Genomic DNA, 64,100 nt, shown 5'->3' with positions numbered 1-64,100 from the left:
ACAGTAGAAAGTAGGGGAGAATGAAGAAAAACCAGATGGGAGCATAAGAAAGCCGTAATACTTTCTGGTGATTGACAGTCAGGGCCAAGCAAAATGGTTCTGTTGAAAAAGAGAGCAAGTAACTCAGAAGGCTATTTTAATAGAGGAATAAACAGGTAACTGTTGTATACTGAGCATGGAAGAGGAAGGTATACATTTTTGTGTGCTTTTATTTGCTTACAGTTTGATGCTTTGTTTTGGTTTTGGTGTGATTTTATTTTGTTTTCTTGGTTTTGAGGGGTTTTGTAGTTGTGTTGGGATTTTGTTTGTTTACTGAGAAAGAATTTAAAGTGCAGTGGGTCAGGAAGGGAGAAGATCTGGAAGGACTTAGGTGAGTAGAAGAATATGATCAAAATGTATTTAAATTTAGTAATTGTTTTAAGTAATAAAAATATAACTAAAAGTAGTAAACATACTCAAGACTTGAGGTAAATTGTGTTTTAACAAATTTGATACATTTAGTAATTGTAATTGACAGATGCAGTTAACACGTTAACTTCAACTAATATTTATAAAAGTTTTGTGACCTGCAAACCACTGTATAAATATGTTCTAAAAAGCAAGTTCTATGGGAAACAAATAGGTATCCTAAATGTAAACAATACCATTGATTAGAACTTATTGCTCAGAACACGTAGAAAAATGAAACCTGGGCTGGAGAGATGGCTCAGAAGTTAGGAGCACTCCTTGATCTCACTTTGTACCAGAAATGTGTTCCTGGCGCCCATATGGCTCATGGCCTCCCCATAATTCCCATTGCAGGGGATCCAGTGCCCTCTCTGACCTTATTGGGAATGAGGCACATGTGGTATATGTACATACAGGCAGGTAAAACACTCAAACACATAAATTAACCTCAATTTAAAACGCTGAAACCCTAGAGGAAGCATCTGAGATAATGGTGACCAGTGAGGGAATCTGGCGACAGAGTGCCATTGGTTCCGTGCGTAGTTCAGAGCATTGCTGACTCCCAGCCCTGCCTGTATTAGCTACATATTCATTCTCTCTAAGTGGCTTGACTTCTGAACCCATTTCCTCTGTCATAAAATCAAGGTCATCACCACTACTTTTCAGGTTTGTTTAAAGAGTTAACTTGGAAAGCATCTGGGCCATATGGCCAAGCATAACTAGACATTGGTGTTAGTCTGCCGTGAGGCCGCTGTGGAGTGGGTCATAGATGGTAGTGATGGCAGCAGAGGGTGTGCTGGACCAGGAAGATCTAAAGACAGAACCCTGGGGTGAGAGCAAGGGCAGAAAGCCTGACTGTGTGTTGTCAGACACCCCCAGCCGTGAGGAGCCTTCCCTCTGTTCATCCCCCTTCAGCTCCTCTTTAAAACTCAAGTTGTGTGATTTAAAGGAACATTGTGAGGACCAGGACAATGTAAAGTCATTCATCATATTACTTTTCCATGAGACAAAATTATTAAAGTGCTTTCAGAACAAGAAGCAACACCATCAAATGCATGCAATAGTAGTGAACACCTGCCATGTGTATGCAACTACTCTAAATTTATTTTCATTTTTAGAGCCATGAGACAACAAGAAAATGATTGTAGTGTGGTAGTAATCACTGAGCGATGACTGTGTACCAGGTGCTGTCGGTTGTTCTTTACTCTTACCCTTTGCTCTTGGGGGGGCCCCGCCACCCAGCTCCCAAGTGAACACTCAGAGACTTATTCTTACTTACAAATTCACAGCCTTAGCTTGGCTTGTTTCTTGCCAGCTGTTCTTAAATTACCCCATCTGTCTTTTGCCTCTGGGCTTTTACCTTTCTCTATTTCTGTATACCTTTCTTTACTTCTTACTCCGTGGCTGGCTGTGTGGCAGGGTGGCTGGCCCCTGGTGTCCTCCTTTTCTCATACCTTGATCTTCTCCCCCCAGATTTCTCTTTCCATTTATTCTCTCTGCCTGTCAGCCCCACCTATCCTTTCTTCTGCCTAGCTATTGGCCATCCAGCTCTTTATTAGACCGGTCAATTGTTTTACACAGGTATAACACAGCTTCACAGAGTTAAACAAATGCAACATAAAAGAATGTAACACATCTTTGCATCAATAAACAAATGTCTCATGGCATAAACAAATGTAACATATCTTAAAACAATATCTACAACAACTGAGTTCTGTTTTCTTTCTTTACTTGTTTTACTTAACACTAACTTACCCCTTACGTAGGCTATCTACTCATTTTTCAGTTGATGAACCTGAGGCTTGAGGAAGTTAATTACACAAACCTACTCATAGGTGACGAAGCTGAGACTGGAACATGGGTCTCTCCACAGTCATGCCTGTAAAATGCAGCTCATGACTATACATAGTTCACATTCATTGTCTAAAGAGTATTTTATCTCAAATGTTAAAAATGGTGAAAAATCACTGGATTTGTTGCTCTATAAATCTGTGTATCAGACATGCATATCATTTTCTTCTTTATTTTTTATATGTGTAAGTCTTTGGCCTGCATGTAGGTCTGTGTTTCATGTGCATGCCCAGTACCCTCAGAGGTCAGAAGAAGGCATCAGATCCACTGGACCCGGACTTACAGATGGTTGGGAGCTACCATGTGGGTGCTGGGAATTGAATCCGGGACCTCTGCCAGAGCAGCTGTGCTCTTAACTGCTGGGCCATCTCTCCAGCCCCCACTCTCTTTGTAAATGTAGGAACAAAGTGAAGCTTCCCTTACCGAAGGGCAGGTAGAAGTGTGCCTTCTCTCTTGTTCTCTCGTCTTCTAAGCTGAAGAAAGCTCTTGATGAAGCCAACTTCAGGTCAGTGGAAGTGTCCCGGACAAACCGAGAGTTACGACAGAAGCTGACGGAGCTGGAGAAAGTGGTGAACAATAACAAGGAGAGACTGAAGAACCAGAAGGCCCAGATAAAGCTGCACCTGTCGGCCAAGGCAAACAACGTGCAGAATCTGGAGAGGATGAAGGTGATCTGAGCAGCCCAGCCCTCTCCTTGCTGCTTCAGCGGGTTGGGAGGGTCCGAGCCCTGAAAACAGCGTGTGTTCTCTGGGAAGTGGGCAGGTTGCCTCTGTGGGATCCTCTCTGCTTTGGTGGAGACACTGCTGTGTACCTGTGGGTCTCATTGTGCTTCGGGAGCATGTCTGTCTCCACCCATCTTTTCCAAGGTGGGCGGTCCTCATGTACACAAGGTGTACAGAAGACGGCCCATCCTGACTCTTTTGGGGTCAGTGGACTAGATAGGAAATAGAGCCCAGAAGAAACTGAAAACTTAGAATTCAGTCAGCTAAAAACCCAAGTCAGTCTACTGGCCATTACCTTTTTTTATGTTATTTGAACATTTACTTTCAGCAAATAGAAAAAGAATTGAGGCAAATGGAGATAATTAAGGACCAATATCAGAAAAAGAACTACGAGCAGGTAAAGTGTGATTCCCACAAACCACTTACTGGTCATGTGAGACTCTAACTTGGTTTCACCGTGTGTCCCTTCTTGTTCCCCACCAGTCACTGAGTATCCAGAGATTTGTCTCTGAAATGAATGCCCTGCAGAAAGAGATGGAGCGGTTAGCCAAGAGCCAGTGTGAGACCTCGGCGCGGAATAAACAGCAGGAGCTGAGACTAGTGGCCGAGCGGAAAATGAGGCAGGAACTAGAAAATCGGTGCGAGGTAAAGACTTCTTAAGGTTCCTCTCAACAGTTGCTAGCAAGTATATGTGCCTAAATCCGGTGAAATGGCACTTAGATTTGCCTAGACTCTATGAAAAAAATAAAAAACATGTTGTGGTGGTTTGAATAGGTATGGCCCCCATACCCCATAGACTCATGTGTTTGAATACTTGGCCCATAAGGACTGGTGCTATTAGGAGGTGTGGCCTCGTTGGAGTAGGCTGGGCCTTGCTGGAGGAATTGTGTCACGCTGGGGATGGGCTTTGAGGTCTCAGAAGCTCAAGTCAGTTCACTCCATGCTGCCTGTGAATCAAGATGTAGAGCTCTCAGCTCCTTCTCCAGCACCATGTCTGCTGCATGCGCCGTGTTTCCTTGATGTGATGATAATGGACTGTCTGAAACTGTAAGCCAGTCCCAATTAAATGTTTTCCTTTATAAGAGTTGCCGTGGTCATGGTGTCTCTTCACAGCAATAAAACACTAAGATCCATGTTGAAAATGATACATTCGTTACTTCCTCATTGTAGTGACGAGAACACCTGACACAAACATCTTAAAGGAGGTCAGGTCAAAGGTCATAGATTTTAGTCTGTAGAACCTGGCTCTGTTGATTCTGGACCCCAGGTGAGGCTGGACAGCATGAGAACAGTAGCATATAGAAGGAGACAGCCCACATCATGGCGCACAGGACTAGACTGGGTATGCTAGCCCCACTTCCTAGAGTTTCCAAAATAAACCCACCAACTGAGATTAAGCATTCAGCCATGAGCCTTTTGAAGGACATTTCATACTGAAATCATGGTAGTTTGAAATATGGAAAATAATCTTCATTCTCAGTTTGCTTTTACAAAAGAGCTAGAGCAGAGACATTAAATCCATAAACCAAAATCCAACTCTTTGGATACAATATAGATTAAATTGTATTAAAATACAAAGTAGAACTTCAAAGTGTCCTGTCTTGTTTCATGATCTAGTTATAAATTTGAAGCATTTTGGTTCTATATGGCACATTGGAAATTTATTAAAATCTATCACATTTTCAGGAATTGGAAGTAACTATCAGACAACTGAAGAGATGTAAAGAAGCAACAGAGAATAAACTAAAAGAAGCCAGTGTGGAATCAGAACAGGTGAGCCAGATCAGGCACTTACAGAGGTACGGCAGCCCTAAAACACAGCACTGTGAACTCTGCCAGGGACATAGTTGTCAGGGGTACAGCAGGCAAAGGCCAACAGTTTACTAAGTGTAATCTTTATTGTGAAGAATTTTAGATAAGATGTCCTGATGATGACCAATGCTAGAATATTAGTGAAATCTGATGTCTAAGAACATACCACTCAACAGAAGGGAAGGGGGCAGCAAGGTGTGGATCTGGTGTATTGCTCCCAGACATGAGTTGTCTAAATCTAATCAGAAAGTGGTTGGATATTCCTGTACCATTCATGCCACTGCTCTTCCCCATGTAGAACCTTGGAGGCTACAGTAATGACAGCCTGGCACCATATGTCGATGGGTGTTAAGGTGGCATGCGAAGGAAATTCTAAAATATCACAATAATATAGCAGTCCATTTAACATTTGTCCCTGGATGACCATTAAGTTACATGGCAGTATAACCTGCCAATGAGTATATTAGAAAGAAAAGGATTCTTGACAACCCCAAGTTTGAGTGCCAACTATGATGCATTCTACGTGCCCTTAATAAAGTTACATTTACTCTCATTTTTGAGTGTGTGAATGCACATGCATATATGTTCATGTATAGGGTGCATGTGTATGAGTGTAAGCATGCATGTGGAGGCCAGAGGACAACCTTGGGTATCCTCGGGTACCATCCACCCCTTTTTTTTTTTTTTTTTTTCTGAGACAGGGTCTATTATTGGACTGGAACTCAGCAGCTAGACTAGGCCGGCCAGCCAGCGTGTCCCAGGGATCTGCTTGTCTCCTCCTCCCTGACTCTGGGATTACAAGTACATGCCACCACACCCAGACTATCTTCTGATGTGGGTTCTGGGAATCAAACTGAGGTCCTCGTTCCTACATAGCCAGCACTTTACCCAATGAGTTGTCTTCTCAGCCTGTGTTTACTTTCTCTGAACTATTCATTACTGTGTTTACAAAATAATACATTAGCTGATACCCACTACTGTCTTACTCTAATAGAGTTTTCAGTAAGTTTCAATGTCAGTTCCCTCTCATTTGCCATACAATAGGAGGTGTAATTTATTTCAGTCTTTCTCTGTACTTCTGGCAAAAAACACTTGGAGGAAGGGTTGGGCTGGGTTTGGAGAGTGAAGGTGTTGGTGTTACCAGGTTGTCCCAACAGACCTGAAAATATTTTTGTAGTTCCTGAAAGTCAAGTTATGTTCTAGCAAAGGAGTCCAGTGCTTTCATCTCATTATCCCATCCTGTGCCCACATGATGGCCTCACTGATGTCAGAAAGTGCCTGGAAGCACACAGCTGCTAGCCCCACTCTGTTAGTGCTCCCTGGGAGCACACAGCTGCTAGCCCCACTGTTAATGCTCCCTGGGAGCACACAGCTGCTAGCCCCACTCTGTTAATGCTCCCTGGAAGCACGCAGCTGCTAGCCCCACTCTGTTGGTGCTCCCTGGAAGCACGCAGCTGCTAGCCCCATTTTGTTAGTGCTCCCTGGAAGCACACAGCTGCTAGCCCCACTCTGTTAATGCTCCCTGGGAGCACACAGCTGCTAGCCCCACTTTGTTAGTGCTCCACCAGGTATAGGATACACAGGGGGCTCTGATGAAGCGCCTGGGAAGCAGGAGCCTACACGCATCCTCTAAGGCCTCGCTCAGAGAGTGCTCCCTCAGCTCAGTGGCTGTGCAGTGTACGACACAAACATATGGCAAGGATCCCTGTGATCATTTGAGTCTTCTGATAGCTAGGTGTAAATCTCCCAGACTCATACCCAAAAGAACTTGTGGCCATTTCTGTGTTCAGATAACAGCTAATCTGGAAGAAGCCCACCGCTGGTTTAAATGCAGGTTCGATGGCTTACAACTTGAGCTGACCAAAAACCGGCTGCAGAGGCTTCCCCGGGAAGACAAATGGCCAGAAGAGGTGAGATTGGCATGGTGGTTGTGAAGAAGTATGAAGTTTTCCTTCTCCGTGTCTGACTACAGGAGCCCTCTTAGTCATCTATCTGCTCCTTATTCACCTGTGGGTTTCTTTCAACTACTGTTAGGAACTAATGGACTAAGTTTCTCTAGATGTTTTACCTTCCCCAAGCCATCGAGATCAAATCTACCTATCTGAATGTATTAGTGGCATTACGGAGGTAACAGGCTGTAAACACTGCTGGTTCTCATCAGACAGAGTTGAGTGTATTTTTTCCCCCTACAGAATCAAGATAAGCAGTTTGATATTGCATCCAGCCAGTCAATTCTACATCGATGGGAGACTAAACAAAACCTTGGGCTTATGCCTAAGAAGTACCATTCTGACACAGAGAAGAAATGTCCTTGACGAAGGAGCCTCCTTGTGAGAAGTTTTGCCTCCATGATTCTGCTGGCCAGCAAGCGGGGCTGGCCTGTTCTGTATTTAAGAACATGCTGTGTGACGAGGATTGGGGACTTTGTCCTTCGTGAAGTCTTTTATGTTATTGCAGAACCATCCCATCTTTTTCGTCTTCTTCCCTATTTTCCACACAATAAATTTAAATTAGTTTGTTTTATATAGTAGATGCTGTCACATGATATTTGCCATTTTTCAGAAAGAATTTAGTGAAGTGTTAAGTGAAATGGCCACTAAATAATACAATGCTTTGTGTCCGTGAGATATTCGAGACACATCTTGTAGGAGCCTCTCTAACTGGCTGTGATCAATTAGTTGTAAACACCATTAATCCCAGACCAATCAAGAGTACTCTCTGGAAATGAAATGATCTGTAAAAACAGGAGACACTCTTCTGTACCTTCTAAACGTACACACTTCTGGGTGGTCACAAAGTGTATCTTTAATAAGATTTATAAACAACACATGTCAAAGACTGTATTTACAGTTTCTTTGGTTATTAAAAGGCTGTTTATTGAATGCAGGAGTCTGATCTGCTCCTCCTTACACTAGTAAGTAGCAAACTGAGCTTTGTATTATTTCAGCTATTAAATGGTGGGTTGGATAATCTAGACTTACCATACATAAAGGATTGGCATAATATCTGAACTAATTCCCAAGTAATAGCATTTTATGTTGCTACAATAAGACCTAATGTAAGTATGCAATTATGATAAAGCAAAGAGTAGAGACTATAAGACTACCCAGGGTTAGAGAGTCCAGCACTCAGTATCTGATGGCAAATGGCAAAACTGAATTTATTGCATGCTATATTTGAAAGGAGAACCTTATGATTCAGGCCAAGTCCTGAGCACACTGCTGATCTTTTATTAGGAGTTGGGACACATGGAATTCAAGCTTCATGGGTTGATGTCTGCATTAGTTACTTGGGTGAAACTGTGCGTTGATTGACATCCAAATCCACTTCTATTTTTGTGGCTTTCAGAAGAATGGGACTGTCATTGCGTGGTGGGCTTGACAAAGCGTGTACACTAAAGAACATTATAACCAGTCTAGTGGACAAGCTAGAACCTACTTCTGAGGACTGTTGTTACCACGGCCTTAGAAGGATCTGTTCCTGGGAGGATGGCATCATTTTATCCTTGATGCGCCCTTTGTTCTTGGTTTCAGGTTAGTGGGGCTGTACACTGAAATGTGACTATACACACACTGAATAATGAAAATATTAACTGTCTTTCCTGCTTAAGGAGGAGAAATTATATAACTTTTATTGCTCATAACTATTTCTGTGTTATGTTTTGAGTATGTCCCCTCCAAAATTCTTGTTGAAACTTAATACTCATTGTAATGGTATTAAGAAATGGAGGCTTAGAGGATGTTGATTGTACCATGAGAGCCTTTAGGAATGGATTCATGCCTTTAAAGGGGCAACTGCCTCCGGCCCTACTGACCGAAGACAAAGCTTTTAGCACCTCCAGAGGACACCAGTTATAAGGTGCTAGCTAGAAGTGGAGCAGAGTCTCATCACACACCAACCCTGTCAGCGACTCCATCTGGACTTCCAGGCCTCCAGAACTGTGAGAAGTTGTTTCTGTTCTTGATAAATTTCCTACTCTCAGTTATTTTGTTTCAAGAAGCAAACACACACAGACATTTGATTGAGGAATTTAAACTTGTTTATAGTGTCTTTTGAGTCTTGTACACTATTGTTAGCCATAGAAGTCATTTCTCAAAAAGATATTAATGCTTTAGGACTCTGTGTGTGTGTGTGTGTGAGTGTGTGTGTGTGATAAATATATATTTGATAAATGTATATATAGATATATTTGATATATTTGATAAGAGTGTATATGTGATAAATATATTTGATAAATGTATATATAGATATATTTGATAAGAGAGAGAGTGTGTGTGTGTGTGTCTTGTGGGATTATTTTAGCTATCCTGGGTTTTTTGTTTTTCCATATAAAGTTGAGTATTGTTCTTTCAAGGTCTGTGAAGAAATCTGTTGGGATTTTGATGGGGATTGCATTGAAACTGTAGATTGCTTTTAGTAAGATTGCCGTTTTTACTGTGTTAATTCTACCTATCCAAGAGCATGGGAGATCTTTCCATTTTCTGATATCTTTTCCAAAGATTTAAAGTTCTTGTTATACAGGTCTTTCACTTGTTTGGTTAGAGTTACCCCAAGGTATTTTATATTATTTGTGGCTGTTATAAAGGGTGATGTTTCTCTGATTTCCTTCTCAACCCATTTATCATTTGTATATAGGAGGGCTACTGATTTTTCTGAGTTAATCTTCTATCCCACCACATCACTGAAGGTGTTTATTAGCTTTAGGAGTTCCTTGGTAGAATTTTTGGGGTCACTTATGTATACTATCATATCATCTGCAAATACTGATCTCTCTAAGACCTTTATCATGAAGGGGTGATGGATTTTGTCAAAGGCTTTTCCAGCATCTAATGAAATGATCATGTGGTTTTTTTTTCTTTCAGTTTGTTTATATGGTGGATTACACTGACAGGTTTTCATATGTTGAACCACCCCTGCATCTCTGGGATGAAGCCTACTTGATCATGGTGGATGGTTTTTTCTGATGTGTTCTTGGATTCAGTTTGCCAGTATTTTATTGAGTGTTTTTGCATCAGTGTTCATGGGGGAGATTGGCTTATAATTCTCTTTCTTTGTTGCATCTTTGTGTGGTTTGGGTATCAGGGTAACTGTAGCCTCATAAAAAGAGTTTGGCAATGTTGCTTCTGTTTCTATTGTATGGAACAATTTGAGAAGTATTGGTATTAGCTCTTCTTTGAAATTCTGGTAGAATTCTGCACTGAAACCATCTGGCCCTGGGCTTTTTTTGGTTGGGAGACTTTTAATGACTGCTTCTATTTCCATAGGGGTTATAAGCTTATTTAAATTGTTTATCTGGTCTTGATTTAATTTTGATATGTGGCACCTATCAAGAAAATAGTTCATTTCTTTTAGGTTTTCCAATTTTGTGGAGTACATGTTTTTGAAGTATGACCTAATGATTGTCTGGATTTCCTCAATATCTGTTGTTATGTCCCCCTTTTCATTTCTGACTTTGTTAATTTGGATATTCTCTCTCTGCCTTTTGGTTAGTTTGGAGAAGGATTTGTCTGTCTTGTTGATTTTCTTGAAGAACCAACTCTTTGTTTCATTGATTCTTTGTATTGTTCTCTTTGTTTATATTTTATTGATTTCAACCCTCAATTTGATTATTTCCTGGCGTCTATTCCTCCTGGGAGAGTCTGCTTCTTTTTGTTCTAGAGCTTTCAGGTGTGCTGTTAAGTCACTAGTGTGAGATTTCTCCATGTTCTTTATGTAGGCATTTAGTGCTATGAATTTTCCTCTTAGCACTGCTTTTATTGTGTCCCATAAGTTTAGGTATGTTGTGCATTCATTTTCATTGAATTCTAGGAAGTCTTTCATTTCTTTCTTATTTCTTCCTTGACCCAGTGGTGATTCAGTTGAAAGTTGCTCGAGTTTGTAGGCTTTCTGTAGTTTGTGTTGTTGTTGAATTCTAACTTTAAGCCATGGTGACCTGATAAGATACAGAAGATTATTCCAATTTTTCTCTCTCTGTTGAGGTTTGCTTTGTGACTGAGTATGTGGTCGATTTTAGAGAACGTTCCATGGGATGCTGAGAAGAAGGTATATTCTTTTGTGTTTGGATGAAATGTTCTGTAGATGTCTATTAAATCCATTTGAGTCATAACGTCTGTTAGTTCCCTTATTTCTCTGTTAGGTTTCTATCTGGCAGACCTACCCATTGGTGAGAGTTGGGTGTTGAAGTCTCTCACTATTAGTGTGTGAGTTTTGATATGTGATTTACGCTTAGGTAATGTTTCTTTTACAAATGTGGGTGCCCTTGTATTTGGGGCATAAATGTTCAGAATTGAGACTTCATCTTGATGATTTTTCCTGTGATGAATATGAAATGTCCTTCTCCATCTCTTTTGATTAATTTTAGTTTGGAATCTATTTTGTTATATATTTGGATAGCCACACCAGCTTGTTTCTTGGGTCCATTTGATTGGACATTCTTTTCCAAACCCTTTACTGTGAGATAATGACTATCTTTGAAGTTGATGTGTGTTTCTTGTATGCATCTGAAGGATGGATCCTGTTTTTGTACCCATTCTGTTAGGCTGTGTCTTTTCATAGGTGAATTGAGTCCATTAGTATTAAGAGATATTAGTGACCAGTGATTGTTAATTCCTGTTATTTTTTGGTTTTGGTGGTGGTAGTGTATGTGTGTGTGTTTTCCTTCTTTAGGATGTACTGTTGTGAGATTATTGCTTATGTTTCTTTGGTTGCAGCTAACTTCCTTGGGTTGGAGTTTTCCTTCTAGTACTTTCTGTAGGGCTGGATTTGTGGATAGGTATTGTTTAAATCTGGTTTTGTTATGGAATATCTTGTTTTCTCCATCTATGGTGATTGAAAGTTTTGCTGGGTATAGTAGTCTGGGCTGGCAAATGTCTTCAGTCCTTAGTCTCTTAATGTCTGCAAAAAGTCTGTCCAGGACCTTCTAGCTTTCAGAGTCTCCACTGAGAAGTCAGGTGTAATTCTGATGGGTCTGCCTTTATATGTTACTTGACCTTTTTCCTTTGCAGCTCTTAATATTCTTTCTTTATTCTGTATGTTTAGTGTTTTGATTATTGTATGGTGAGGGGACTTTTTTTGGTCTAGTCTATTTGGTTTCTGTAAGCTTCTTGTATCGTGATAGGCATGTCCTTTCTTAGGTTGGGAAAGTTTTCTTCTATGATTTTGTTGAATATATTTTCTGTATCATTGAACTGGAATTCTTCTTCTTCTATTCCTAATATTCTTTTTTTTTTTTTTTTTTTTTTTTTTTTGGTTTTTCGAGACAGAGTTTCTCTGTGTAGCTTTGCACCTTTCCTGGGACTCACTTGGTAGCCCAGGCTGGCCTTGAACTCACAGAAATTCGCCTGCCTCTGCCTCCCGAGTGCTGGGATTAAAGGCGTGCGCCACCACCACCCGGCCTATCCCTAATATTTTTAGGTTTGGTCTTTTCATGGTGTCCCATATTTCCTGAATGTTTTGTGTTAAAAATTTATTGGATTCCATTTTCTTTGACCGATTAATCTATTTCCTCTATCATGTCTTCAAGTGCCTGAGATTTTCTCTTCTGTCTCTTGTATTCTGTTGGATATGGTCGATCTGTAGTCCTGTTCATTTACCCATATTTTTCCATTTCCAGAATTCCCTCGGTTTGTGTTTTCTTTATTGCCTCTATTTCAATTTTCAGGTCTTGAACTGTTTCCTTCACCTGTTTTATTGCTTTTTCTTGGTTTTCTTGGCTTTCTTTAGGGGATTTATTGATTTCTTCCAATTTTTTGTTTGTCTTTTCCTTGATTTCTTTAAGGGAATTTTTCATTTCCTCTTTAAGGACCTCTATAATCTTCATAAAGTTATTTTTAAGGTCATTTTCCTCCATTTCATCTATGTTGGGATGTTCAGGTCTTGTTGTTGCAGTATCACTAGGTCTGGTGGTGCCATATTGCTCTTTATGTTGTTGAATGTATTCTTACACTGGTATTTACCCATTTGGGTTTGGGATAATTATAGGAACAGGTGTTGATTCTTGTGATGTCTTTGTTGGCTAGGTCTTTTATTCCTTATTGTCTGTTTCCTTTATTGTCTTTTGGGCTGAATGGCCAATGGTTCTGGTGATTGGCTGGATGTCAGGTCTCATGGGGTTGTCTCAGCTGAGGTTTGTGCTGGTTTAGGTGCCTAGATCTAGGTTATTGTCCGGTTCTGGCTGGTGTGGGCTTTACTTGTGCTTCTGGTCTCCGTTCTTCCAACTGATATCAGTTGTGCCTGTGCCTATGGAGAATGTTCTTCCAATTGGTGTAGGCTTTGCCTGTGCCTGTCCTTCCAACTGGTGTAAGTGACACTTATGACTGCCTATAGGGTCTGCTGATACAGCTGGAGAGGGCTGTTCCCAGGGAGGCTGCTCTTCTTCCAATGGGTGCAGATGGTGCCGCTAGGGGCTGCTGATTTTGCGGGGGTGGGGGGTTGGGGATGGGGGGGTGGGATGGCTGACCAAGGGGGAGGATGTTGGTTTCCATGTGTTTGAGCAGGTGAGTGGGTCTTGTAGGTTACAGGGTCCAATGGGTGGTGGCGGTGGTGTAGAGGCCTGCTGGCAGGAGTCTTACCTACTAACTAGCTGCTGAAGGTGAGATGGGAAGCTGGGAGGCACAGGATTTGCCCTGGGGCTTAGGGCCTAGGAATTGGAGCAATTTAGCTGAGAGAGAAGTCACTCACCTTTTGTTCCAAATGGTGCTTGTACCTCCAAGGGCCGGTGATTTTGCAGGGGGTGGTTGGCCAGTTAGAGGATGATACGTTTCTGTGGGTTAGAGGGTTTAGAAGCGTCTTTTTGCTGTTGTATCTATTGCTACTGAGTGGCCATTGCAGTTTTAATAGATCTTACCCTCAGTATTTTCCTAGCACTTCTTGAATTTGATGAAAAATGTTTGATGAATGTAAAACAAACTTCTTGAACTTTTCCATGAATTTGCTATTTGTATGTACGTGTGCATGTGTAGGGGGGCAGGGCTTGTATCAGGGCCTTTTCTAGAACAGCCAGTTTAATGTGCTGATTTGCTTAAGAGTTTCTATAACACTTAAGCGGTTTTGGAATGTCCGTTGCATCTGTATATAGTGAAGTACCTAAGGTGGTGACATCTTCTCCTGACTGTACTTTGGGGCTGCCTACCCCCAGCCCCAGTAGCTGTATCTGCCTTGGTGACACTTTTGGAACTGTTTGTGACTCCGACCATCATCCAGATATGTCAACCGTAATAATCATACAAACTGCATAAAACTGAAATAACTAGAAGTATAAACCAAAGAGATTAGTGAGTATACCCTTGGAGGAGATGTGGATACCCTGGCATTTCCTGTTTCTTTCACTTCCTAGCTGCCATGATAGAAGGAATTTTGCTTTACCGTGTGTACTCCACCATTATGTTCTGCTCACCATAGACCCAAAGCAATGAAGCTAACTAATGATTTATTATCTTCCCCTTGGCTATCATCCACAAACATCTATTCATCCCAGAGACAGTACTGATAACAGAGCAAAGTAACTGTTCCGCTCAAGTCTACCTTGATGAGCCAGTGAGTTTATTGGACTTGGTTACAGGAGCATGAGAAACCTGCAGTATCTGCGTCACCGCAGAGTCCCACCCTGTCGTGGATTTTGACCTCATGGAAGCTGCATCATGGAGTCCCTCTCGGTTAACCTTTCGCCTTCTGTATTCTCCATTACCATGTGCAGCTGAGAAGCAGGGGGAAGTGGTGAATGGAATCCCAGGTGAGGCTCTAATCTAGTGAACCCCTTTCTTTCCCTGCTGGGGAAGGTTAGTAGCTCATTACTGTTACCGCAGACCTACCTGTCACTCCATTGTTCTGCTCACTATGTCTCTGTGACTATAGGACCAAAGTCCTCTCTCCGTCTCTGCTGCAAAGTGAAGCATGGACGGTCACGGCATGCCCAGAGGGAAAGTGCTACTGGAGCAGCCACCTGGGCCTGAACTTTTGACCCTGTGAGTCGGACTTTCCTTCCTCTAACCTTGACCGTCCTAGGTGTCCTCCTCAGTGCTGCAAAGCCTCCAACAGAACTCGGAGTTCTGTAAACTCTCATCTTTAATGGCTTTATTAATAATGAACCAAAGCAAATAATGATCATTTCTCCTCTCAAGTTTCTGCAATGGCTATCCATTCTGAAATTAATTTCTAGATAATATGTCGAACAGCCATTTGTACATGAAGACAAAGTCTGTCTCACTAAAGGTAAGTTTGCCCTTTTGCTTTTTAGACAGCTCTAAACTGTTGTTCTGCAGGCTCTTCTATTCCAGGAGCAGAATTCATTGTGGAGCACACTAGCAGCAATCCGCACGCTGCTAGGTTGCACTTGGGTGTCTAGAGAGGACAGGGAGCCATTGTGCTTGTGTCCATTGGCATTTCTGAATCACAGAGCTTAGGCAAGCATTGATTCTTCCTGTTTCTTTGCAGCACAAGCACTGTTGACTCAGCCTTCCCTGTGTACAGCATCTCTGAGTTTCTTTTCTTGTAGGCTTCCTAACAGAAGACTCTCATCTAGTCTTATCGCAGAGGTTGGCCACAGTTGCCTTGTCTTCTAGTTTACTTATTTTCCAAGGCTATTTAGAGTCTGATAGAGTCTTCATATCAGAAGTTCACTACACTGGGTTTCTTGGAACATACTCTAAGGGTAGTTGGGGATTAACGTACAAAGAAAACTACAGGTCAACGTTAGTCATGATGTAAAAACAACAACATTTTAATAAATAGACAGTGTAGCTTGTTTACCATGAATGAGTCTTCAGATTTGATCTCCAGTGCCACAAAAGAAAAAAAGATTATATGATCCCTACAGATGCTAAAAAGCCTTTTAAAAAGGATAAAGATAAGAAAATAGGGCCAGCAGGATGGTTTAGTGGGTAACGGAGGGTCGTGCCAATCCTGAGGATCCCCAGGTCCCACTTAGAAGAAAGAGAGAACCAGCCCCAAGAACCAACTCTCACAAGGTATCATCAGACTTTCACTTGTATCTCATAACATGCATACACACACTAAATAAATAAAGATAAAACGTCAATAAAACGACAAAATGGAATAGAGAGACCTCTTACCATGGTCAAGTGTGTATACAGAGAAGTGTATAAGTTTGCCTAGTAGTCCAATATGTAACACCTATTGATGAAACCAGGGTGAGAACAGTACAGTTTCCATTCAAAACATTTCATTGTGATTATGAGGTCAATTAAGAACGTCAACTAAGAAGGGGGAAGCAAAGGCATTTGAATAAGCTAGGGTAACATACCTGGAAAACTCCAAAGGAATGATCATACAACTTAAACAGTGAAAGATAAACAAGCTAGAAGTGTAGAGAGTAAATGTAAAAATCAATAGTCTTGTGAAGGACAGTGCTGGGGATTGAACCCAGGGCTTTGCACAAAATGGAAATTAGAAGCACTCTAGGGGCTGTTAAAGATGTTAAGCGTTCACATAACAGTGAGCAATGTAAGGTGATAAAAATGCAGAAGCGTGGAAGGATCACGCTAAAGTCCTTGACCAGCTTGTGTGAAGTACTGCCCTTGTCTGGGGGGGAGTCTAGGAGATCAGCCTAGTTCAGCTGCCTGGGTGGGAGAGCAAAGGTAGCTAGTAAAACTCTATGGAAAGCTGCCTCCTGTGGAGGTCAGTTTGAGTTTGGTCTACTTTTGGGCACCTGAGGAAAAACCAGCACACAGGAAAAAAGGAGTAAAAAAGCCCCCAGCAACTCTGCATATGTTACCACCTCACCTCCCTAATCATCACATCATAATGGCTACCACCTCACATCTACCCATCAAATCCCATGCAGGCTCCAGATTATCTCCAGCATGGAAAGCACAAGGAAAGGGATTCTGGGAGACTAATTGCAGCTTAACCAGACTGGCATAGTTCAGACACATAGGTGTGAGCATCTGCAACCCACAGGGACACTAGTGAAGTCCTTTCTTGTTTGGGATGATAATCAATCAATCTCTCTCTCTCTCTCTCTCTCTCTCTCTCTCTCTCTCTCTCTCTCTCTCTCTTACTCTCTCTCTCTCTCTCTCTCACACACACATACACACACACGCACACACACACCACATATGTTTGTATGTAACAACAATTACTGAAAAAAAGAGGCCATGAATTTGAGAGAGCAAGGAGGGGCATGTGGGGGGGGGTTGAGGAAGGAAAGGGAAGGGTGTAAATGGTGTAATTATATTATTATAGTCTAAAAAAAGAAATATTTAAAAATGTAGCTCCACTCCTGCACCTGAAGGGTGGTCTGGGTGCGCTTGGAGAGTTCTGGGGTCCCATGCTCCCTCTAGTGGTCACTCACTTCCCTTTTTGTTCAGGAAGACCTGCTCTTAAAATGGAGAAAATTCACTGCGAACTCAGCATCTTGGTGCAAACAATTTAGCTCTGTAAAATATGTCATTAGAAAATGGTTCAACCCTCGGAAAGTATGCTTAAATAATCAATTTGCTCCGCCCAGACCCCTCTTTTTCTAAATAATTATTTTAAAAATTTATGTGTGTGGGTGTTTTGCCTGAATGTGTATCTGCACCATGTACATACAGTGCCTGTGGAGGCCAGAAGAGGACACCAGATCCCCTGGAACTGGAGTTACAGATGGCTGTGAGCCACCATGTGGGTGCTAGGATCACAACCCAGGTCCTCTGGAAGAACAGCCTGTGCTCTGAGCCACTAAGCCACCTCTATGCCACCATATGGTTTTTTTTTCTTGTATTCTTCCCTCATATATTACATCCCTACCAAGTTTCCCCTCCCCCCCTCCCAGTCCCTCTGCTCACCTCTGCTCTCCCCCAGGTCCACTCCTCCTCCGTTTCCCTTAACGGGGCGGGGAAGAACAGGCCTCCCAGATATCCACTGAACATGACCTAACAAGTTACAGTAAGACTAGGCACAAACCCTCATATTAAGGCTGGATGAGGCAAACCATTAGTAAGAAAAGGGTCCCAAAAGCAGGCAAAAGGCTCAGTGACACCCCCGCCACACACACTGTTGGAAGTCCCACGAGAACACCAAGCTGCACATCCATAAGGTACATGCAGAGGACCAAGCTCAGACCCATGCAGGTCTGTGTTTGTCACCTTAGTCTCCAGGAGCCCCTGTAAGTCCTGCTTCATTGATTCTGTGGGCCATGTTCTCGGGTATCCTCTACCCCTCTGGCTCCTACCATCCTCATCCCCCTCTTCTGCAGGGTGCCCTGGCCCTGCCTAATGTTTGGCTATGGGTTTCTGCATTTTCTCCCATCAGTTGCTGGATGATGCCCCTCTGATAACAATTAGGCTAGGCACCTATCCATGAGTATAGCAGAATATCGTTAGGAATCTTTCCATTGACTTTTTTTTTTTTTATGCCAGTCATGTTTAGTTCTATCCTGGGTCTCCGGACTGTCCAGCCTCTGGTTCCTGTCTATCCAGGCAGTGTGAGGTATGGGCTCCCTCTCCTGGCTTAGGCCTCAAGTTGGATAAGTCATTGGTTGGCTACTCCCACAAGTTCTGGCCCCCTTTACTCCAGTACATCTTGCAGATAGGACAAAGTGTGGATCAGAGATTTTGTGGCTGGGCTGATGTCCCAGTCCCACTGCTGGAGACTTGCCTGGTTATGAAGATGGCCAGTTCAGGCTCTGTATCGCCATCACTAGGAGTGTCCACTATAGGGTCACTCTCATAGATTTGGGAGTTTCCACTGCACTGGGTTTCTGCATTGCCTCTACCCCATGACCCCAATTGAAATCTCTCCCAGTACTTTCTCCTTCTGTCCCTCCCACCCCTGCCTTTTGTTCCCATCCCCATCAACCCCCAGTCCATCCAGAAAATCTATTTTGCTTCCCAGGGAGATCCGTGCACCCCCCTCCTTGAGCTCTCCTTGTTACCTAACCTCTCTGCGTCTGGATTGTAGCATGGTTATTCTTTATTTTACAGCTAATATCCATTTATAAGTGAGTATATACCATGTTTGTCTTTCTAAGTCTGGGTTACCTCACTCAGTATGATTTTTTTTCTAATCCCATCCATTTTCCTGCAAATTTCATGGTAATGAAATTTTTGGGTAAATGTACCACATTTTCTTTATCTATTCTTCAGTTGAGGGATATCTAGGTTGTTTCCAGTTTCTGGCTATTATGAACATAGTTGACCAAGTGTCCTTGTTGTACGCTGGAGCATCCTTTGAGTATATGCCCAAGAGTGATATAGCTGGGTCTTTAGGTAGATTGATTCCCATTTTTTCTGAGAAGTTGCCATACTGATTTCCATAGTGGCTGTACAAGTTTACACTCCCACCAGCAGTGATGCAGTGTTCACCTTGTTCTATATCCTCTCCAGCATGAACTTTCACTTGTGTGTTTTTTTGTTTGTTTTGTTTTGTCTTTTTTAAACAGGATTTCTCTGTGTAGTTTTGGTGCCTGTCCTGGATCTCACTCTGTAGGCCAGGCTGACCTCGAACTCACAGAGATCCGCCTGGCTCTGCCTCCTGAGTGCTGGGATTAAAGGCATGCGCCACTACCACCCAGTTCACTTGTCTTTTTTATCTTAGCCATTCTGACAGGTATAAGACAGAATCTCATAATAGTTTTGATTTGCATTTCCCTGATGACTAAGGATGCTGAACATTTTAGTGTTTCTCTGCCATTTGAGATTCCTCTGTTGAGTTCTGTGTTTAGATCTTTACCCCATTTTTAATTGGATTATTTGGTATTTTAATATCTAGTTTCTTGAGTTCTTTATATATTTTGGAAATCAGCCCTCTGTCTGATGTAGAGTTGGTGAAAATTTTTCCCATTCTGTTTCCCATTCCCATGCTGCCCTTTTGTCTGATTGACAGTGTCCTTTGCCTTACAGAAGCTTTTCAGTTTCAGGAGGTCCCATTTATTAAGTGTTGATCTTAGTGCCTGTGCTATGGGTGTTCTGTTCAGGAAGGGGTCTCTTGTGCCAATATGTTCAAGGCTATTCTCCATGTTCTCTTCTGTAAGGTTCAGTGTATCTGGATTTATGTGGAGTCTTTGATCCACTTGAACTTGAGTTTTGTGCATGGTGACAGATATGGATCTATTTGCATTCTTCTACATGTTGACATCCAATTATGCCAGTACCATTTGTTGAAGATTCTTAATTTTTTCTATTGTATAATTTTGGCTTCCTTGTCGAAAATTAGGCATCCATAGGTGTGTGGACTTATGTCTGGGTCTTCTATTTGACTCCATTGATCAACTGGTTTGTTTTTATACCAATACCATGTGGGGTTTGTTACTATAGCTCTGTAATATAGCTTGAAATCAGGGATGGTGATACTTCTGGAAGTTCTTTTATTGTTCAGGATTGTTTTAGCTATCCTGGGTCTTTTGGTCTCCCATATGAAATTGAGTATTGTTTTTTCAAGGTCTGTAAAGAATTGTGTTGGAATTTTGATGGGGATTGCATTGAATCTGTAGATTGCTTTTGGGTAGGATGGCCATTTTTACTGTTAACCCTACTGATTCATGAGCATGGGAGCTCTTTCCATCTTCTGATATCTTCAGTTTCTTTCTTCAGGGACTTGAAATTTTTTGTCATAAAAGTCTTTCACTTGCTTGGTTAGAATTACACCAAGATATTTTATATTATTGTGGCTATTGTAAAGGGTGTTGTTTCCCTGATTTCTTTCTCAACCTGTTTGGCATTTGTGTATAGGAGGGCTACTGATTTTTTTTTTTTTTTTTAGTTAATGTTGTATCTAGCTACTTCACTAAAAGTGTCTGTCAGCTGTAGGAGTTCCCTGGTAGAACTTATGGGGTCACTTATGTATACTATCATATCATCTGCAAATAGGGAAAGTTTGGCTTCTTCCTTCCCAATTTGTATCCCCTTGATCTCCTTCAATTGTCTAGAACTTTAAGAACTATATTGAATAGGTATAGAGAGAGTAGACAGCCTTGTCTTGTTCCCAATTTTAGAGGAATCGCTTTGAGTTTCTCTGCATTTAATTTGATGTTGGCTGTCAGCTTGCTGTAAATTATCTTTATATGTTTAGGTATGTTCCTTGTATCCCTAATCTCTCCAAGACATTTATCATGAAGGCATGTTAGATTTTGGCAAAGGCTTTTTCAGCATCTAATGAGATGATCATGTGGTTTTTGTTTTTTGTTTTTTTTTTTTTCATTCAGTTTGTTTATATGGTGGGTTACATTGACAGATTTTCATATGTTGCACCATACCTGCATCTTTGGGATAAAGCCTACTTGATCATGGTGGATGATCTTTCTGATGTATTCTTAGATTCGGCTTGAGAGTATTTTTTTGAGTATTTTTGCATCTATGTTCATGAGGGAAATTGGTCTGTAATTCTCTTCGTTGAATCTCTGTGTGCTTTGGTTATCAGGGGGACTGTTGCCTTATAAAATGAATTTGGCAATGTTCCTTCTTGCTGTGGGATGTTCTGTATGGCAAATGTGTTGCTAATTAGTCAATAAATAAAACACTGATTGGCCATTGGCTAGGCAGGAAGTGTAGGCGGGACAAGGAGGAGAATAAAGCTGGGAAGTGGAAGGCTGAGTCAGAGAGACACTGCCAGCCACCACGATGACAAACAGCGTGTGAAGATGCCGGTAAGCCACGAGCCATGTGGCAAGGCATAGATTAATGGAAATGGATTAATTTAAGCTGTAAGAACAGTTAGCAAGAAGCCCACCATGGCCATACAGTTTGAAACCAATATAAGTCTCTGTGTTTACTTGGTCGGGTTCTGAGAGGCTGTGGGACTGGCAGGTGAGAAAGATTTGCCCTGACCGTGGGCCTGGCAGGAAAACTCAAGCTACACCTTCTGTTTGTATTTTGTGGAATAATTTGAGGAGTTTTAGTATTAGGTCTTCTTTGAAAGTCTGGTAGAATTCTGTGCTAAAATTGTCTGGCCCTGGGATCTTTTTGGTTGGGAGACTTTTAATGACTGCTTCTCTTTCCTTAGGGATTTTGGTCTATTTCAATTGTTGATCTGATTTCTCTCCTGTTAGGTGAGCCTTAAGTTCAATTAGACAGCTGTTGGTTGCCACTGAGATGTGAATGCCATTTGTTGCTCATTTATACATATTTTTCATGCTGGTAATTGCCGTGGTTCATAGGTGTTGCAGCTAATTACTTTTCTCCCTTAGCAGCCTGCATAGTATTTTTCTGACACCATGGAAGCTAGAAAGGAGGCTTTCAAGTCAGATCCAACTCAAATTACTTGAGTGAAGTGGTATTGTATTTCCCAAAATATTGTGCACCCTAATAAACTTATCTGGGGTCAGAGACAGAACAGCCACAATATTAAACATGAAGATAGGCAGTGCTAGCACACGCCTTTAATCCTAGCATTCCAGAGGCAGAAATCCATGTGTTCAAGGATACAGCCAAGCATGGTGACTCACGCCTTTAATCCCAGGGAGTGGTGGTAGAAAGCAGAAAGATATATAAGGTGTGAGGACCAGAAACTAGAAGCATTTGGCTGGTTAAGCATTTGGCCTGGTTAAGCATTCAGGCTTTTGAGCAGCAATTCAGCTGAGACCCATTCTGGATGAGGATTCAGAGGCCTCTAGTCTGAGGAGACAAGACCAGCTGAGGATCCAGCGAGGTGAGGTAGCTGTGGCTTGTTCTGGTTCTCTGATTTTCCAGCGTTCACCCCAATACCTGCCTGGGTTTGATTTTATTAATAAGAACTTTTTAAGATTCCTGCTATACTTGAGTCCTGTGTCAAAAGTATATGACGATAACCAAGTGGGAGACAGAATAATGGGGAGGGGGCTCCCCCTGGAGAGGAGGAAGGAAGGTCTATACAGAAGGAAGAGGGAGGGGATAAGGAACAAATAACACCAAGGTTGCTTGATAAGACCTCAAATGATCATATTTAGCTGAAATTATACACAAGACATATATGTGTATGTGTATACACACATACATGTATATAATCTTTTTAACTTTTTAAAGAATTTTTTCATACAACATATTCGATCATTCTTCCCCCTCCCCAACTCCTCTCAAATCCTCCCCTACTCCCTACATACCCAATTTGATTTTTTTTCTCTCACTCTCACTCTAAAAAGAAAAACCAAAAATGAAAATCAAGACAATTTAAAAAAGAGAAAATAAGACAAAAATACTAAAAGAGTACACACACACACACAAAAAAAAAATCATGGGGTCCATTTTGTGTTGCCCAGTTCCTCCTGGGTATGGCTCCTGCCTTGGAGTGTAGTTAATAGTCCAGGGAACACTCCATTGGAGAAAACAGATTTTCCCTTTCCTGGCTAGTATTAATTGCAGAGAGCTTCTCAGTTAGAAGCGGGACTTGTGCCCACTTCTCCTTCTTAGTGCTGGATTTTTTCTGGTTTAAACTTATATAGGTCTTGTGCATGCTATCACAGTTCTGTGAATTCATGTTGTCAGTCCTGATGTTTCCTTGGAGTTATCTAGCACATGGACAGTTGACTAATTCTCCCCAGAAGAACCATAGACTAACAGAAACCTCAGGATCAGATGTAAGAAACCTTTCAAATGGTTGGTCAAGGTAATCCAAATGACTCCCAAAACAATATAGATTATCAATGTAGCTATTGGTTACCTCTTGAGTGTTGAGGGTGGACCCCTATTGTCAAAGACAAAGAAGTGTCTCTGCAACCAAACCAAACTAGTGGGGACTCATGAACTGTGGCCCAATAGCTGTGGAGCCCCATGGGACTGGACTAGGCCCTCTGCATAGACGAGACAGTTATGTAGCTTGGCCTGCTTAAGGGGCTCCCTGGCAGCAGGATCAGGACCCATCCCTAGGGCATGAACTGGGTTTTTGGAGCCCAGTGCCTATGGTGGGACCCCTCACACAGCCTTGGTGCAGGGGGAGGTGCTTGGACCTGTCTCAACTGAATGTACTCTGCTGACTCCCCATGAGAGGCCTTGCCTTGGAGGACATGGGAATGGGGGTGGGATTGGGGATAGGAGGACGGAAGGGAGGGGGAGCTGTGGTTGGTGTGTAAAATGAATAGAAAATGTCTTTATATATATATATATATATATATATATATATATATATATATATATATATATGTCTCTGATACTAGCTTGAAAAAGAAATCAAATTGAAATACCTAGAATTAGATGTACTAGAGTTGACTTCCTGTGTCCTCTTCCTGAAGCTGCAGGTCACAGTGCCAGAGCTGTGTGCACTGGTTTTCCCTTTCCTCTGGACATAAATGCCTTCCTGTCGTCTCTAAAACGTCCAGTGTCAGCTTGTTTGCATGAAGTCTGCAGTCAGGATAAATTTGACATTTGATCTTCAGGGCTGTGATTAGACTTTTTGTGGTTACTGGGGTATCTGTAAGATGGTGGGTTTGGGGTTCTGGTGTTGGTTTTTATTGGTCCTGTAATCTAGAGAGCGGGAACCCTGCAGAAGGGCTCCAGGATGTCCCATGGTGCCGAGACACGCAGAGGAAAGCTGTCAGATGTGGCGCTGAAACTCTGAACTTTTGTTCCTATTCAAATAAAAAGTTTAATTGGTTTTCAAAAATAGTAAAAGTTGATGTATACAATAACGAGATTGTTAAGTGTAATTCTAAATAGGTAGAAATATACTGCCATCTAATGCACATAAGAAAATCCTTGCAAGAGCAGGTTTCTCCTGGAATTATTTATAAACAAATAATGAAATCTAAATTATAAATGAAATGTAAGAATTAGTAATTACCACAAACAAATGACATGTTAGAGTGGTAGGTAGTGTTTCTGAAATTTTTTATCCCTTTTCTATTTTGTATATTTGAATTATTTCCCCTATTTCCTCGTGGAAGGAATTCTGACAGTTAATGTGCAACCCTGTCAGCCTGTGTTCTTTGAATTCCTTCCTTCTGCAGGTCCCTGCTGTGTGGCAGGCTGTGTTACAGTATTTCTCATCCAGAGACATTACTGTGTTGTCTTTATTGGCACCGCAGCAAGACCAGGGTACAGACCTCATTGTGCCAGCCAGCTTCGGATTCCTCCAGCAAGCATTGTGTTCCAGCTTTGCCATGGAGCTGGAAGTCTGTCCCAAGCTGCTGCCTCTTTTCACAAGTGCCACTCACCAGGACACCTTTGCACTTCTGTAGAACCAAGTGAGTGTATGCCAAGAATATATTGGAATGTGGAGTTTTGGAGAATCACATTTATTCATGTGAAGAGTGGATCTGTGTCTCGGTACTAGAACGCTTTCCTGGCATGTGTGCTGTCCTGGGTTGCATCCTCAGCACCACAAAAATACAGATTAAAGGACCCACTGGTGAAAGGGTGTGTTAAAGTACTGCAGTTAGTATAGCTTAGTTCCAAAGGCATAAAACTTCATCTCTCTAGGCCACCCTTCAAAATATGAGGATGTGATTGGCTCAGCTGGAGTTAGGTTCAGATATAGCAGTAGCTGTGAATATTAGTCTCTACTGGGGACCGGTCCAGAAAAGGGAGAAGTGTGAGCTAGTTACCACCTAAATAAGTTACCACAAGGCAGACTTGCTAGGGTGGTAGGGATAACAAAAGTAAGTTAATTAGGGGGTGTAGGCTATAAGAACTAGATTATAAAACAGTGGAGACGGAGATGGCGGGGGTGGGTGTGGGGTAAAGGGCTTGCTGTGTGAACATGAGAACCCGAGTTTAGCTCTCTAGCACCGTGTCAAAACCAAATGATGCGCATCTATAACATGCATGCGTGGGGCCTGGTCACCCTGCACGGTTGAAGCAGCGGTGGGGCCTGGTCACCCTGCACGGTTCAAGCAACGGCCACAGTTCTCAATCCAACCCACAAGCACACGGAAACGGCTTTCTCAAATACTCTACCACCCTTCCAAAGATGTTGAGCCTCGGGGTGTCCCGAGCACTGGCCTAGTGCCCCTTTTAAGGCTGGAGGGAATCACCTAAGGAGGACTTCATCTCCAAGTCCATTGGCTGGAATCATGCTGGGACATGTCCTCAAGTAGCTTACAGAACCCACTCAAATTTCAGCTCATTGATTTGTTTTTTCCTTCTATACTACCTCAAAACTCGTAATTTACAGCAGTTTCATGACAAAAGGGTTGATCTGGGGACTACAGGCCTGGAGGTGGTTCAATTCTAGTTTCTCTTTACCTACCTCACCTATCATGGGCAGTCACTCCCTTGTTTTCACGCTTTCTACCCTGTTTGGGTTTCCTGGGCTCTTTATTGTACTCTGCCATTGTTTGGATCCAGAAATGAGCCAGGTGACCAGGGGCCAAAATCAACCACTTCTCATTTCAAGTAGATAGCCTCGGCTATTGGTTTGAGTAACAGAAGTTGAGTAACAGGGTCTTGCAGCATTATACTCCCATGAGCAGAGCTGAACAAGCCACACTGCTGACACCATCAGGTGGTACAGTCTCTGGCTGTCTACACGCCTCCTTGTGAAAATATAACAACAGCGTTAAATGAAAAGGTAGAGTTCAGTTAGATTTTGGTACAATCTACAGAAAAATTCAAGCCACAGTAAGGATTAATGTGGAAGCCATTGTGGAGGTTTGAATGTAATTGGCCCCCATAATCTCATAGGGAGTGGAGTGGCACTATTGGGAGGTGTGGTTTTGTTGGAGTGGGTGTGTCCTTGTTGGAGGAATTGAGTCACTGTGGGGGAGGGCTTTGAGGTTTCCTATGCTCAGGATATCACCAAGTATGTCAGTTGACTTCCTGTGGCCTGCATATCCAGGCATAGCCAGCACCACATCTACCCGCATGCTGCCATACTCCCCACCATGAAAATAATGGGCTGAACCTGAAACTGTAAGCCAGCCACCCCAAGTAAATGTTTTCCTTGTAAGAGTTACCGTGGTCATGTCTCTTCACAGCAATAAAAACCCTAAGACAGCCACAGAACCAACACCACCACCAGAATGAACTCAGAACTGTGGTTCGCCTAAGAATGAACAGAGAAGCTGTACCATCGGCCATAACTCAGGGTTATCCCCACTTCCTACCTTCTCTTGATGTGCAAGCCTCTCTCCTTTCCCAACAGAGCAGGCTCACTGCTGGCTGGCCGCAAAGCATGAGGGCTACAGTTCAAATCCCACATTCCCAAGGAAGAAGGAAGAAGGAAATTCTTGTTTGGCTGGGTAGGAGCAATACTCCAAGCAGCAGAAAGAATTCAGCAGAAGCGAGTATATTGAAAGAAAGCAGACAGAGCTGGCATGGAGAGTAAGGAGAGGACGGAAGGAGAAGAGTGGAAGGGTAAACTCACTGTCTTTGCTACTCTAAAGGGAACAGATACTCCTCGGAAGGAATCTCTCTGGGCAGGGCTCATGAATCTTGGCCAGGATGTTTAACCTCTTTGGAGCGGGAACAGTAACAACTAGTTATGCCTGCCTTCCACAAAATCAGAAGTCATGTATCTCAAGAGTACTTAGCATACAGGACAGTGGCATTCAAAAATGGCAGTGTGTGTGTGTGTGTGTGTGTTTGCAGGCACACATGCAGGTCAGAGGACAACTTTTGGGAATTAGTTCTCACCTTCCACATTGCTGAGGCAGGGTCTCTCTGGTGGTTCTCTGGCCCACAAGCTCCCATTTCTCATCCCTGACTTCCTCATCACCATAGGGTGGACACCGCCATCAGGATTGAGTGTCTGAGTGCTTTTGGCAAGCAATTTCACTGGGCCATTTTCCCGGCTCCAGGTATGATTATAAATGTTAAACACACAATACAGATGATTTTTTCTTAGAAAACTGTTGACTTGTTTCCACCAATATTGTTTAGCAGATCTGAGGAACCAGGCCATTCTGTCTACGTAGCTGAAGACACAGGAAAAGTGAGAAGTAAACAGTCACAACAGTTTTCTGTGTTCCCACCAACAACTGCTTTATTTCCTTTCTTTTGAGACAGTCTCGTGTAACTCAAGCTGGCTTTGAACTTCTGTGTCATAGCCAAGAATGACCCTGAACTGCTCCTCTACCTCAACGGCTGGAACTACAGATTCTGCCCACCACACCAGTTTTGAACTCATGCAGACCAGGTAGGTACTCCATAGCTGAGATGCAGCCCTGACTTACCCAATAGAATGTATCATTCTGTTAGCTGCTGACTGAAGTAACTACTGACACAGAGTCCCAATCTCTTTCCTCAGTTTACCGTCCAGAGAACTCAGTTCATGTGAGAAACTACATATAGAACGCGCAGAAAGGATTCCAAGACCTAAATTTACCAATCACGACTAGTTTTCTCACTATTACTCAATGGCATGAAATGAAATTTTTAAAAAGGTGAAATCTCAATTATAAAAATAGGATTTACAGGGCTGGAGAGATGACTCAGCAGTTAAGAGCACTGTCTGGTCTTCTAGAGGACCCAGGTTCAATTCCCAGCACCCACACGGCAGCTCACAATTGTTCGTAACTCCAGTTCTAGGGCTTCTGACACCCTCAAACAGACACACATGTAAGCAAAACACCAATGCACACAAAACTAAAAATTAAAAAAGGATTTATTTATATGTAGATACATACAGAATACAAGATGCATTCCTGATTACACACAGATTCTGCTTTCCCACTGGAAAGCTGTATGTGCGCACAGAGAGTGCTAAGACCTCCTCCAAGTCTCCACTGTATTGTCACCTTCAGTCTCAACACAATCGATTCCTTTCACAAGTGTCTTAAAATCAGCCACACAGCAGCATCTGCCACTAAAATCCTGCTATTACAGAAACAGTCTATCTAGCAAATGTTTTCATCTGAGATTCAAGAACATGTAATGCAGTAAATATCTTTCAACTTTATCAACCCTTTATTCCATATACCCAACTCCCCCAGTCTTTAGTACTCTGGTAGGGACCCTGAACTGGAGAGTACAACACGGTACATGGGAGCATGATCATTCCTTTTCTCCACTGGGAAGCCAATGTATTGTTTTGCCTTGGAGTGCTGTGCTTCGGATTACGCCCAAGGCTTATACTCTGAAACTAACATACTCTCGGACGAAAGTGAAGTAAATCAATGATTTGTCTTCCTACCAGAGAAGCATCTTAAATAATTTTGTTAGGTGCTGCCTGTAAATCTATTACTGTAAGAGTCCAAATTCGTTTTCCTTTAATAAGCAACCTCCTTTGCTGTGTACCTAGACGGTGATGATACTGTATCGAAATGCAGCAAATATCCCTTCAAAGAAATACATGTCACACTTTGAGAACTGCAGACTGAGGGTGTAGCTCAGTGCTGAAGCGCTCACTTAGCATGGCACCAGGCCCTGGGTTCAATATATAGCACAAGAAAATAAACACATACATGCTTGTACTCAGTGGTGACTATCTCAGTAGTGTACTCTGTACTGCCTTGAGGAAAAACCACATCTGTCTGTTTTCAGTATTCTCAGCACTTGTCAGAACACCTGGTACACAGGTTAGTAGATATTAAAGGAAAAATAATGTTCAATTCCAACTGACTCAGAGGCTAGAGTGTCCATTTCCACATGGGAATAATTTTATTATAGAATGCTAAGGGGAAATAACAGAATAATATGTACATCTTCACAGGAATGGTAACTCTGTATATATTCCAGAGATAAAAGCAGTGTTTCAGGTTTCCAAAGGCTTGTGGCTTGAATGTAGGGCCTTGTGCATACAAAGCAATCAGGCACTCTACAGCTGAGCTATAACTCCCACCTCAAAGCTGTGGTTATAATGGTAGCTAACGGTGATGTCAGCACCATTTTTACCATCAAGAATAATAGTCTCATAGAAGACACTGGTCCGTGCAGCAGCTTTCTCGGTTATATGACACAATAGGTGTACAGAAGTTTTTGAACCATTGCAGTGTTCCCGCTGCCCTGATAGATGAGAGACATGTTGTAGGCAATATCTCTTCGGAGGTCCAACTGGTCAACCTCTATGCCCTAGGAGGAAAAAACGAATGAGTATTTTACTTCCAACTGTCAACCATGTCAACATGATGACAAACTTCTGTCATTTTCCAGAATGATTTAAATTCATATAATACTAAAACCAGAATACCTTGGACCTACCTACACTGATTCAGGTAATTATTATCGTCATGGTTTCGTCAACTGCCTAACCAATAGTCATAGCAGACTTCAATTCTGCCTCACTGAATGGCACTGCAGAGCGGTCAGTGGCCTCCACTGAGTACTTGTCAGCAGTTCCCTTGATGGGCTGAAAGTTCACTTTCACTGATGCAGCCCAAAATGTGTGCTGCTGCTCATAGTTTGCTTCAGGAATTAAAGTGTCAGTTAAACTTTAAAGACTCTCTTAATAATGGCCGCTCTGTCTGTAGGAGGAGGTAGGGAGACAGCTGAATGGACAGTGTTTGCTGAGCACGCAGGAGGACCCGAGTGCAGATCTCAGGAAAGCTAGACACAACGGCACATCTGTAACGCCAGGGAGCCTACAGTGAGCCGGGCTGCGGAGAGGCGCCCAGAAGCTCATGGCCAGCTAGCCTGGTGTGCACAGCAGCTCACAACACACAGACTGTCTCAGAAACGACAGAAGGCAAGGACCAACCCACCAAGTTGTTTTCGGAACTCCAAAGTCTACATATGCTTGCAATCACGTGACCTCCCTACATACAAAGCAGGGTTGGTTTGGTTTTTTTTTTTTTTTTTTTTAAAGATTTATTTATTATGTATACAGTGTTCTGTCTACACATATCCCTGTAGGCCAGAAGAGGGCACCAGATCTCATTACAGATGGTTGTGAGCCACCATGTGGTTGCTGGGAATTGAACTCATGACCTCTGGAAGAACAGCCAGTGCTCTTAACCGCTGAGCCATCTCTCCAGCCCCCGGTTGGTTTGGTTTTTGATGAAACAGGTGGTTGTTGAACTTGGAAATAAACAGTGTACACTATTCAGGATTCACAACTTCCAGCTCCTATCTGGAAAGCACAGGAGCTGCCTCTGCATAACTGAAGAGGGTTAAAGGTCATAACCACATGTGCACAGGTTCAAAAAGTTGTTGACAGATCTTTTTTTTTTTTTTTTTTTTTTTTTTCCTGTTTTTCGAGGCAGGGTTTCTCTGTGTAGTTTTGCGCCTTTCCTGGAACTCACTTGGTAGCCCAGGCTGGCCTCGAACTCACAGAGATCCGCCTGGCTCTGCCTCCCGAGTGCTGGGATTAAAGGCGTGCGCCACCACCGCCCGGCTGTTGACAGATCTTTTTTTTTTTAAGATTTATTTATTTATTATGTATATAGCATGTATCCCCGCAGGCCAGAAGAGGGAGCCAGATCTCATTACAGATGGTTGTGAGCCACCATGTGGGTGCTGGGAATTGAACTCAGGACCTCTGGAAGAACAGCCAGTGTTCTTAACCTCTGAGCCATCTCTCCAGCCCTGTTGACAGATCTTAAGGCCAGGATGTCAAAGATTTTCCTACTGCTGAACCTGAGGATAAATATATTACAGAAAAAAGCATTTTGAGACAAGATCTTCATGAAGCCTGAGATGGCCTTCAGCTTGAGGTCCTGCTTGGTTTCCCATGAGATTGTTGACATGTATCACTATACCTGGCCCCAAACACATTTTACTACACACTATGTCTAGACCACAGTACACAGCAGAGCGTACTTCTCTACAGATAAAGGAAGCCACGTGTCAGTTACCTCGACCACGAGCGGAGGGAGCGCCAGAGCCTTCTGGTAATAGTGGATCGCAAGGTGAGCCAGTCCCAGTTGATGAAGGCCGCGGCCCAGATTGTAGAAAGATTCCTGGCAAGGTCCACGTATGCTGAGGTACCGATTAAGGAAGGAAAAGCCCTAGCAAAGGAAAAGGATGACTGAGGATGCTCGTCTGAGAATTCCACCCACTCAGTGCAGCCCACGGGAGGAGGAGGAGGCCAGGCTTGCTGGAGTTGGCCGCGTCAACAGTAACCCACCAATGTGCTGCTGATGCAGTGAATCGTAACAACACTGACCACATCAGAGTTTATAATCTGTCTGCCCAGTCCAGCTAGCCTTGACCAGCTGCCTGCCACCCTCTGCGCACACACTGGTGAGGTTATATCCATATTAGAATAAACTATTTTTTTAACATAGTTTTGAATTATTATTAGAACTAAGAGAATATTCTCCCTTGCTCGTTCTCTCACACTCCCTTTCTGGCAGAGTTAGACATATTCATGGAACTAATGTTCTTGCACAAAAACTAATTCCAAATGGATCAAACCCTGCAACTGCCAGAAGCAAACCTAGCCAGTGCCTGTAGGTGTAGGAAAGGACTCCTGAACGGGACTATTGCCAACAAGTGACAAGAGGGACTTCACAAGACTGAAAAGCTTCTGCACAGCTATGCATCTGACAGAGGTTAACATCTAGAACACACAAACAACTCAAAAACCAGAGTCAAAAGACACACATCACCCATTCAAAAAATGAGTCTGGGACTTGAACAGAGAGTTCTCAAAAAAAAAAAAAAAAAAAGAAGAAAAATGACTGAGAAATACCTCCTCTTATCCTGGTCAAAACGGCAAAGATCAGTGAAACGGACAAAATGAGATGCAAGGAAAGAGAGACCCTCCGTCACTGCTGGAGGGACAGGAAACTGTGTGGAGAAGTCTCCAGCTGAAACGAAATCCACAACATGAACTGGCCAGACTACTCCCTGGTGTGTGCCCAGAAGACCTCCCACTCCTGCTGTAATCATAGAAGCTGGGAAACACAACAACCTACTGTCCTAACCCGACAAACAGATAAAGAGAATGTGATTCACACACACCATGGAATACTAGTCAGCTGCAAAGAAAAATGAACCGTGAACTTTGCAGGTAAGCGGGAAACTAGAAACGATCTTACTGAGGGAGGTAACCCAGACCTAAAGACAGACTGTGTGTGTTCTCGGTCACTGGAGGCTCAGAGCTCCGTCCTCAGACATGAGGACAGCCTGGAGTAACCACAGAACTCAGGAAAATCAAATGGGAGCACTGTCAGGATGAGGGGCGGTGGTGAGCAGTGGAGAAGGGAGTAAACAGCGGGAGCACGTGATCTACGGTGAGAGGGAAGGAGAAAGGACAGGAGAAGGAGGAGAGTAAAGATGAACAGCGGGAGCACGTGATCTGATGGGAATGGGACTGACGGGCTCTGGGGCTGAAAGGGAGGAAGTACAGAAGGAAAATGGAGGAAAGCAAAATAACAATGTCTGAAAAAGACACAAGAAAACAGACTATTAACTATTTGCCTTAAAAACCCCTGTAATTCTGTGTATAAATATACATATATAATTCTAATGAACTTAACTGGTGCTCCCTTGAAGAGCCAAAGACTAAAAAACCCAATACCAGAGATGAGAAACCTGAGTTGCTGGCCTAGGCTGCCCAAGAGACCCCCAAACACACAGCCTATTGCTGTCGCCCTTGGTGGCCCCCAGAAATGGAAAGTGAGTCCCTATTGCCAAAGGCACCATGCACTTGAGAAACAGGCCCCAGAAACCCCTGAGCTGGAACTGACCTGAATGCCCCCTCTCTGAGGACTAGCTTCCATACCAAAAGGCAGGCACCAGGCAAGCTTCCACAGGAGGGAGGCAACCACCATTCCCACACAGCTATGACGCCTATGAAGTACAGCAACGGCCACCATGGCTGGAGAGTCCTACAACCACTACTTTACTAAACCAGCATCATCCCTAACAATCTATTAAACATTTGTCCTTATCCCCACAGATAAGTGCAGTCTTCACCCCTCGTCAAGGAACCTTTTCTTTGCAACAGACAGACCACAAATGCAGAGTTACAGAGCCCAATTCCAGTGGAAACATCTACAAAACATTCCCAGACTCAGGGAGCATTGTGGAAGAGGAAGCGGAAAGACTAAGACATCTGACTCAACCTCTGGCCTCTACACATGCACACCAATGTGTGTTGATGCCTGTACAGACATGTGAGTAGACACACAAAACTAATTCAATGAATCTTTATGGGAGCGCCAACTACCTGAGGTCCTAGAGTATAAAAGGGCCTGAATCAAAATCCTGTATATTTACCTATACCTGCCATGATCTGACTGTATATGCTCACCACACACATGGCTGTAAATCAGCCTTAATCTTCAGTATAACAATATGCTGAGTCCCATGAGTTGGGACACAGGCGTAAGTGTGGAGTACTCCCAACATGTGTATCAAGCAGGCATGGCTTTTGAGAAGACATGACCCACATTCACTCATTACCTGCACAGTCAGAGCGTGTCTCTTCAGCACGTACTTCTGTGATGCCATGTGGATGAAGGTCAGGCCGATGCAGAGATTGTAGAGGGGCTCACTGGGGTAGGCACGGAAGGCTTGCACATACTGTCCTGGAGAGACAGTGAGGCCAGACGATGATGTGCTAAGAATAGATTCCTTCTTTCCTCATCACTCAAATGGTTTTAAAAACCAAACACCACTGATTTTAATGCATAAAGACCTAATATCCACACACACATTAGTTTAAGCTTTATAGCAATGTACAACAATACTATTAGAAGTATCCTCATAAGTCTATCTTGATGATTAGGAGTAACTTAAGCAGAGAGAGACATTTCTCTATAGAATACTTCTAAAATCATTTAGCAGTGTGAGGATCTATTTTATGACCTTAAATCTCTTTTCAAAGTGAAGGGAGAATGTGTGTGTGGTGTGTGACGGTGTCTATGTGGGCAAGTGCATGTGTGCGCACTGTTGCCAGCTGATGACTTCTAACCCTAAGCAGGAATACCTGCTGACCTTAGACCTATTTGATCTTTAAAAACAGTAACAAACAAAACATTCTCACGATTACTTAGAAGCACTTATGCATAGCAGACTTTGTTCTAAATACTTCTTTATATTAACTCATTTACTGTTCAAAATAATCTCTACAATCGGTCCTTATATCTGTTGCAGAGACTGCTTTGCAATGGGAAAGAGGATACTTGAAACCCAGGCACTCCTGCCCTTGACCACTACGCTGACAATCTGGTGTCAGCACACTCACCAAGAGCATGTTTGAAACTCCCAGATACAAATGCGTTGTGTCCATTCAGAACGCACAGAGCATGATTATCCGGGTTTTTCAGCATCAGACGGAGGCAGAAGCGATGATGTCTTACATCTTGGGAGTGCATGGTAACTTGATTGAAAATATTCCACAGCTGGGGCTTATTGACATTTTCCATTACCATTACCCTAAAATAGCAGAAAGCATGTGAGAGAGACAGAGAATGTAGAAATCGGGAAGTTTAAGAATGAAACTCTTTAGTGCTATCCCCAACAAGGAAAAGCAAAACCTCTTCTACAAAGTTTTGGGTTTTTTTCCTAGAAAATGCTTCTTAAGTTAGTAATTCTTTATCTTATTCTTGATTTAAAAAAAAAAAAAAAACAAATACCTCTTAATCTAAACCATTTAACGGCTTGATTTACCTGCCTTCCAGCTTACTGTAGCTACAAGACCAGAAGCCATGACTAATACAGTGTGCCTGGCACTGTTTCAAGGCTTTAGACGTGATAAACCATTTAACCCTAATGATAAAAGTACGATGCCTTTTACAAATGGGACACTGAGGAAGGAGAGGGTGAGTAACTGGCCTGATGTCACCTTACCAGGAAGTGTCAGGGGACCTGAACCTGAGAAATCCAGCTCCAGAGTTCACCCCATGAAAGACCACCGAAGACTCACCTGTGAATTGAGCCAGTAAGCCACAGGAGCGTCAAGAACAAAACAGCTTGCTAATTCTGACTGTGAGGGCCTATGTCACGTAAGTACACATGTGCTATCAGAAAACACAGTTAAATACGATTGGTAGGGCTGGGAACAGGCTCAGTGGTTAAGAGCACATCTGCTTCTGCAGAGCATCAAGTTCCCAGCACCCCCGTGGTGGCTCACAGGACCTGTAAGTCCAGTTCCAGGGGATCCTGCACAGTGGCACATATACATACACTCAGTGGCACACACACACACGAGTATTTATGACTAGAAAGTTACCGGATATAGTCATATGCCTTTCTGAAATTTTTGTCCAGAATTGCAGCAGATAGACCGAAGTATTCTAGTTCTTTGCGTTTTTGTCTGTCGTCATAAAATGAGTAATATTCCAGTGAAGAATCTACAAGCAACTCAGCTTCCTGGAATCGGGATAAGTCACTCAAGGTGTATATGGCCTTCAAGAGAAGGTTCCACCAGTCATCTTTTGGCAAGACACTTGTGAGTACAGCAAATATTGCTAAAATGAGACAAATGAAAACCAACAGGACACTGTTAGTTCCAGAAACAGCAGTACTGGAAAAGAAAGATGCACATGGTGAGTGTACAGATAGCCTTCAGAGCCTGGGTCCTACGTCCTAACTCGTGGAGGAGCTGACAGAGATGAGGACAGAGAGCTGCTTGTGTGGACGCCAACAACCTCGCAGTCCAGTTAACTCCACTCTTGACGAATCCCTGCACAGCCAATGATCCACGTGCCTCTGTCAGTCTCAGCTCAGACACACGCTGCTCTAGCGGGGAACAGGCCTCTTCTCCATGGATGACCACATAGACTTCTGCATGCACACAGCCTTCTGATGTTTGCAAAATGACTGTCACACTTTACAGATTTGGGTTTTCTTGGTCTTTTTCTAATCTCAATTTTCTCTGCCTTTAACTTCCTTTTCATTTGTCCATAAGAAGTCTCCTTTAAAAAATTACATTTAAAAAATAGCAAGCCAGACATGGTAGAGCACACCTGTAAATGTCAGTACTCAGGATAATGAAGCGGGAGCATACCAAGAGCTGAAGGCCAGCCTGGGCTACATAAGCAAGTTCAAGACAAGCCAAAGCAATTTAGAGGAGGAGGGAGGGCATGCGGGAAGGTACAGAGGGGAGGGTAGACGAGGAGAGGAGGGGACAGAAGACTTGGGCTGATGACTGCAGTGCTTGCCTAGCTTGTGTAGGTAGGTCCCTCAGTTCATCCCTACCACTGGAACAGAACAATGTGGGGAGGGAGGGAGGCCAACAGATCTGCACTGTCTGAGCCACCACTTAACTCCTGGGAGTCTACCTTACACACCAAACCATGATAAATCTGTAGATGAAGATGCTTACTCTACATCACCATTCCTACACCACAATAGAAAGAAATGACCTAATAAATTATACAATTGCTATCCAGTGGACTATTGTACATTCTCCGACTAGAGCAACACAAGAAAAGTCTATGAAAAACCAGAATACTGAGTTGATGTAGGATAGAGGGGTTCCTTCAGGTGGAACACCTGCTTAGCATGTGCAAGACCCTGTGACTGATCCCAACCCTACAAACTTGTATCTAACATAAAGAAGCTTAGCTCACACATCCAATCCGATGTCATCTCCACTAAGATGAAGACAGTAACTTTACCAAACTAAGAAAAACCAACAGACTGGAAATGAGGAAGGACAAAGGTAGGTTTTACATGGAGAAAAATACTTTAGGGAAACATGTCCAAACTACATGCCATAGAGAAGTGTCTGAAATAAACACAGAATCCATGAACTGAAGAGACAGCAGGGCTCAGAAGCATCTATAGCCTAGATCATACGCAGCTGAGTGCTCTTGACTCAGGATAGGCCCTGGAGTCTGAGGCAGACTAACAGTTTAATCAATGCTGTTTTAGCTAACAATGACGGAATATGGCCAGACTGACATCTCCAGTCGTGTCTTATTGCTAAAGGTCTTTCTCTGAGTAACCACCTCCCTCAAACATCCGCAGTGCTTTTAAAACTCTGTGACTTAGTTAGACTGGGTCACTGCAATTTTCTTTCAGAGTTTCTATGACTGTCACTTTGTCAAAAAAAGAATTGAACACAACAAACCAATGTAACTGGCATCTAATCTTCACAAATTTTCTTCTTAAAAGGTCAAAATTGTTTTACTTTATGTTTTTCAGAGAAAGATTCAGTGGACATTTTCCTCTTAATTTCTGAAAGTATTTACAGTTAAGTCTTTTAACATGAATTGAGTTGGTTATACCTGGCAGGTTTAGATTATAATTTTCATTTCATTTAGATTATTGTCAGGTATTACTTCATCAGTCCTTTTCAATTCAGCCAAGTTTTTACATAAAGCAAATGAAGCAATTACCTTTTGCATCATAATTGGATGTTTCTTGCTCATTGTTGTCTGATATTTTATCTCTTGAGACTTTAATAAGGTAGAGATGCCTTTCTCCAGATTTGGAACTGGATATCAAACAAACTTGGGCTCTATTCATCGCAACCTGAAAAAAAGATGATGAGATGCTTCTTAGCCAATGATTTATACTGTAAGACTGATGACTTGAGTACCACAAACCAGACTGAAAGCTCTCCAGCAAATTACTCTATCTTTTAAATGCCTAAACGTAGAATGAATTGATTTTTCTTAGCATGTCTGTAGTGACTGAAATTCCTTTGATATCAGGGGAACATTGTCAATTCACTATGACATGCAGGGCAGGAGAGGGCGAGTGAATGCAAGCCACTTCCCTGCAAAAACAGACTCAGAATGGATGCACAAAAATGCACAAAAGTTTTGCAAAATGAACCATTTCAGTACATACTAAATACAGTCTACAGGGCTGATAACTGGTAATTCTAGAGTTTTCATATTACAAAGTAAGTATATTTAAAGATTTCATTTCACTGTTTCTCCAGTCAAGCTTATATTACCAGGTAGAACTTCCAGTCTTAGCTGGACTATAGTTCAGTGGGTGAGTACTTGCCTAGCATGTGCATGGCCCTGGAGTCAATCTCCAGTCATATAACACTAATTTCTAAGTCTTCTGGACTCATCTGCTCTTCACTTTAAAATGTCTAAAACAGAACAATTACAAAGCTATCATCCTGTTTAAATCAAAATTTAAACATCTGAAAACCAGGCCGGACTACTAGAGAGCACAGTCCCTACCCACCTTTAAAAGCATGGCGAGCATGGTCAGCAAGGTGTCCAGGTAGCCGTACATCTTGCCTTGTGAGAACAGCAGAGTGGAGCGGTGAAGCAGCAGCTTCAGTTCCTATGGAACAGCACATGACAGCGAGTGATAGACGTCTTTGCTGAAAATGGCTTGATTTGCAGAAATACGGTTTCTTTAGAACCCAGACTCTACGAACATTTGCTTTATGACATAATAATCAAAATGTAATACCTTAGAAACTATAATTTATATTTAATAAAAAATGACTAAAACTTGAGACTAACTCATTTTTCAAAACACTTAACTTAGAGGCTAGGGAGATACGCATGAAGACCTGAGTTCAGACCCCAGAACTTCACGGATAAAAAATCATGCAAGTGGGCTCACCACAGCACTGGGGGCACAGAAAAAGGGGGGTCCCTGAAGCTCCCTGGCCAGCCAAATCAATGAGCGACTGTCTCAATAAATAGATGAATAAATCAGTGTATGCGGAGAGAAATCTAGGAAAGATACCCCATGTTTGCTGCTGACCTCCAAACACGCACACACTCACACTAACTAGAACATGCAACACACATGTCATCTGTCTCTGACCTCCACACATGCACATACTCATGCTACTAGTACATAAGAACACACACGTCAAAACAAATTCCACTAAATTAACACACTGAACACAAACTCTGGCAGTAACTGTAAAAACAGGCAAATGACCTAGAGCTGAGGAGGAAGTATCCCGAGAAGCACCCCTGTGAGGTGGCCTACCTGCTGTGCGGCATTGGCATCCTGGGCTAAAGTATCTGGGTCATACATGGGCTCCAGAGCTTCCAGAGCTTTCTCAGGACGGCCTAGCTGCTGCTGCAGGATAGAAAGTGAGATCCTTGCATCGAGATGGAGTGGGGCCAGGTCAACCACCTTACTGTAGCTTTCGGCGGCGCGTTCCATGTAGCCCAAGGCCTTTAAACATTCTAGGGTGTGAAGAGAAAACAGGTTCAGTTCTTGAGCTGTAACTGGACAAAACTGTTTCTTCCGAATTGAATTAGTAACATACTTTTTGAGACAGTCTGACTATGCAGTGCAGGCTGCTCTCAAGTCCGCAACCCTCTTGCACCAGCTTCCCGAGCCTGGGGTTACCATTTACACTTCCCCAGCTGGCAGGATTTGACATTTTAAAGAACAGTTGTTAGAGCAACAATGGAATGGATCTGTGTTGTTCTACACCCCAACTACACCCTCCCCTCCCTCCCCTCCCTCCACTCCCTCCACTCCCTCCACTGTTAACTGATCAATCTACTGATCCTATCCCTGGTGCTTCTAGAGACCACAGCCAAGCCTTATGCACACCAGGCAAGCACTCTACGCGATGAGCTGGATCCCAGCCCTGCCCATCAGAATTAAACAGCCACAAGGATGCAGTCAGAGTCTGTACTCAATTTGCTGTCTCTACTCACTTATGCTATGTATTAAGCATTCCCCAGGCCTTCACTAGAATTTTGAATGTTATATAATAACCAACTATAAATACTTAATAATTATTTAACCGTACTGATACAGGGCTTGTTTCCAAAAAAACACTCTGGTCATACCACAGGAAACATCTTAATGTATCGAGAGTTCATGACTGGGAGACCCAACTTAATCCAAAGACATGTTTATATGGCATTAACTGTCTACATATTTTGAAATCAACATTTTATTTTTATAAATAAATAAGCCAGGTACTGGCTTCTTCTAATTGGCAACAGCAAGCTAGCTCCCTCCTCTCACAAACCCACGGAGATGTGACTCTCCAGTTCTCATCCCTCCCTACTCCCACATATCTGCTTCACTCACATTGTTACTGGGCTCCCCAGTTTTGTAAGCCCTCAATATCAACTCTCTCCCATATCCCACTCCTCAAAACGAGTCCTCAGAAGTTAAATCGTTTGAACTTGGAGGCGTGTCCTGATACACATTTCCTCTTTCCACTCTGGCAGCTCCAACACCAGCTGGATCTTCTCCCATGCCCTTTCCACTGTAACAACCTCAATATCTCGCCTCAAAGTGCTTCCTCAAATGTCTCCTGGCCACTACATTAGGCTAAATCTTGAAAACAAATTAGAATAGTAATATGAATGGATCATTGTAACGGCATCTCATATTTATTTCATGTAATGCCACAGCTATTAAATTCCTTTGATGGTCCTTCTTGATTTTTAAGATGACTCTGAAGTTTCAGTTTCCACTACAATTCAATTGACTAATACAATTCACTAATTTCAAGCTACATGGATTCAAAATGGAAGCAGCAATGATCCGAATCTGAATCATAAAGGATTTCTAAGTGTTTACTAATAAACACAGAGGAACAGTTTCAGTACCATGGCCTTCGGAGGGCAATGCACACCCATACTCTGGGCAACCCTGGCTCTTCTCTTTACAAATCCCACAAAGGTAACTTTTATAAAGGTATTACAATTATATTCATGTTTACTCTTTGAAACGGAAAACTCATTTTTTTTTTTTTTTTTTTTTTTTTGGTTTTTCGAGACAGGGTTTCTCTGTGTAGCTTTGCGCCTTTCCTGGGACTCACTTGGTAGCCCAGGCTGGCCTCGAACTCATAGAGATCCGCCTGGCTCTGCCTCCCGAGTGCTGGGATTAAAGGCGTGCGCTACCACCGCCCGGCGGAAAACTCATTATTAAGAGGACATTTTTCCTAGATCCTGCCTGTGATGTGAGCTACTGTCCCAACTACTGTCCCAACGTGTCAAGTAGTTCTTCTCTGGCTATAGAGGACTTTCTTCTCTCAAATAATTTTAAAAACCTTCTAACATATATTAAATGAAAACTGTTCAGTTAATGTTTTTTTGTTTTTCTTTTGGGGGTCTTGTTTGTTTGAGACAGGGTCTCACTATGTAGCCTTGGCTGGCCTAGAGCTCACTATATATAGACCAGGCTGGCCTCGAACTCAACAGAAATCTGCCTGCCTTTGCTTCCCAGGTGTGCACCACCAGGCCCCAGCCTTAAAAATCTCTTTTCTTTATGACAACCTATCTTTTATTTTTATATGTCTAAGAGATTTGGTTGCTTTCTAAGCTATTTTCTCTACTCTGAATGATTTATTTTCAGACTACCATGGACTTAATCACAATAAAACAAAATGATTAACAGGTTAATCTTGAGCATGTGTGGCTCAAATAGCACAGAAAAGCACATTAACTATTTTCTCTCAAAACAACATTAAATATATTTATAAAAACTCATTAAAAATAATTTTGCCCATCTGATAATACAGTTCTATAATGTATGTTACGACAAGTCAAAGAGGGTATTTAAGGGGCATGTCAGCTTTTCTGTTATCACCCTAGTGATGTGCAGCAAAGTCCACATTGAGTAAACTCACTGTCCTCTAGAGACACTGTGGCTTGGACCTCAAGTATCTTAATGTCACTTACGTGAGGAGTAGAACCTAATATCCCATAAGGAATGGGCTCAAGGATGTTGACACTTAATAATCTAGCAAGACTCCTGCAATCCTAATCTTCCAGCTACACGAAGCCGTAAATACTTGCACCAAGTCTACTGTGTTACAATGACTGCCGTGCTGGGAATATAAAGGCCTGCCTGATTGTATGACTAAAACTGTTTCCTCCCACAGCAGAGCGTTACCTGCATGCCGGAGCCAAACCACTGCCAGGTTGTACCTCTCAGAGCAAACCAGCGCGCTGAGCAGGGGAAGCGCAGAATTATATTCACCAACATCCAGGAAAGCTTCAGCAACATCAAGGTAGAGGTCGCCCATATCTTCAGGATTCTGTTCCACCAGCGTTGTCAAGAGAGGCTAAACCCAAATAAAACCCGAGGTCAAACATTCATCACAGATAGCCACATCTCTGTACCAGCTGTACTACATAAGCCAAAAAGCAATGAGGACTAACAGAAACAGCTTGGTGGTCATTTTTCTGCTCATTTCTGTATGTCTATTAAAAAGATTCAGACTTTCATCATTTCTTTACTCATTCATTCCTTCATCGACGTGTGCAGCAGCTAGGAAGTAAGCCCACCAGGAGTGCTTTCTCTATCCAGCCAAACAAGCCTGTGCCTTTGGCTCCATGTGTTTGCTGATGCCTGAAAGGCTACTCTGTCAGTGTTTACTCAAACGTCACCTTCTCAGGGGACCCCTCTACTAAAAACATACAGCTTTCTCCCATTCCTACATTCTGTATATTGCTTGTTTTTCTTTAAAACACTTTTCACCAACCGATAACTTACAGATTTAATCCCTTAGAACAAAAGATCCATCCCTGAAGAGAAGGTTTGATCAACAAAGCAGATGCCCAGTACATTTTTTATTCAATAAAATACTTGTTCCCAAGTCAGAAAAAGAGAGGAGATATAGCAACTATATAGACTGCCTAAAGGCTAATCACAACTTCTGATCTTTGGATTGCTCTCACTTTAAAAGAAAATTATTCCAAGCCCAATTCCAAAACACTTTGCTTTTATTAGCCATTCCTGTGAAAGTAATTTGACGTTTACTGTGTCTTCCCGTTGTAAGAAATGTAACAATCTAAGGCCAAGTTATGATGTCTGGTCATCTGCAGAGAGTGGACTCAACGGGAAGGATCCTACTGCTCAGGCAGGCGCAGTTCCCGGTGCTACTTACATTGAGTGGCTCGAGGATGTTGAGATGCACCAGGCACACCATCAGCTTCACCGTGATGTCTATGGGCACACTGTCAGGTATAGAGCAGGTGACGGTCTCGGCAGCTGGGGAACATCAGAAAGGCATTCCTATGTGCAAGCTCAGGACGTAAAGTAACCTAAGACAACTCCAGCCTGCACCCAAGAGCCGATTTCCAACAGCTCTAGGGGAAGATCCCAGTCCATGCTGTTCTCGTCAACTCTGTTAGCAGCTTCTGACCTCCTTCAGTCTGTCTTGTTTGTACTTAGCCTGCCTTTTTCCTAACATCGACTTATCTCAAACACAAATTCCCATACCTTTTACCAGACGACAGAGGATTAAAAAATCAAAAAGGACCAGGATATATGAAACCTCTCTTTTTAAATTCTTGAATTCAAAAGCTTCTCTTAAGACTTTACTTGAGAGATTTATAAAAAGGGCTAAATACTTTTCTGCTTTCTAAAACTTCATTATAGCAAAACAACTTTTAAAATTCTGGGAAATTAAAGGAATTCTATATTTCATATTTTGCACATTAAATTACAATTCAGTTTGTGTTCATTTCATAAACTGTACATGATATTAGTGATGTGCCTTTGGTAGTAGACTCAAATTTAAGTTACTTACAAATTAAGTAATCTCATCCATTTTACAGAATTTGCCATTAATTGTCTGAGCTACCCAATCATAGGACTAGGGTTTCATTATGAGACTGTTTTAACAATGAACACCATGATAGTAACTGATAACACAAATTTAACTTTGATATTTATTCTACACAATTTTCCTACCATGACATTTTGCTCACTCAAGACCTAAGCTCCCTAAGGACATATGTCAAGTCTACTTGACTAAAGACAGTACCTACAGCATACTTCTTCTGAAGACTATATCTGTGGTCACCCACCTACAAAAGTACTAACCAATACGGTCACCGTTTGAGCATTGTGACTTCTAAAATAGGATTCTTCTTAGATCTAGGTTCTATATCCCAAATACTAGCATTTTGGTTTATTGTTTAACATGATCTGAATGTTTATATCTCCCACATATGGTATAGTATATGATGGCATTAAGAGGAAAGATCTCTGGAAGGTAAGGTCACAAGAGCTCTGTCCTCAGGATGAGGATTCATGTCTTTTTTATAAAGAGGTCTAAAGGAGTTCTGTGTGTCTGTCTCCCACATGAGGACATACAGATGGTACCGTATCAAACCTCTGCTGCCTTGGTCTTCGACTTCCAAGCCTCTAGAAATTTCTGTCTGTAGATCGATCACCAAGTCTAAAGTGTCTTGATATAGCAGCCCAAATAACTATTTAATGAAATACCCAGGAAGCTATCGGAAGCAGACAGTACTTGGCATCAACTCACTTCCCGTAACTCCCACCAAAATCCTCTCAAGATAAGGATGAAAAATACTACACAGGGACTCTGTCACAGGAGTAAGGACGCACACTATGACCCCAAATGACTAGTGTGTTCCACCTCGGAGTCTAAGTCATACATGTTAACATTTTCTTAGACGAGGTCAGTGGGTGTGGTGCAAAGATCAGGCAGGAGCTAGAAGAGACGCAAAGGCACACTTCAGGTACAGCTGTCTACTCAGATCTGTGATTATACATCCGAGCTTTCACAAATGGTAGGATAATCCTACCAGTCTCTACTTTTTATGTGAATACTAAGTCTTAAATAGAATTTTTAATAGTCGATCACTTAAAGCCCTGGAGAAAAGTAAATTGCTCTAGATCTAAGGTGCTGATCTACTCAGCAACTCACTCTTTTTCTTCTAAGAATAAATAGGAGCTGAGTGTGGTGATGCACATCTGTGATCCGAGCATGTGAAGGCTGAGGCGGGAGGACCGCAATGGTGAGACAGTTTCTGTAGAAACTGCTGCTCTGAGGAAACAGGAGGGCTGCGGTATAGTGAGGTCAGGTGCAGGGCCTGCGCACTCTGCACAGGTCTTGGTTGTGCTGTGGTCAGTGCTTGAGAGAAGAATGAGGCAGTACACGCTGAGGATGGCGGGAAGGAAGATGGAGTCTGGGCAGCTAAAGGGCTCATTGCTAGTTTCCGTACTGTCACACAGAGCCAAGACCTACACACATTATTTTACAGTCATACTTTTTCTTCTCTTTTCTTCCTCCCTCGGTCCCTCCCTCTCTTCCCTTCTTTTTTTGTCTGTCTTTTTTTAGGACAGGTTCTTGCTGTGTAGCTCTTGCTAGCCTCAAACTCAGAATTGTCATGCCTCTGCCTTCCAAGTGCCAGAATTGTGTCACCATGCCTAGCCTAGCCATGATTTTTGGTTTAGACTTTTTTCTTCTAAAAAATTATATTTTTGGCTAGGTATGGTGTTGCTTACCTGTAACCATAGCACTCTGGAGGCTGAGGCAGGAGGATTGCCATGAGTTTGAGGCCAGCCTGAGCTACATGGTAAGTTCCAGGTTAGGCTACAGAGTGAGATCCTACCTCAAAAAGAAATAGACAAAATAGAATAAAACACACAAAAGTTAAGAGAAGTAGCAAGTTCAAATGGGCATATTAATAAAGGAACTCAAAACATTTTTTTAAAATTGCTTATAAACCAAGGTCTAGCAATATATCTCAGTGTCAAGTGTTTGTCCTTCATGCACAGGCTCTGGTTTTGACCCTAGCATTGCCAACAGAAAGAAGATTACATAAAAGCCAACATAAGAAGGCAGACTCCTGCTGTGGCCATGAGGAGAACATTACGTCTAACAAGAGGGTTCTGCATGCGTCCCTACGTGAAGTTAACTACAACCTTTATTCTCTTCTGAGGTGCCTTCTTCCACAGTTTCCTTCTCTAGGACAATTCCAGAAAAATCTGTAATCACCTAAAAAAATGAAAAAAAAAAAAAGAGAAATAAAAGCTACATATAAACCCTTTTTGTGAGTATTTATTTCTAATAGTCCTTACAATATAAAATGGTATTAAAAGAGAAGAATCTTCTTGAAATAAGAAATCCTAACTGTAGAACATTAACATTATTACATCACATTGACTAAACCAAAGATTTATCAGTTCAACTGCAAACCAACAACCTCCTTTCTCCAACGATATGGCTCTGGTGAGTCGTGCTACCATCGAGTGTAGATACACCTGGGCTTTATAGTGGCAATATCATTTATCATATAATTATAGTTTGTATTTCACACAGAATCTAGAAATCTATTATTTCTACATAGTTTAAATATGCAATTTAGAGTATAATCAAAATGACAAGATGCTAATTTCTAAGCATTTCTGCAACATAAGCACAGGTCTAATCCTAAAGGAACCGCACGTGAGCATCCTACCTCCAAAGCTTTGTCATACTGCTTGTTGGAGATATATAATTCAGCTGCGATGTTAACATCCTCCATGGAGACTAAGCCTTGGTGTTTGGAGAAGGCTTCCTCGATTATGTTTATGGCTGAAGTACTGTCATTGGCTTCGTAGTAACTCCTAAAAAAGGTGAGTGGCAAGTGAATGAACAGTTGATTCTGACTCTAAAACTCAATGTCTTGCTTAGGCCCTCTAACAATGAAGTGATTTCAGTTTCTTAGGAGGAGGAAGCCTTTGAATTACAGTAGCACCTCCCTCTCAGAGCAGCACTAGGAGGGTAGAAGGGTCAATGCCTACAAACGGTGACACAAGACCGCCTAGTGGCAGAGGAATGTGGCCTAGCATGTGAAAGGCCCTGGTTCAAACCCCAGCATCACAAAGAAATCAAAGGTGGCAAAAACAGACCCAAGGGCTGAAGAGATTCACCAGAATGTCAAGTATTTGCTATGTCAGCATGAGGTTCTAAGTTCAAGTCCCAGGACCCAAGCAAAAAGCCAAGCATGGTGACGTGTGCTAGGAGACAGACACAAGCAAATCCCTGGGGCTCAGGGGCAGTCAGACTAACATAGGTGGTGAATCTCAGGTTCCAGCTGAGACCCTGTCTCAAAAAAAAAGATAGATAGGTCCTGAGAAATACCCAAAGGCTGGCCTCCACATGCATAGACACACACACACACACACACACACACACACACACACATGTGCAACTAAACAAGAACACACACAAGTCACAGTCCATTTCCTAAGAGAAACTGCTATGAAGGGAAAGCACATACTATGTTCCATATAAGAAATACCGGAGCTTGGAGGGCATAGGTCAGGAGTACTCTGCTTGCCTAACATGCAGAAAACCCCGAGGTCAATCCCCAGCACTGTGGGTCAGGTGGACAGTAGTCATAAAGATTCACGGCACTTCAATGGTTCTATTTGAAGTGAATATGGGTCTGTAGAGAATCCACAGTAATTAATGAAGGTCTTCAAAGCAGAACCTGACTACCTATTCCTGGCGCAGATCTTACTGTCAAAGGTGACAGGCCACGGTAAGCTCCGCTGACGCCAGGACTATCACTGCTCATTTGTTTCACAGTTTTCCGTTGGTTTTCCTAAGAGTCCAACAGTGAAGTATGGAAGAGCTCTTCCATACAGCACCAGCAGGTCTACCCAAAGGAGAAGATAATGGGAATCATACACTGAGAAGTATAGGAACAAAGGACATGAAAGATCAGTAGACCGAGTCCAGGTAACGTTACAAAAGACATCATCTCCCTCAGGAGTCCTTGTCAGAAAAGTAAAAACGCTTTAAAAGCTAATTTGAAATGGGAATACTCAGGATGATTCACTTGGAAGTTAATTGTGGACAAGGTGTACTCTTGTTAAATAAGCTGATTGGAACTGGCCCAAAACCCTGGATTTTTGTTGTTGGTTTTATTTAGTGCCTAGATCAAACCCAGGCTCTTGTACATTCTAGGCAAGCATAGTACCATTGAGATAATTCCCTACTCCAAGAATCTGCATAATTTTAGTTTTTTTAAATAGTGAAAAAATGTTCTACTTGTAAAATATATAGTCATGATCAGAGCTGATACCAAGAAAAACATACAATTTCACGATATATTGACAATGTTGTAATTTCAAAAGCTACTTCCAACTCATTCCCAACATAAAAAATTGGCACCAACTCTTCCGAGATGCATTCCTCCTCCCCAGCAACAGTCGCACTTAGATCATTTCGGTTTTCCCATGTTTCCAGGGTAGACTAGATTGGCTGATCCAACCTGAGCACTTCCTTGATTTATTGTTAATTACTAAAACTACTCCATTTGTGAATGACACGCAATTTTACTCTCTAGCTTTGTGTCATTTTACTTTTGCTTAGGAAGTTTTATAAATTTACGGTAACAGATTCATTTTCTCATTCTTTTTAACTTCAATTTAAAAAAGTATGTATTGCTCTGAATTCTAAAATGTACACACACTATACTTCCACATTTTCAAACTTGTCAGTGATAGGCTGGTACCAAGCACTATAAAGAGAGAGGTTGGTGTCAGGGCAGGAAAAGGTCTCTACAGTCAATACGACAACAGTGCCCACTGCCACCTCACCTTTATTATAAGCCACTGTTTTAGCACAGCCTAGCAGTGATAGGAGGCATAGCAAATGTGAGGAGAGCCTGTAAGACTTTCTAGTTACTTAAAGTATAGTAATACTAATTTTTAAATTCAGAAATACACACTCACAGCAACTAGGATATGATTTACCCAGTTTTGTTAAAAGGACATTTGTGAAAAAGGAGTTAGCCCCAAAACAGAAGTATGCTCTTTCAGCAGGCTGTGTAGTGAACACCAGAAAGTATATTAGCACAGACACAGCCCTCCATCAATGACCCCAACACCCTGACCCTGCCACTGCAGTAAAGAGAAGTGAATCTCTCCATGACAACCTGAGTCATCTCCAGTTTCTTCATCTCTAGGTCTCCTTCTTAGCTCCTTTGACAATGACATCATTGCTACAAGAAAAAAATCCGTCTAAGAACTATGAATGTCACCAATGCTGAGTTCTCATTCTTTGCACGAGAAAAGTCTGACACACGACAGGCCAGTCTTCCACACTTACTGATTTTAAAAGGCCTGGAAACCAGATTATCCAGTATTCACAATCTTACAAACAAGGAAAACCAATTCCACCCAGCATCATAAAATGGTTTAGGTCCCATCCTCTTTGCCTTCTGTATTCAGCCGGGTGCATGTGCAGTAGGGCAAGTGTCCTCCAGGACATTTTTAGGGAGAATCCCCTATCTACCATCTTAGCCTTATGCACAACTGGGTGTGTACAGGATTAAAATCAGATGCATTACGGGAAGGGACATGTGCCGTAAAAAAGTGAATACGGTGAATACGTCACCTAATCTATCAGTCACAATAGAGAACTGTCCAACTATGGCCTTTAACAACTAAAACAATCAAACTCCTCCTCAACCCCAGAGGGAAACCTGGGCACTTGAATACTCTCCCACTCACGTGGCCTGCAGTCTCCTTCTATGTTTTCTTTTCGCGGTTTTGTTTTGTTTTGTTTTCTTTTGAAAAAGTTCCCCTGCTACTGTGTGGACTCTTACTTTCAGTTCTCTGGATTAGAGACTAAGAAGCGAGAAGCACCTGACCTAGATGCTCACTATGCTAACACTACCTCTCCGCCAAAGATCTCCAGGCAGCTAACCTCAGTTCCTGCTCCATGGGACCTGTCTGCCAGGCTTCCCCAGGACGACCACCCCGCCTTACTGGAGTGCTTTCTTCAGTGAATCTAGAATGCCACGTTCTTCGCTTCTTCCCCACACAGGGCATTTTCTTCTCATCTGCTGGCTGCCGCCTCTTTTCCCTGGTGTCTAAACGCTGGAGTGACTCGAGAGTCAGTCCTTCCTCAGAGCTTTCTTCTTTTACCACATTCTCTTCCATCCCTCCCGTACACATGAGCCCACGTGCACAGCCCACATCTACCACACACTCCTTAGCCCACTCTTAAGTGACATCAAGAATCTGGTCACCTCCTACTGCCTTCTGCTGTCTCTGCCCTGATCAAGCGCTGACTTTCCCTCCCAAGTATCATTTCAGTAATTTCCTGTCTCTGCCCTGATCAGCTATGATTTTCCTCCCAAGTATCATTTCAGTAATTGTCTGTCTGTCCCTTCCCACTCTTCAATTTTTGCTCAAAAGAGCAACCAAAATTGATGCACTTAAAAGTTAAGTCAAATCATGTCCCTTTCTCCTCAGACCCTTCAGTGCCTTGCAGACTCTTCAGAGTAAAAGCCCCCACGGGCCGGCTGCTCTGCTCCTCTGGGACCTCTTGCTGTGCTCACCTGACACATCAGCGTCCCTCTTGTTCCCTGCACATCCCTGTGTCCTCTTCCCTAAGCGACAGCTCCCTTCAGTGAGGACCACAGAAGGTGGGGAGCCGAGTCCTTCACTCACCCTGCTTTAAAATAACACACTCCATACCTGGTACTTCTATCGCCCTCCCTGTTTAATTCTCCTCCATCACTGATCAACGTGATACACTGAGTAACTGGCGGTTAGCTGATCACTGCCTATCTCCCCTCAAGGGCTACACTCTCCAGGAGGGCAGAGAACTTGTAACAGTTGCTTGATAGTGGTCATCCGGGCTCCTTGTACCACGCCCATGGAAGATATAGTCAATGAGTATTTCTGGAGGGCAAATAAGGACCAAAGCAAAGCCGAATCAATCAGCTGGCCATTGCCACGCTCCACATATAACACACGTAAAAGCCAAGCTGATCATCACGAGCCACCTAATGCTCCTCAGGTCCATTAGACTAAGCACTGTAGTAGCTGCAAAATGAACTGCAGCTAATCTGGCAAGACCCTCTGTGCTCAGGACATAGCATTAGCCATCAATCTAAAGTTGCTTCCCTGACTGAACTTGTAAAAAAGTATCTACTGTTCCTATATAACTGTCCTGAGAGGGTGATGGGAAGTTCACAGCAAAACAGCATCAGAACGCAAGGCAAAGGACTAACAGGTTAATCCTAATATGCCAAAATGGAGACAGTTAAGCCCAGGATGAAATGCTGCACTGTGCTCTTCAAAAGGAAGAGCAGCAGGAAACACCACTCACCAAATGCTTCCTGCTCTGCTCTGCTTCCTAACACAGCAGGGCAAGTAAATGCTGTAGGGTTTCTAAAGAGCGAGCCTGCGTGAATGGCAGGGCGACATGAAACCTACTGTCCCAGTGCTGACTCAGGAGGACTACAGAAGACTGCAGACCACAAAGATTTCACTGACACATCTGCAATAAAACAACCTTATTTAAAAAGTCACAAGTAAATACAACTTCAGCTAAGTCGCAGAAACCTGGAGTCTAACCCCCTTGCAGAACACACCTCACTTTTCAGCTTCTGAGCCCTAGAAATGCAATCTCACATTCAAAACTTTCTAAGCAATCACACAGTTGACTTGGAAACCAAAAATCACTAAATAAAAAAATGCTATAATTGGTCAAATATAAAATACAGAAAACAAAAATTTTCTTTGAACTTCAATGCAAAAATACATTCTATTTCACATAGCTTTGATTTGCAAAATGACTAATAAAGGCATGTGGGGTGTGTGTGTGTGTGTGTGTGTGTGTGTGTGTGTGTGTGTGTGTTTCACTTCAAACTTACTTTGCCATATCTCTAGCCAACTGCATAAAACGTTCTCCATCAGATGGAGACAAAAGATTTAAAATACGCCTATAACCATCCATGGCCATTTTATGATCACCCATCTGTTCATAAAGGCTTGATCTCTCCCACAGGTAACGAACATTAGTAGGTTCATATTTAAGAGCTAGAAAGAAAAGAAGAATAACAAATTACATATTTATCAAAAGAGGTGTGACTTACCTCAAAAATGTAATAAACACTTTCCCATTGGAAACAAGAAAATAATTCTGGAATAAATCTATCTTCACAAGAATTCTTGACTGGGCTTGGTCTAAGACCAGACTGGACCCCTATAGTAATCCTCATTTGGGGACTCAAGTTACAAAAGTTAACAGCCTGAAAGCAACACTGAGTTCAGTGGGAACTCTACAATTTTATATAAAATAAGTCACAAATAAACGTGAGGACAGAGGGCTCCAGACACATGCCGTGACAGACTACAAGGAACAAACACATCTGGGCAAGGAGCACAACCCAGTAATGCAAGAAACAACTATTATGTAACTAATAGTTCTGGCAACACAACCTGTCTACCTCAGCCTCAGGAAATCACAGATGAGGTGGAAAGAGTGCAGAGCCCGAGGCCCAGGGTAACTGCTGTGAGATAGTATCCCCTAGACACGACGTGGAGAATGCACCGAGGTTCCTGAACAAGACCAGCATAATGACAACACTAGCTGATATGCCCACATGGAGAAGGAAAATTCCACATGGTCCCACCTACAAGATCTACAGGTGACCAATGGATACCGAGAGAATCTGTCTCCTCCAGGGAGGAGGGAGCTATTTTCCTATCCTAAGTGGTTAGCCCTGGACACAAATACATATAAGGGAAGCCAAATGGATTTAGCAGGTTATACATATACCTTTATGTGAACACACACACACACACACTCTAATAAACAGGTGAGCGTGAATTTAGAGGGTGACATGAGAGGGACTGCAGGGGAGAGGGAAGGCAGGAGTGACCGAGACGCAGTCCTCACATATAAAGTTCTCAAAACAATTCAATTAAAAAAAGAGAGAGAAACAAATACAATTGAGCTAACAACAAAATACAAAGAACAAATGCATTAATGACCCATCATATAACGCCTAATGAAACAAAACAAAAAAATAATCTTCCCATCTATACAAGGAAAATGTCATTACCTTTTGTATAGCAAAAAATAGCCTGCTTAATATTATCTTGTTCCAGAGACATTTCTGCCAGCCTAACCCATTCTTCTGTGTCACTGGGATTTAAATGTGCAGCAATCAACTCAAACTGCAATGATTTCTCCATGTCACCTTGGTCCTCGTATATCATGGCAAGTGTAGAGAATGGCTCATAAGCCAAAGGAGCTATAATAATAAAAATATCAAAATAAATTTCATTGGCTAAAGGAATAAGCTAAAGCTGATATTGATGCTACAGTTCAAACTGCAGATTTTTTTCTAATATCTAAACTCATTCCAACAGAATTATAAAAACTATTCAACGGAACTTTGAAAAATAAAAAAACACTATATTATACTTTATTTTCAAACACTTTTAGACATTATTATTGATTTACTTTTGAGGTGGACTCTTGCTACCTAGCTCAGGCTGACCTCAACTGACTGTGTAGACCAGGCTGGTCACAAACATGAACTGACTGTGTAAACCAGGCTGGTCATCAACCTGAGATCCCCAATAGCCTGCCCAGTTCTAGAAATTCAAGGCAAGCGCCATCATACCCAACACCATTCTTAAAAGCATTATTTCCTTTAACAAAATACAATTTCATGAAAACCCTCCCTTCTAACACATCTTCCTTGTGAAAATCTCTTTATACTAAGGCCAAATATGGCCTAAAAACTTGGGGATTTCACCCAGGAAGCATCAGTCACATCAGTGTGGTCGAACTTGCACTATTTCAAACTCCTGCATCATAGAGGATGAATGCACACAGGGTACCCAAACAGCACTTCAGTCTAGGGTGTCAAATGTAACAGTTAATCAATCTATATTTCTAAAATATTATTTATGGGGAAAAAAATCTCAAAAACTGCTGCACATTAAAGTCAAAGTGCTTTCCAAAATAAACAGTTATAAGTTGAAATAAATAATATTGGAAAACAAGAACTAAGCAATAATATATCCTACAGAAATGCTTGGTTAATCTTATTTCTGATGGACTGAGGAAACAGCCACAAGTTACCCTAATGAGTAATCCTGGAAATTATAGTAAGACTTCTAAAAGGACCAAGTCTAACTAAAAGGAAATGCCACAACACTGAATGAATGTATTAGTAGTGTAACAGCTACCCAAGGCACTCCGCAAGGCAAAGTGATAGCAACCAAAAAAGTGATGTGATAGACGCAACTGGTCACAATCACTACTGAAGATGTCTTCCAACATATCTAAGGTGTACCAACTAATGGAGATAAAATGACAAACCTAAATGTATCTTTACTAAAAGATAGATTAAAATAATTTAGCACTGCCTAATCTAGAAAATGAAACAAAAATCAGTAACAATATCAAAAATTTATCAGAATATTCTTCAAGTGATTCTAACATAATACACTCACCACTAAAATATATATAAAAATAAACAGGGCTGAGGGTATAACTCAGTTGGTAGAGCACTTGCCCATAGTGCAGAAAGGTGTGGATTCCACACCACAATAGAGACAGATGGATGAATGGATACATAAACTGGCTGACTTAAAAAGATTAATGCTAGCCAGGCAGTGGTGGCCCACGCCTTTAATCCCAGCACTCGGGAGGCAGAGGCAGGTGGATCTCTGTGAGTTCAAGGCCAGCCTGGTCTACAGAGAGAGATCCAGGACAAGCACCAAAACTACACAGAGAAACCCTGTCTCGGAACGCCCCCCCCCCCAAAAAAAAGGTATTAATGCTATAAGAGTCTCAAAACCCTAAAATGAAAAGTTGAAAGGGGAGAGGGGCCAGAAAGAGTTCAAAAGATATTACTAATTTTTCACTGAATCATATCCTGTGGTCTCCATTTTCTATTAACTCCTACCAATGTTACTATTACAGTGACCTTGACTTCTGAATGTATTTTATATAAATAGCACAATTAAATGCTTCCCCATTTGCTAAAGCAGTCAACCAGTTAGCTATTATCAATTAAAGTCCCTGCAGAAAACACCTTGTCTTATGATTTCCATGCACATCAATATCGCCTCTTCATGTTCTCCTCGAGCAAATCGAATATTGGCTTCACCCATGAGACCTCTCAGGGCTCTGGGAAGTTTACTCCGAGGCCTCTTCTCCTGTCCAGAGGAAAACAACAAAGAGATTAAGATAGAGTAAAGCTCAGATTTCAATTCCAAACACAAATATAAAACTTCTAAATCTTCTAAACTCAGAACTAGGTACTTAGTAATTAGAATTCTGATGCCTTAATTTTAGGTCTAATTACACAAAGCAAGCTAAAATTCAAATGCAGGAAAGAACCAAATTCTTTTATGATACTCTCCTAAGAGGAACACCAAAGAAAGTCAAAACAAACAGAAACAAAACAAAACCTTCCTACAGTTGAAAGTCCAACACACAATTAAATACAAACTGCCCAACGGTCAGGATTACTGGACCACTCATTAACATACAGCATCATTACACAACAAAATGATGCCATTCCATTCCATACCAGACACTTACCAGAAAGTCCTCCTTCTTGGACATTTATCAACATAAACTTGATAAACAACAACAAAACCCACTGAGATACACTATGGATTTTTCAGTAGCAGAACTACACAACATTTGACATATGAACAATCAAGGCTTATACAACATTCTCCAAGACAAAGCCAGAAATGAATGATAATTCTCAAGCGTCTCAGAGAAAAGGAAACGTCCACACCTGACCCAGGTAGTCAAAGACTCTCTGATGACTTCACATCTCTGACGAGATCAAGGCAGACACTAGAAGATGGAAAGACCTCCAACTTACGGATTGGCAGGATACTGTAAAATGACCATTCTACCAAAGGAATTTACAGATTCAATGCTACCCCAATCAAAACACCCGAAACGTTCTTCACAGAAATGGGGAAAAAAAGAACCACAAAAACAAAACCAACCTAAAGCTCATATGGAACCACAAAATACCCCAGATAGCCAAAGCAGTCCTGAGAAAAAAGCACAATGCTGGAGGGATTAACATTCCGTATTTCAGGGTACAGTAGAGAGTTATAGCAATAAAAACAGTATGGCACTCACACAAGACACACATGTGGACCAATTAGACAACACAGAAGACCCAAACATGAGTCCACACAGCTACAGCTGTCTGCTGTCTATCAGAGACGCCAAAAACACACACGAGAGAAAAGACAACATCTTTAACAAAAGGCGCTGGGAGAACTGATGTCCACACATAGAACAAAATGAAGCCCCAATCTACCACCCTATACAAAAACTAACTCCAAATGGATCAAAGACCTCAATGTAAAACCTAGTACTGAAACTACCAGGAGAAAACAGAGACACCCTACGTGACACAGGTGTCGGGAAGGACTTCCCAAATAGCATCCATTTTCCAAGGAATTAAGGCCACAACTGACAAGTGGGGCCTCATAAAACCAAAAGGCCTTTGTATAGGAAATAACCAACCAAGTGAAAAGGAACCAACAGAGAGGGAAAGACTCTGTGAACTACACATCTGACAGAGGATTAATATCCAGAACATATCAAGAACTCAAAAACAAATAGTCAAGAAAAAAACGATTCAATTAAAAGAAATGGGTTTGAAATCTGAACAGAGTTCTCAGATGAAATAAAAGTGGCTAAGAAATATTTCAAGTAGTGTTCATCATCCTTATCTACTAGGGAAATGCAAATAAAAACAATGTTGAGATTTTATCTTACACTAATCAGAATGGCACAGATCAACAAAACAACAGACAACAAATGTCTCAAGGATGGGGAGGAATGGAGGGCAGGACCTTTCACTGTTAGTGGGAATGCAAACTGGTCTAGCCACTCTGGCAATCAGTGGGGAGAATCCTTAAAAAGCTAAAATTAATCTAAAATATAATTAAGCTATAGCACTCCTTGCATATGTCTAAAGGGCATCCCACTCCACAGATAATTCCTCAGCCATATTAACTGTTATTCTATTCACAATAGGTAAGAAACAATGTAAATGTCCTTGAACAGATGAATTAATAATGAAAGTGTGTGTATATAAGCACTATGGAATACTATCCGGCTATAAAGAAAAAATGAAATCCTGGCATACGCAGGTAAATGGATAAAACTAGAAAATATTTTACTGAGCAAGGTAACCCAGACCCAGAGAAACAAACATCACGTGTTCTCTCTTGTTTATGGATCCTGGCTCCAAGTCCTCAGATGTGAGCATATAACCTGGAGTAACTGCAGAAACATGGCAAGTTTTCCTGGCAGGAGGGAAGGGTGTCATAGAGAAGGGAGTAACAGGACACGGTGCTAAGACAGGGAAAGAGGAAAAGCTGGAGAGGAAGACTTACCTGGGGAAGAGGGTAAGCAGCACAAAAGATGCTTCAAAGAGCCATACGAATCACAGTAGTTTATGTTTACTTAAAACGTGTAAGAGTGTGTGTGTGTGTGTGTGTGTGTCTGTGTGTGTATGTGTGCGCACACGTGCGTTTACTGAAGTTACACCACTAGGGGTGTTAACGCTCCCCCCAAGAGTGATAGTTTATCTAACAAAAGCCCCTGTGCCAGGCATAGGAAACGCCTTTGGAGCTGTTGCTCAGAGGCGTACAAAAGACCCCACCTCCACCCCACAAAACAATACAGGCTATTGCCTTGGCCCTTGGTTGCTCATAAGAACTGAAGGTAAGACTCTCTCGCTGAAGACAAAACACACTTCAGACAGAGAATGGAAGAACAGAACTAGCAGGGACCGGAAAGACTCCTCCTAGAGGACTAGCTCTCATAATATCCAAAGGTTTTCTCCTTCGCCAAGGGAGAAAAGCAATACACAGTCATACTCGGCCGCAAAGCCTACAAACCACAACTATGACCAGAGCAGAGGCGACTCTGAAAAGTGCAATAATGGCACCGATGTGCACTGGAGTAACCAACAGCCACCTTACTGGACTTAGGCACTCAACAAGAGGGGATGCATGCCCGGTCCTGCAAGCTGGGTAACTGCTCACGGCTGGAGAAACCACGGAGGAGCACAGAGAAGAGCCCACTTTCCTAAACCACCACAACTGAGTCCTTCTGCATCCTCATCCTTATGTCCACAGGAAGTGCAGCTCTCACCTCACCAAAGAAGCTTCTTCCTGCAGCAGACGAACGGTTACAGAAAGCCAGAACCGGTCAAAATGACAGTCTCCAACACAACTCGTACAGCCAAGGCTCAGGCAACACTGCAGAAAGGGGGTGGTTCAAAGCCAGAGACCAGGATGTCTGCTGAGAGACAGTGTCTCCTATATGAAACTGCACCCATGACATCTCAAAAGCATGGCTACCCAAGTAATAACTGAAAAATGACAGTGCCAACCGACATGCCAATGTGAACGGTGGAAATCTCACAGGGCCCCAGCCCTGGATGAAGAGCTACAGCAATCAATGCAGCTGAGAAAGGGAGGGAGAATCAGCTTAGTAACCCTGATAGGTTACCAACCCCGAGCAGTCAGCCCTAAACACATATATGTAAGAGCAACATTAAATGAACTCAGCAAGTTGTAGTTATATATTTATTCTCTCTCTCTCTGTATCTCCCTTTCTGTCTCTCTCTATATATCTCCCTTTCTCTCTCTCTCTCTCTCACATACACACACACACACACAAACAAGGATAATAAGAGACCATGATTTTAAACACACACACACATATGCGCGCGCGCGCGCGCACACACACACACACACACACACACACGCACATAAGGATAATCAGAGACCATGATCTGAAAGGGGGGTGCAGAGATGACACAGGAGGGGTTGGAGGGAGAAGACAGGCGGGAAATGATGTAAATACAGTACACATATATAAAATAAAAACTAAAATTTAAATGGGAAGAAACAAATGATGGTGGTTGCCTCCCAGGTTTTGCTCTTACTGTTGCACTGTTTCCCAATTATAACCGAAATGACTGTATCACTTTCTCACATTTTTATAAGGACTAAAATAATTAACAGCTTACTTTCATCATTTTTTTGGTTTCACGGTTGAGAACCATCTCCAACACAAATACGTCGCCTGCGGTGGGTTGCTCAGATGTTTCCTCCTCCTCCTCTTCTTCTTCCTCCTCTTCTTCGTCATCTTCAGTCTCTCCGAGCATGGAAGCAAAGACTTTGTGAACTGACTTACTCACTCCATCCGATGTTTCTCCTAAGGAAAGGCACATTGAAGTTGGGGGGGGGGGGGATACCAATAAAAATGACTTTAGAAAATTGCTAGTTCATGGAGTACAAATCCCTAAGCACAGCAACAACGAACGTGAAAGTTATGGCAAATAAACACCCTCTCCACACCCAGAGGAAAAGCCACCACAAGCCAGGTCTTTTACTCTGCAGGCGTGGCTGATTCACCCTCTACACCTCATCCAGACATACAGCAAAACGATGAGCCAAGTCAAAAGCACGTACAGAAACAGGTAAAGTGGAGAGGGAAGCATTTCTTAGTGACAAGGCAGCACAGATGTGAGGCCTAGGCAAGCCCCGCGGCAGGATGACCTGAGAGGTGTGAGGCTAACGGCAGGAGAGGAGCTTCTGAGCCAACGAGTGTGGTGGTTTGAGTAAGAATGGCCCCCACAGGCTCCTGTATTTGAGTGCTTAGTCACCAGGGAGTGGCACTATTTGAGAAGGATTAGGAGGTGTGGCCTTGTTGAATTAGGTGTGGCCTTTTTGGAGGTGTGTCACTGGGGGTGGGCTTTGAGGTTTCAAAAGCCCACCTAGGCCCAGTGTCTCTCTCTCTCTGCCTAAGGATCAGGATGTAGCTCTCAGCTACTTCTCCAGCACCACACCTCCTGCCGCTATGCTCAATGCCGTGATAATAATGGACTAAGCCTGGAACTGGAAGCAAGCCCTCAATTAAATGCTTTCCTTTTATACAAGTTGCTGTGGTCATGGTGTCTCTTCATGGCAACAGAACAGTGACTGAGACCGTGAGAAACTCTGTCTCAAAAAAACATGCTGGAGCCGGGCGGTGTTGGCGCACGCCTTTAATCCCAGCACTCGGGAGGCAGAGCCAGGTGGATCTCTGTGAGTTTGAGGCCAGCCTGGGCTACCAAGTGAGTTCCAGGAAAAGGCGCAAAGCTACACGGAGAAACCCTGTCTCGAAAAACCAAAAAAAAAAAAAAAAACAAAAAAAAAAAAAACAAAAAAAAAACAAAAAACCAAAAACAAAAAAAAAAACATGCTGGAATGTGATAAAGGGAGACCCCAATGTCCACCTCTGGCCTCCATATAGAATACACAGTTATCTGGTAAAGTTATTAGATACAGGCTTTAAAAAAAAATTCATATAAGTTGTAAGAAATTGAACCCAGGGCCTTGCACACACTGTGCTAGGTAAGTACTCCACACTGAGTTGTATCCTCACTCCTCTTTTCTTTTTGAGACAGAGTCTCACTAAGTTCAGGCTAGCATTGTAGCCCAGAATGATCTTGAACCTGGGATCCATTTGTCACAGCCTCCCTAGTAGCTGGGATCACAGGAGGGTACTTTTATAATCAACAATAATGAACTGCAGATGAGATTAAAAGGTCTGGTCTGTGTGGTAGGTAGGAAACAACCTTAACAATTGGTATTCAGAAATATCAAAGAGGAAAAAGACACGATTCTAGAGACCACATCTTTCCAATTTGTAGATTCTGCCAGTCTTGTCCAAAGTGACCTTTCATCAACTCTGAATACATGCTTGCACTATCGAGAATCTCCAAAGAGTTCGGACAATCATTCCAGAGGACTGACAGGATGACTTCAGCTCAAGCTAGCCAGTTCTTAACCACCAGAAATGGATTCAGCTGACCCTAATCCCACCCATCTTCCACCATGAAAGGCCTAATGGCCTTAAATAGTAAGGCTGGCGATCACCAGAGGTACCACTGCTGTAACTGTACTCCAGAGACTGTCTACTGAAGAGCTCACCTTTCCCTAAGCAGGTCAGAAGGACCCACAGGCTGTCAGCGCTTCTTCAGCCCCTTCCTACCCTACTTGTCTGGAAGACACTAACCTCAATATTGTCTCTTTATCTCTTCTTCCAACGTGGTCCAGAAACTCAGGATGAAGTGTGAGTTTTCCATGCAAGAGCTTATTTGGTCAGAGAGAAAAGTACCACACAAAAGTCGAGCTCACCAGCCAGGCCCCTAAACATGAAACTACATTCTAATTGACACCAGCATCCCAAGTAATTTGACAGAGGTAAATGGATACGATTAGCTATCAGCATCCTGACCATTAGACACATACATCAGTCACTAGAAACTGATAAATATCTGTGCTCATTTAGATATTCATTTAGGCTGTGATGGGCTTAGTTGATCCAGATGTACTAACCAAATATAATATCTGGATATGAAAAGCTAAGGGCTGGGTCCTATTTTGCTTTCTTCACTGTGATAACACAGTGACCAAAATCCACTGAAGGAAGAAAGGGCAATTTGGCTTCAAGGTTACAGGCCATCATCCAGGAAAGCCAGAGTAAGAAGCTGGATGTACAAATGCAGCAGAGACCATGGAGGAACACTATTCACCAGCTTGTTCTCCAAAGCTTGCTAAGATGGCTTTCTTACACAACAGGACCACCTAGCCAGCAGGGGCACCACCCAGAGTGGGCTAGGCTGTTGGGCCCTCCCACATCGATCATTAACCAAGAAAATAACCCACAGACATGCCTACTAACCAATAGGTCCCTCTGCCTAGGTGACCCTAGTCTGTGTCAAGCTGACTAAAAGCATCCCAGTCTGGCTGCTAGAGCAAGGCAGCACATCGAAATACCTATGATGTGTGTGAAGTCCCGTCTAAGCATATAAGTTTCTACAGCAGTACAAATTTGGTACGGCCCAGAAGAAGTGTCCCATTGAGAAGGTCAATTTTGAAAATGACAATAACAAGGCCCTAAAATGCTGGCATCAATGTTAAACCTCACAACACTGGAGCTATACCAAACAAACCATCATGATATACAACAGTTTAAAGAAATATATTAAGCAGCTAATATGTATCACTGATCACTCATCACACTGATAAGCCAGGCAATAAAAATGGGCTATCATTACAATGAAAGCAAATAACGTTATTACTATATCACTTTGCCTAAGTGCTCTTTTGTTGGTGGTGGTTTCTCAAGGCAGAGTTTCTCTGTATAACAATCCTAGCTGTCCTGGAATTCCCTTTGTAGACCAGGCTGGCCTCGAACTCAGAGATCCGCCTGCCTCTGCCTCCCAAGTGCTGGGATTAAAGGCGTGTACCACCACCACCACCCAGAGCTTAAGTGCCCTTAACATTTAAAGCTGACAGCAGGCCGGGCAGTGGTGGCGCACGCCTTTAATCCCAGCACTCGGGAGGCAGAGCCAGGCGGATCTCTTTGAGTTCGAGGCCAGCCTAGACTACCAAGTGAGTTCTAGGAAAGGCGCAAAGCTACACAGAGGAACCCTGTCTTGAAAAACAAAATAAATAAATAAATAAATAAATAAATAAATAAATAAATAAATAAATAAAGCTGACAGCAAATGAATTCAACACACCTTCATTGGCATCTTTGTCCTGGGACTTGGCAGAGTCAATTCCTGAAGAGGATGGGACTTCCGAATCTGGGTTTTCTTTGGGTGATGATTTTCCTTTTTCCTGAAGACTCATACGATTGAAAATTAGTTAAACAGTTCAAAAACTAATGCGGATTTAACTCTTCCGGCCTGGGACTGGGCATTTGCGTTATCTTTATAAAACTTGAACCTGCACTTGTGGGATATGGAATCTAAATTTGAATAGTTTCAGAGCATTTCAAAGTACTGAGACGTCTTAACTTTAGTTTATGTAAGTCACTTGCAAATATGTATAGGATAATTTAAAATGTTTTAATTTCATTAATTTAACACTTTAAATAAAACATAGGATGCTTAGTAGTCCATGATCAATAAGAAACCACGGGCTAACTTCAAAAGTCAACAGATTTCATGTTCCCTTAGCCTTCAAATAAGTGAGAACATTTTTAAAGCTCGGATATTTATTAAAATTTGAAAAACAAAGTAAGACGACGACCTTGTTTTCAGGCAAATATGTTCACTTTTATGTCTAAGATAAAATTACACCACTGAGACTCCTCAAAAATAGGCACCCCAGGGGTGTAGCTCAGTGGAGGGGCACTTTGTCCAGCAAGCTGGAAGCCTTGAGGTTTGGTCCCCAAGACCACTGAAACGTATGACAAAAACAAAAGGCCTGGTTCCTAGAGAATGGTGGCGCGTACATGCCCCACCCACGGTGACAACCTAGGGGCAAGATCAGGTTTAGGACAAGACTACCCTGGCTGCAGACGCCCCCAGCTCCAGTCAGCTGGAGATCATTGGGCTATCACCGAATTAACACTAAGGTGTCGGGAGAGGTTAGCGCCCGCCGAGGCCAGCTTTGGAGTGGGGGGATGTCTCCAGAGGCGCTGTGCCGGGGTCGGCGGGTGAAAATCGGAGTTTCTGGGAGAGGAAGAAGCTGCCGGGGTCCCCCGCCCACCCCGGGCACCGCACGCCGCTGTTTCGGGAAAACAAGACCTAGGAGCACCGGCGCCCAGCGACTCACTTTCTTCTCCCGGGTTTTTCTCTCTTCTCTCCGCCTCTCGAACTCCTCAAAGGAGATTTTCCCTTCCAGGTAGTCGATAAGTTCCGGGCTGAACCCCGACATGTCTGCGGGGCCGAAGCAGGGCAGCGGAGCGGGAAAGCGGGAACACCCGGGCTCTAGCCGGCGCCTCGGAGAGAGGCGTCCGCCCCGGAAAGCTCCCCGGCCTGCGCCGCGGCCGCGCACTCGGGTTCCGCCGGCGCTCTAGGCCCCGGGCCTCCTCCTCCTGCAGGCAGAGGACAGCCAAAGGCCGCTTCAGAAGCCAGCTTCCCCTGGGCTGCCGGCTGAAGGAGACTTGATCTGGGATGCAGCACAGGCCCAGGGCGTTTGCCGGGGTTTCTAGCTCTAACGTCAGTCAACTTTTCTGTCCCGGACACTCAGACTTTTAAAGGGAGTGAAATTCCTCATCTAGGGTGGCTGCTCTTTTGCCTGTTACATACATCTCTCAAAATAATGCTTAGAA

The 64,100-nt window shown here is 42.6% G+C and overlaps 2 protein-coding genes across 17 annotated transcripts in view; one reads left to right on the top strand and one right to left on the bottom strand.

The window, feature by feature from the left end:
• Window positions 1-7,355, top strand: part of Ccdc150 (coiled-coil domain containing 150) — a 91,675-nt gene extending 84,320 nt beyond the window's left edge. For 14 of the 16 annotated variants that reach the window (XM_059278376.1, XM_059278375.1, XM_059278381.1 and 11 more), the window contains 6 exons: window positions 2,772-2,966; window positions 3,349-3,417; window positions 3,504-3,665; window positions 4,707-4,793; window positions 6,623-6,742; window positions 7,025-7,355. In XM_059278376.1, the coding sequence (XP_059134359.1) occupies window positions 2,772-2,966; window positions 3,349-3,417; window positions 3,504-3,665; window positions 4,707-4,793; window positions 6,623-6,742; window positions 7,025-7,147 (756 nt within the window). In that variant the 3' untranslated portion in view covers window positions 7,148-7,355. Of the gene's footprint in view, window positions 1-2,771; window positions 2,967-3,348; window positions 3,418-3,503; window positions 3,666-4,706; window positions 4,794-5,533; window positions 5,667-6,622; window positions 6,743-7,024 lie in introns of those variants that run through there. The other 2 variants (XM_059278384.1, XM_059278382.1) reach the window with 2 other exon arrangements.
• A 21,897-nt stretch (window positions 7,356-29,252) lies between these two features.
• Window positions 29,253-63,838, bottom strand: Gtf3c3 (general transcription factor IIIC subunit 3). Its single transcript, XM_059278889.1, has 18 exons — window positions 63,602-63,838; window positions 62,560-62,659; window positions 59,014-59,201; window positions 55,021-55,144; window positions 53,032-53,223; window positions 51,838-52,003; window positions 46,636-46,783; window positions 46,100-46,172; window positions 43,305-43,408; window positions 42,308-42,479; window positions 39,425-39,627; window positions 38,657-38,758; window positions 37,849-37,984; window positions 35,736-35,973; window positions 34,749-34,939; window positions 33,965-34,089; window positions 31,408-31,560; window positions 29,253-29,686 (listed from the first exon to the last, which is right to left on the bottom strand). Exons 1-18 carry the CDS (start codon window positions 63,701-63,703, stop codon window positions 29,564-29,566), a joined length of 2,640 nt encoding a protein of 879 aa, XP_059134872.1. The 5' UTR covers window positions 63,704-63,838; the 3' UTR covers window positions 29,253-29,563.
• Window positions 63,839-64,100: the final 262 nt, after the last annotated feature.

The sequence above is a fragment of the Peromyscus eremicus genome, chromosome 13 (genome assembly GCF_949786415.1).
Source record: "Peromyscus eremicus chromosome 13, PerEre_H2_v1, whole genome shotgun sequence".
Taxonomy (NCBI): domain Eukaryota; kingdom Metazoa; phylum Chordata; class Mammalia; order Rodentia; family Cricetidae; genus Peromyscus; species Peromyscus eremicus.
The sequence above is the reverse complement of the archived record's forward strand: the minus strand, read 5'-3'. Positions and strand labels throughout refer to the sequence as shown.

Bases quoted from the DNA above. Each gene is read 5' to 3' on its own strand.
- Gtf3c3 (XM_059278889.1), bottom strand. From the start codon at position 63,703: ATGTCGGGGTTCAGCCCGGAACTTATCGACTACCTGGAAGGGAAAATC. The intron at 53,224-55,020 runs GTGTTTTCTGCA...TTATTATTATAG, and splicing joins CATGGAAATCATAAGACAAG to CTCCTTTGGCTTATGAGCCA. The intron at 37,985-38,656 runs GTGGGTAGGGAC...TCTTTTTTTCAG, and splicing joins TGCTCGCCATGCTTTTAAAG to GTTGCGATGAATAGAGCCCA.